Below are 72,089 nucleotides of genomic sequence, written 5' to 3' on the forward strand. Positions count from 1 at the left end.
ACCCTAAACCCTGAACCCTAACCCTAAACCCTGAACCCTGAACCCTGAACCCTAAACCCTGAACCCTAAACCCTGAACCCTAAACCCTGAACCCTAAACCCTGAACCCTAAACCCTGAACCCTGAACCCTGAACCCTAAACCCTGAACCCTGAACCCTAAACCCTGAACCCTAAACCCTGAACCCTGAACCCTAAACCCTGAACCCTGAACCCTAAACCCTGAACCCTAAACCCTGAACCCTGAACCCTAAACCCTGAACCCTGAACCCTAAACCCTGAACCCTAAACCCTGAACCCTAAACCCTGAACCCTGAACCCTGAACCCTAAACCCTGAACCCTAAACCCTGAACCCTAAACCCTGAACCCTGAACCCTAAACCCTGAACCCTAAACCCTGAACCCTGAACCCTAAACCCTGAACCCTAAACCCTGAACCCTAAACCCTGAACCCTGAACCCTAAACCCTGAACCCTAAACCCTGAACCCTAAACCCTGAACCCTGAACCCTGAACCCTAAACCCTGAACCCTAAACCCTGAACCCTAAACCCTAAACCCTGAACCCTAAACCCTGAACCCTAACCCTAAACCCTGAACCATAAACCTGAACCCTAAACCCTGAACCATAAACCTGAACCCTAAACCACAAACCCTAAACCACAAACCCTAAACCCTGAACCATAAACCCCTAAACCCAAATTAACATATTTCAGTTTTAGTCATTGATACAATATTATATATATTAGTACAATAACGCTAATTTTATATACCGAATTGTTTATAAGTATTATAGAAAAATATGACATTACATTTTATTTATATATTTATATTTTAACTATTTTAAAATATAATTTATTTATACCTCAAAACTATCAAATTTATAAATTAATAGTGATTAATATATTATTATACCTTTATAGTAAATAAATTAATATATAGAGAACTATTTATATCAATATAAATTATAATTTTAACATAAATGTAAATTATTGAAATTAAAAAAGTGAGTATTATATATATTTATAATTTATGAATTTATTATACACATATATATAGTGTATTTTTTATGTATTACTAAAAATGTTAGATGTATAAAACATCTTTTATAGATAATGTTGTATTGTCGATTCTCGATCGGTATTCCATGCATCTATATTTTATGACTACCTATTCTATATTGGTAATATGTTTAATTAACAATAAAAATATTCCCATTAAGCTGAAGGTATATTATAATGTAGATGAATATTCAAAATGAATCATCTTATAATTCATACCCAGCCTCATATATAATTCTATTATTACAGTTCAATTGACATAATATAATTTAAATTAAAGTAACTGTAGACAAATTATAAGCTTTACTAAATAGAATTTTCATCAAATAAAGAAACATATTGCGTTATGCATAATTCGATGTAACCACATATTAACAAATTTTATATAATAGGAATTATAGCATGATATGAATGCATATGTAGTCAATATATATATTAATATATACAATACAAATATTTTACTTTAACCATATTAAATCGGCATGAGCACTCAATTATATATACTATAATTTATGAAAAAATGTGATGTGGTCGTTTTCATATTAATTCCCGTACCCCTTTTTTGGTTACACATTTAGACTTCATCTAGAGATTAACCATACGTAAATGGTATATATATTTAATCAACATTTATAGACCAATAAATATTATAAAATTATTAAAAATTAAATATAATACTTGTCCCTAACCCGAATGTGAGTTTCACAAACATAACCCTGACCCACAACATAAAAACTGTTTAAAAATTATACAAAAGGAGTACAAAAATATTATAACTATACATATATAAAATTATATATTATTGATTATATTATTTAATTATTCTTATATACCCAATAATTATGGTAAAAAATTATTTATTTTCAAATAGACAATTTCTTAACATATATCAATCATTATTACTATTCCTGAGATAGCCATTACTCTTCGAGTCTTATATTAATTTTCTTCTTTATTTTTTTACATTTTTTTCGAAATCCAAATAACGAATACTAATATAAAAATGGTAAACATATTATATATTTTTTGATAATCACATATAAGTAATCACGAAAATAATTTACAAATCCCTTATTATTTACCTTATAAGAAATTCCCAAACAAATTGGTATTGCAACTAATATCGATAAAACTATAATTAATTTATTTACTAGTGCTGACCCTGATAATGTGATGTTAGAACTCGGTTCAGAACTTTGTGCAGGATTTTGTATTGTGTTTATCGGTGAAATGGATGGAATATCACTACAATCAACTTTATATTACAATAATTTTTAAAATTATTATAATCATTTGATAATCTAGACAATAATTTATAATATGGACTATCTTCAGTAATATCAGAAACGTTATTAAGTTCATTATATTTTGCAACAAATTCCTTAGCTTTTTCTAAATATTTCTTGCATGTTGGTTTGTTTGCATCAATTTCATTATACATGTTACATAATTATTTAAATGCACCATAAAATTTAGACATGTCTGTAATATTAATACTCATAAAACATTCGTTTCCTTTTATAAACTCCTTAAAATTATTATATCCCGTTTTATTTTTTAATCAATTACTACAATCATCATAATTATTATTATTTTTTTACAATTAGTATAATGACTGTTATTCTTTATATGCGCTTCATAAAATTCATTTAGCTTTTTGATTTTCCTATCTTTCTTTAGCTTTAACATATAACTTAACCATATCATAATATATATAATAAATGCTTCAGATTTTTCTTTAAACTATCAATATTAATATTTTGCTCGAACAACCATAGACCATAAACCCCTAAACCACAAACCCTAAACCCTGAACCATAAACCTGAACCCTAAACCCTGAACCATAAACCTGAACCCTAAACCCTGAACCATAAACCTGAACCCTAAACCACAAACCCCTAAACCCTGAACCATAAACCCCTAAACCCAAATTAACATATTTCAGTTTTAGTCATTGATACAATATTATATATATTAGTACAATAACGCTAATTTTATATACCGAATTGTTTATAAGTATTATAGAAAAATATGACATTACATTTTATTTATATATTTATATTTTAACTATTTTAAAATATAATTTATTTATACCTCAAAAACTATCAAATTTATAAATTAATAGTGATTAATATATTATTATACCTTTATAGTAAATAAATTAATATATAGAGAACTATTTATATCAATATAAATTATAATTTTAACATAAATGTAAATTATTGAAATTAAAAAAGTGAGTATTATATATATTTATAATTTATGAATTTATTATACACATATATATAGTGTATTTTTTATGTATTACTAAAAATGTTAGATGTATAAAACATCTTTTATAGATAATGTTGTATTGTCGATTCTCGATCGGTATTCCATGCATCTATATTTTATGACTACCTATTCTATATTGGTAATATGTTTAATTAACAATAAAAATATTCCCATTAAGCTGAAGGTATATTATAATGTAGATGAATATTCAAAATGAATCATCTTATAATTCATACCCAGCCTCATATATAATTCTATTATTACAGTTCAATTGACATAATATAATTTAAATTAAAGTAACTGTAGACAAATTATAAGCTTTACTAAATAGAATTTTCATCAAATAAAGAAACATATTGCGTTATGCATAATTCGATGTAACCACATATTAACAAATTTTATATAATAGGAATTATAGCATGATATGAATGCATATGTAGTCAATATATATATTAATATATACAATACAAATATTTTACTTTAACCATATTAAATCGGCATGAGCACTCAATTATATATACTATAATTTATGAAAAAATGTGATGTGGTCGTTTTCATATTAATTCCCGTACCCCTTTTTTGGTTACACATTTAGACTTCATCTAGAGATTAACCATACGTAAATGGTATATATATTTAATCAACATTTATAGACCAATAAATATTATAAAATTATTAAAAATTAAATATAATACTTGTCCCTAACCCGAATGTGAGTTTCACAAACATAACCCTGACCCACAACATAAAAACTGTTTAAAAATTATACAAAAGGAGTACAAAAATATTATAACTATACATATATAAAATTATATATTATTGATTATATTATTTAATTATTCTTATATACCCAATAATTATGGTAAAAAATTATTTATTTTCAAATAGACAATTTCTTAACATATATCAATCATTATTACTATTCCTGAGATAGCCATTACTCTTCGAGTCTTATATTAATTTTCTTCTTTATTTTTTTACATTTTTTTCGAAATCCAAATAACGAATACTAATATAAAAATGGTAAACATATTATATATTTTTTGATAATCACATATAAGTAATCACGAAAATAATTTACAAATCCCTTATTATTTACCTTATAAGAAATTCCCAAACAAATTGGTATTGCAACTAATATCGATAAAACTATAATTAATTTATTTACTAGTGCTGACCCTGATAATGTGATGTTAGAACTCGGTTCAGAACTTTGTGCAGGATTTTGTATTGTGTTTATCGGTGAAATGGATGGAATATCACTACAATCAACTTTATATTACAATAATTTTTAAAATTATTATAATCATTTGATAATCTAGACAATAATTTATAATATGGACTATCTTCAGTAATATCAGAAACGTTATTAAGTTCATTATATTTTGCAACAAATTCCTTAGCTTTTTCTAAATATTTCTTGCATGTTGGTTTGTTTGCATCAATTTCATTATACATGTTACATAATTATTTAAATGCACCATAAAATTTAGACATGTCTGTAATATTAATACTCATAAAACATTCGTTTCCTTTTATAAACTCCTTAAAATTATTATATCCCGTTTTATTTTTTAATCAATTACTACAATCATCATAATTATTATTATTTTTTTACAATTAGTATAATGACTGTTATTCTTTATATGCGCTTCATAAAATTCATTTAGCTTTTTGATTTTCCTATCTTTCTTTAGCTTTAACATATAACTTAACCATATCATAATATATATAATAAATGCTTCAGATTTTTCTTTAAACTATCAATATTAATATTTTGCTCGAACAACCATAGACCATAAACCCCTAAACCACAAACCCTAAACCCTGAACCATAAACCTGAACCCTAAACCCTGAACCATAAACCTGAACCCTAAACCCTGAACCATAAACCTGAACCCTAAACCACAAACCCTAAACCCTGAACCATAAACCCCTAAACCCAAATTAACATATTTCAGTTTTAGTCATTGATACAATATTATATATATTAGTACAATAACGCTAATTTTATATACCGAATTGTTTATAAGTATTATAGAAAAATATGACATTACATTTTATTTATATATTTATATTTTAACTATTTTAAAATATAATTTATTTATACCTCAAAACTATCAAATTTATAAATTAATAGTGATTAATATATTATTATACCTTTATAGTAAATAAATTAATATATAGAGAACTATTTATATCAATATAAATTATAATTTTAACATAAATGTAAATTATTGAAATTAAAAAAGTGAGTATTATATATATTTATAATTTATGAATTTATTATACACATATATATAGTGTATTTTTTATGTATTACTAAAAATGTTAGATGTATAAAACATCTTTTATAGATAATGTTGTATTGTCGATTCTCGATCGGTATTCCATGCATCTATATTTTATGACTACCTATTCTATATTGGTAATATGTTTAATTAACAATAAAAATATTCCCATTAAGCTGAAGGTATATTATAATGTAGATGAATATTCAAAATGAATCATCTTATAATTCATACCCAGCCTCATATATAATTCTATTATTACAGTTCAATTGACATAATATAATTTAAATTAAAGTAACTGTAGACAAATTATAAGCTTTACTAAATAGAATTTTCATCAAATAAAGAAACATATTGCGTTATGCATAATTCGATGTAACCACATATTAACAAATTTTATATAATAGGAATTATAGCATGATATGAATGCATATGTAGTCAATATATATATTAATATATACAATACAAATATTTTACTTTAACCATATTAAATCGGCATGAGCACTCAATTATATATACTATAATTTATGAAAAAATGTGATGTGGTCGTTTTCATATTAATTCCCGTACCCCTTTTTTGGTTACACATTTAGACTTCATCTAGAGATTAACCATACGTAAATGGTATATATATTTAATCAACATTTATAGACCAATAAATATTATAAAATTATTAAAAATTAAATATAATACTTGTCCCTAACCCGAATGTGAGTTTCACAAACATAACCCTGACCCACAACATAAAAACTGTTTAAAAATTATACAAAAGGAGTACAAAAATATTATAACTATACATATATAAAATTATATATTATTGATTATATTATTTAATTATTCTTATATACCCAATAATTATGGTAAAAAATTATTTATTTTCAAATAGACAATTTCTTAACATATATCAATCATTATTACTATTCCTGAGATAGCCATTACTCTTCGAGTCTTATATTAATTTTCTTCTTTATTTTTTTACATTTTTTTCGAAATCCAAATAACGAATACTAATATAAAAATGGTAAACATATTATATATTTTTTGATAATCACATATAAGTAATCACGAAAATAATTTACAAATCCCTTATTATTTACCTTATAAGAAATTCCCAAACAAATTGGTATTGCAACTAATATCGATAAAACTATAATTAATTTATTTACTAGTGCTGACCCTGATAATGTGATGTTAGAACTCGGTTCAGAACTTTGTGCAGGATTTTGTATTGTGTTTATCGGTGAAATGGATGGAATATCACTACAATCAACTTTATATTACAATAATTTTTAAAATTATTATAATCATTTGATAATCTAGACAATAATTTATAATATGGACTATCTTCAGTAATATCAGAAACGTTATTAAGTTCATTATATTTTGCAACAAATTCCTTAGCTTTTTCTAAATATTTCTTGCATGTTGGTTTGTTTGCATCAATTTCATTATACATGTTACATAATTATTTAAATGCACCATAAAATTTAGACATGTCTGTAATATTAATACTCATAAAACATTCGTTTCCTTTTATAAACTCCTTAAAATTATTATATCCCGTTTTATTTTTTAATCAATTACTACAATCATCATAATTATTATTATTTTTTTACAATTAGTATAATGACTGTTATTCTTTATATGCGCTTCATAAAATTCATTTAGCTTTTTGATTTTCCTATCTTTCTTTAGCTTTAACATATAACTTAACCATATCATAATATATATAATAAATGCTTCAGATTTTTCTTTAAACTATCAATATTAATATTTTGCTCGAACAACCATAGACCATAAACCCCTAAACCACAAACCCTAAACCCTGAACCATAAACCTGAACCCTAAACCCTGAACCATAAACCTGAACCCTAAACCCTGAACCATAAACCTGAACCCTAAACCACAAACCCTAAACCCTGAACCATAAACCCCTAAACCCAAATTAACATATTTCAGTTTTAGTCATTGATACAATATTATATATATTAGTACAATAACGCTAATTTTATATACCGAATTGTTTATAAGTATTATAGAAAAATATGACATTACATTTTATTTATATATTTATATTTTAACTATTTTAAAATATAATTTATTTATACCTCAAAACTATCAAATTTATAAATTAATAGTGATTAATATATTATTATACCTTTATAGTAAATAAATTAATATATAGAGAACTATTTATATCAATATAAATTATAATTTTAACATAAATGTAAATTATTGAAATTAAAAAAGTGAGTATTATATATATTTATAATTTATGAATTTATTATACACATATATATAGTGTATTTTTTATGTATTACTAAAAATGTTAGATGTATAAAACATCTTTTATAGATAATGTTGTATTGTCGATTCTCGATCGGTATTCCATGCATCTATATTTTATGACTACCTATTCTATATTGGTAATATGTTTAATTAACAATAAAAATATTCCCATTAAGCTGAAGGTATATTATAATGTAGATGAATATTCAAAATGAATCATCTTATAATTCATACCCAGCCTCATATATAATTCTATTATTACAGTTCAATTGACATAATATAATTTAAATTAAAGTAACTGTAGACAAATTATAAGCTTTACTAAATAGAATTTTCATCAAATAAAGAAACATATTGCGTTATGCATAATTCGATGTAACCACATATTAACAAATTTTATATAATAGGAATTATAGCATGATATGAATGCATATGTAGTCAATATATATATTAATATATACAATACAAATATTTTACTTTAACCATATTAAATCGGCATGAGCACTCAATTATATATACTATAATTTATGAAAAAATGTGATGTGGTCGTTTTCATATTAATTCCCGTACCCCTTTTTTGGTTACACATTTAGACTTCATCTAGAGATTAACCATACGTAAATGGTATATATATTTAATCAACATTTATAGACCAATAAATATTATAAAATTATTAAAAATTAAATATAATACTTGTCCCTAACCCGAATGTGAGTTTCACAAACATAACCCTGACCCACAACATAAAAACTGTTTAAAAATTATACAAAAGGAGTACAAAAATATTATAACTATACATATATAAAATTATATATTATTGATTATATTATTTAATTATTCTTATATACCCAATAATTATGGTAAAAAATTATTTATTTTCAAATAGACAATTTCTTAACATATATCAATCATTATTACTATTCCTGAGATAGCCATTACTCTTCGAGTCTTATATTAATTTTCTTCTTTATTTTTTTACATTTTTTTCGAAATCCAAATAACGAATACTAATATAAAAATGGTAAACATATTATATATTTTTTGATAATCACATATAAGTAATCACGAAAATAATTTACAAATCCCTTATTATTTACCTTATAAGAAATTCCCAAACAAATTGGTATTGCAACTAATATCGATAAAACTATAATTAATTTATTTACTAGTGCTGACCCTGATAATGTGATGTTAGAACTCGGTTCAGAACTTTGTGCAGGATTTTGTATTGTGTTTATCGGTGAAATGGATGGAATATCACTACAATCAACTTTATATTACAATAATTTTTAAAATTATTATAATCATTTGATAATCTAGACAATAATTTATAATATGGACTATCTTCAGTAATATCAGAAACGTTATTAAGTTCATTATATTTTGCAACAAATTCCTTAGCTTTTTCTAAATATTTCTTGCATGTTGGTTTGTTTGCATCAATTTCATTATACATGTTACATAATTATTTAAATGCACCATAAAATTTAGACATGTCTGTAATATTAATACTCATAAAACATTCGTTTCCTTTTATAAACTCCTTAAAATTATTATATCCCGTTTTATTTTTTAATCAATTACTACAATCATCATAATTATTATTATTTTTTTACAATTAGTATAATGACTGTTATTCTTTATATGCGCTTCATAAAATTCATTTAGCTTTTTGATTTTCCTATCTTTCTTTAGCTTTAACATATAACTTAACCATATCATAATATATATAATAAATGCTTCAGATTTTTCTTTAAACTATCAATATTAATATTTTGCTCGAACAACCATAGACCATAAACCCCTAAACCACAAACCCTAAACCCTGAACCATAAACCTGAACCCTAAACCCTGAACCATAAACCTGAACCCTAAACCCTGAACCATAAACCTGAACCTAAACCACAAACCCTAAACCCTGAACCATAAACCCCTAAACCCAAATTAACATATTTCAGTTTTAGTCATTGATACAATATTATATATATTAGTACAATAACGCTAATTTTATATACCGAATTGTTTATAAGTATTATAGAAAAATATGACATTACATTTTATTTATATATTTATATTTTAACTATTTTAAAATATAATTTATTTATACCTCAAAACTATCAAATTTATAAATTAATAGTGATTAATATATTATTATACCTTTATAGTAAATAAATTAATATATAGAGAACTATTTATATCAATATAAATTATAATTTTAACATAAATGTAAATTATTGAAATTAAAAAAGTGAGTATTATATATATTTATAATTTATGAATTTATTATACACATATATATAGTGTATTTTTTATGTATTACTAAAAATGTTAGATGTATAAAACATCTTTTATAGATAATGTTGTATTGTCGATTCTCGATCGGTATTCCATGCATCTATATTTTATGACTACCTATTCTATATTGGTAATATGTTTAATTAACAATAAAAATATTCCCATTAAGCTGAAGGTATATTATAATGTAGATGAATATTCAAAATGAATCATCTTATAATTCATACCCAGCCTCATATATAATTCTATTATTACAGTTCAATTGACATAATATAATTTAAATTAAAGTAACTGTAGACAAATTATAAGCTTTACTAAATAGAATTTTCATCAAATAAAGAAACATATTGCGTTATGCATAATTCGATGTAACCACATATTAACAAATTTTATATAATAGGAATTATAGCATGATATGAATGCATATGTAGTCAATATATATATTAATATATACAATACAAATATTTTACTTTAACCATATTAAATCGGCATGAGCACTCAATTATATATACTATAATTTATGAAAAAATGTGATGTGGTCGTTTTCATATTAATTCCCGTACCCCTTTTTTGGTTACACATTTAGACTTCATCTAGAGATTAACCATACGTAAATGGTATATATATTTAATCAACATTTATAGACCAATAAATATTATAAAATTATTAAAAATTAAATATAATACTTGTCCCTAACCCGAATGTGAGTTTCACAAACATAACCCTGACCCACAACATAAAAACTGTTTAAAAATTATACAAAAGGAGTACAAAAATATTATAACTATACATATATAAAATTATATATTATTGATTATATTATTTAATTATTCTTATATACCCAATAATTATGGTAAAAAATTATTTATTTTCAAATAGACAATTTCTTAACATATATCAATCATTATTACTATTCCTGAGATAGCCATTACTCTTCGAGTCTTATATTAATTTTCTTCTTTATTTTTTTACATTTTTTTCGAAATCCAAATAACGAATACTAATATAAAAATGGTAAACATATTATATATTTTTTGATAATCACATATAAGTAATCACGAAAATAATTTACAAATCCCTTATTATTTACCTTATAAGAAATTCCCAAACAAATTGGTATTGCAACTAATATCGATAAAACTATAATTAATTTATTTACTAGTGCTGACCCTGATAATGTGATGTTAGAACTCGGTTCAGAACTTTGTGCAGGATTTTGTATTGTGTTTATCGGTGAAATGGATGGAATATCACTACAATCAACTTTATATTACAATAATTTTTAAAATTATTATAATCATTTGATAATCTAGACAATAATTTATAATATGGACTATCTTCAGTAATATCAGAAACGTTATTAAGTTCATTATATTTTGCAACAAATTCCTTAGCTTTTTCTAAATATTTCTTGCATGTTGGTTTGTTTGCATCAATTTCATTATACATGTTACATAATTATTTAAATGCACCATAAAATTTAGACATGTCTGTAATATTAATACTCATAAAACATTCGTTTCCTTTTATAAACTCCTTAAAATTATTATATCCCGTTTTATTTTTTAATCAATTACTACAATCATCATAATTATTATTATTTTTTTACAATTAGTATAATGACTGTTATTCTTTATATGCGCTTCATAAAATTCATTTAGCTTTTTGATTTTCCTATCTTTCTTTAGCTTTAACATATAACTTAACCATATCATAATATATATAATAAATGCTTCAGATTTTTCTTTAAACTATCAATATTAATATTTTGCTCGAACAACCATAGACCATAAACCCCTAAACCACAAACCCTAAACCCTGAACCATAAACCTGCAACCCTAAACCTGAACCATAAACCTGAACCCTAAACCCTGAACCATAAACCCCTAAACCACAAACGCGCTAAACCACAAACCCTAAACCCTGAACCATAAACCCCTAAACCCAAATTAACATATTTCAGTTTTAGTCATTGATACAATATTATATATATTAGTACAATAACGCTAATTTTATATACCGAATTGTTTATAAGTATTATAGAAAATATGACATTACATTTTATTTATATATTTATATTTTAACTATTTTAAAATATAATTTATTTATACCTCAAAACTATCAAATTTATAAATTAATAGTGATTAATATATTATTATACCTTTATAGTAAATAAATTAATATATAGAGAACTATTTATATCAATATAAATTATAATTTTAACATAAATGTAAATTATTGAAATTAAAAAAGTGAGTATTATATATATTTATAATTTATGAATTTATTATACACATATATATAGTGTATTTTTTATGTATTACTAAAAATGTTAGATGTATAAAACATCTTTTATAGATAATGTTGTATTGTCGATTCTCGATCGGTATTCCATGCATCTATATTTTATGACTACCTATTCTATATTGGTAATATGTTTAATTAACAATAAAAATATTCCCATTAAGCTGAAGGTATATTATAATGTAGATGAATATTCAAAATGAATCATCTTATAATTCATACCCAGCCTCATATATAATTCTATTATTACAGTTCAATTGACATAATATAATTTAAATTAAAGTAACTGTAGACAAATTATAAGCTTTACTAAATAGAATTTTCATCAAATAAAGAAACATATTGCGTTATGCATAATTCGATGTAACCACATATTAACAAATTTTATATAATAGGAATTATAGCATGATATGAATGCATATGTAGTCAATATATATATTAATATATACAATACAAATATTTTACTTTAACCATATTAAATCGGCATGAGCACTCAATTATATATACTATAATTTATGAAAAAATGTGATGTGGTCGTTTTCATATTAATTCCCGTACCCCTTTTTTGGTTACACATTTAGACTTCATCTAGAGATTAACCATACGTAAATGGTATATATATTTAATCAACATTTATAGACCAATAAATATTATAAAATTATTAAAAATTAAATATAATACTTGTCCCTAACCCGAATGTGAGTTTCACAAACATAACCCTGACCCACAACATAAAAACTGTTTAAAAATTATACAAAAGGAGTACAAAAATATTATAACTATACATATATAAAATTATATATTATTGATTATATTATTTAATTATTCTTATATACCCAATAATTATGGTAAAAAATTATTTATTTTCAAATAGACAATTTCTTAACATATATCAATCATTATTACTATTCCTGAGATAGCCATTACTCTTCGAGTCTTATATTAATTTTCTTCTTTATTTTTTTACATTTTTTTCGAAATCCAAATAACGAATACTAATATAAAAATGGTAAACATATTATATATTTTTTGATAATCACATATAAGTAATCACGAAAATAATTTACAAATCCCTTATTATTTACCTTATAAGAAATTCCCAAACAAATTGGTATTGCAACTAATATCGATAAAACTATAATTAATTTATTTACTAGTGCTGACCCTGATAATGTGATGTTAGAACTCGGTTCAGAACTTTGTGCAGGATTTTGTATTGTGTTTATCGGTGAAATGGATGGAATATCACTACAATCAACTTTATATTACAATAATTTTTAAAATTATTATAATCATTTGATAATCTAGACAATAATTTATAATATGGACTATCTTCAGTAATATCAGAAACGTTATTAAGTTCATTATATTTTGCAACAAATTCCTTAGCTTTTTCTAAATATTTCTTGCATGTTGGTTTGTTTGCATCAATTTCATTATACATGTTACATAATTATTTAAATGCACCATAAAATTTAGACATGTCTGTAATATTAATACTCATAAAACATTCGTTTCCTTTTATAAACTCCTTAAAATTATTATATCCCGTTTTATTTTTTAATCAATTACTACAATCATCATAATTATTATTATTTTTTTACAATTAGTATAATGACTGTTATTCTTTATATGCGCTTCATAAAATTCATTTAGCTTTTTGATTTTCCTATCTTTCTTTAGCTTTAACATATAACTTAACCATATCATAATATATATAATAAATGCTTCAGATTTTTCTTTAAACTATCAATATTAATATTTTGCTCGAACAACCATAGACCATAAACCCCTAAACCACAAACCCTAAACCCTGAACCATAAACCTGAACCCTAAACCCTGAACCATAAACCTGAACCCTAAACCCTGAACCATAAACCTGAACCCTAAACCCTGAACCATAAACCCTAAACCACAAACCCTAAACCACAAACCCTAAACCCTGAACCATAAACCCCTAAACCCAAATTAACATATTTCAGTTTTAGTCATTGATACAATATTATATATATTAGTACAATAACGCTAATTTTATATACCGAATTGTTTATAAGTATTATAGAAAAATATGACATTACATTTTATTTATATATTTATATTTTAACTATTTTAAAATATAATTTATTTATACCTCAAAACTATCAAATTTATAAATTAATAGTGATTAATATATTATTATACCTTTATAGTAAATAAATTAATATATAGAGAACTATTTATATCAATATAAATTATAATTTTAACATAAATGTAAATTATTGAAATTAAAAAAGTGAGTATTATATATATTTATAATTTATGAATTTATTATACACATATATATAGTGTATTTTTTATGTATTACTAAAAATGTTAGATGTATAAAACATCTTTTATAGATAATGTTGTATTGTCGATTCTCGATCGGTATTCCATGCATCTATATTTTATGACTACCTATTCTATATTGGTAATATGTTTAATTAACAATAAAAATATTCCCATTAAGCTGAAGGTATATTATAATGTAGATGAATATTCAAAATGAATCATCTTATAATTCATACCCAGCCTCATATATAATTCTATTATTACAGTTCAATTGACATAATATAATTTAAATTAAAGTAACTGTAGACAAATTATAAGCTTTACTAAATAGAATTTTCATCAAATAAAGAAACATATTGCGTTATGCATAATTCGATGTAACCACATATTAACAAATTTTATATAATAGGAATTATAGCATGATATGAATGCATATGTAGTCAATATATATATTAATATATACAATACAAATATTTTACTTTAACCATATTAAATCGGCATGAGCACTCAATTATATATACTATAATTTTATGAAAAAATGTGATGTGGTCGTTTTCATATTAATTCCCGTACCCCTTTTTTGGTTACACATTTAGACTTCATCTAGAGATTAACCATACGTAAATGGTATATATATTTAATCAACATTTATAGACCAATAAATATTATAAAATTATTAAAAATTAAATATAATACTTGTCCCTAACCCGAATGTGAGTTTCACAAACATAACCCTGACCCACAACATAAAAACTGTTTAAAAATTATACAAAAGGAGTACAAAAATATTATAACTATACATATATAAAATTATATATTATTGATTATATTATTTAATTATTCTTATATACCCAATAATTATGGTAAAAAATTATTTATTTTCAAATAGACAATTTCTTAACATATATCAATCATTATTACTATTCCTGAGATAGCCATTACTCTTCGAGTCTTATATTAATTTTCTTCTTTATTTTTTTACATTTTTTTCGAAATCCAAATAACGAATACTAATATAAAAATGGTAAACATATTATATATTTTTGATAATCACATATAAGTAATCACGAAAATAATTTACAAATCCCTTATTATTTACCTTATAAGAAATTCCCAAACAAATTGGTATTGCAACTAATATCGATAAAACTATAATTAATTTATTTACTAGTGCTGACCCTGATAATGTGATGTTAGAACTCGGTTCAGAACTTTGTGCAGGATTTTGTATTGTGTTTATCGGTGAAATGGATGGAATATCACTACAATCAACTTTATATTACAATAATTTTTAAAATTATTATAATCATTTGATAATCTAGACAATAATTTATAATATGGACTATCTTCAGTAATATCAGAAACGTTATTAAGTTCATTATATTTTGCAACAAATTCCTTAGCTTTTTCTAAATATTTCTTGCATGTTGGTTTGTTTGCATCAATTTCATTATACATGTTACATAATTATTTAAATGCACCATAAAATTTAGACATGTCTGTAATATTAATACTCATAAAACATTCGTTTCCTTTTATAAACTCCTTAAAATTATTATATCCCGTTTTATTTTTTAATCAATTACTACAATCATCATAATTATTATTATTTTTTTACAATTAGTATAATGACTGTTATTCTTTATATGCGCTTCATAAAATTCATTTAGCTTTTTGATTTTCCTATCTTTCTTTAGCTTTAACATATAACTTAACCATATCATAATATATATAATAAATGCTTCAGATTTTTCTTTAAACTATCAATATTAATATTTTGCTCGAACAACCATAGACCATAAACCCCTAAACCACAAACCCTAAACCCTGAACCATAAACCTGAACCCTAAACCCTGAACCATAAACCTGAACCCTAAACCCTGAACCCTAAACCCTGAACCCTAAACCCTGAACCATAAACCCCTAAACCACAAACCCTAAACCACAAACCCTAAACCCTGAACCATAAACCCCTAAACCCAAATTAACATATTTCAGTTTTAGTCATTGATACAATATTATATATATTAGTACAATAACGCTAATTTTATATACCGAATTGTTTATAAGTATTATAGAAAAATATGACATTACATTTTATTTATATATTTATATTTTAACTATTTTAAAATATAATTTATTTATACCTCAAAACTATCAAATTTATAAATTAATAGTGATTAATATATTATTATACCTTTATAGTAAATAAATTAATATATAGAGAACTATTTATATCAATATAAATTATAATTTTAACATAAATGTAAATTATTGAAATTAAAAAAGTGAGTATTATATATATTTATAATTTATGAATTTATTATACACATATATATAGTGTATTTTTTATGTATTACTAAAAATGTTAGATGTATAAAACATCTTTTATAGATAATGTTGTATTGTCGATTCTCGATCGGTATTCCATGCATCTATATTTTATGACTACCTATTCTATATTGGTAATATGTTTAATTAACAATAAAAATATTCCCATTAAGCTGAAGGTATATTATAATGTAGATGAATATTCAAAATGAATCATCTTATAATTCATACCCAGCCTCATATATAATTCTATTATTACAGTTCAATTGACATAATATAATTTAAATTAAAGTAACTGTAGACAAATTATAAGCTTTACTAAATAGAATTTTCATCAAATAAAGAAACATATTGCGTTATGCATAATTCGATGTAACCACATATTAACAAATTTTATATAATAGGAATTATAGCATGATATGAATGCATATGTAGTCAATATATATATTAATATATACAATACAAATATTTTACTTTAACCATATTAAATCGGCATGAGCACTCAATTATATATACTATAATTTATGAAAAAATGTGATGTGGTCGTTTTCATATTAATTCCCGTACCCCTTTTTTGGTTACACATTTAGACTTCATCTAGAGATTAACCATACGTAAATGGTATATATATTTAATCAACATTTATAGACCAATAAATATTATAAAATTATTAAAAATTAAATATAATACTTGTCCCTAACCCGAATGTGAGTTTCACAAACATAACCCTGACCCACAACATAAAAACTGTTTAAAAATTATACAAAAGGAGTACAAAAATATTATAACTATACATATATAAAATTATATATTATTGATTATATTATTTAATTATTCTTATATACCCAATAATTATGGTAAAAAATTATTTATTTTCAAATAGACAATTTCTTAACATATATCAATCATTATTACTATTCCTGAGATAGCCATTACTCTTCGAGTCTTATATTAATTTTCTTCTTTATTTTTTTACATTTTTTTCGAAATCCAAATAACGAATACTAATATAAAAATGGTAAACATATTATATATTTTTTGATAATCACATATAAGTAATCACGAAAATAATTTACAAATCCCTTATTATTTACCTTATAAGAAATTCCCAAACAAATTGGTATTGCAACTAATATCGATAAAACTATAATTAATTTATTTACTAGTGCTGACCCTGATAATGTGATGTTAGAACTCGGTTCAGAACTTTGTGCAGGATTTTGTATTGTGTTTATCGGTGAAATGGATGGAATATCACTACAATCAACTTTATATTACAATAATTTTTAAAATTATTATAATCATTTGATAATCTAGACAATAATTTATAATATGGACTATCTTCAGTAATATCAGAAACGTTATTAAGTTCATTATATTTTGCAACAAATTCCTTAGCTTTTTCTAAATATTTCTTGCATGTTGGTTTGTTTGCATCAATTTCATTATACATGTTACATAATTATTTAAATGCACCATAAAATTTAGACATGTCTGTAATATTAATACTCATAAAACATTCGTTTCCTTTTATAAACTCCTTAAAATTATTATATCCCGTTTTATTTTTTAATCAATTACTACAATCATCATAATTATTATTATTTTTTTACAATTAGTATAATGACTGTTATTCTTTATATGCGCTTCATAAAATTCATTTAGCTTTTTGATTTTCCTATCTTTCTTTAGCTTTAACATATAACTTAACCATATCATAATATATATAATAAATGCTTCAGATTTTTCTTTAAACTATCAATATTAATATTTTGCTCGAACAACCATAGACCATAAACCCCTAAACCACAAACCCTAAACCCTGAACCATAAACCTGAACCCTAAACCCTGAACCATAAACCTGAACCCTAAACCCTGAACCATAAACCTGAACCCTAAACCACAAACCCTAAACCACAAACCCTAAACCCTGAACCATAAACCCCTAAACCCAAATTAACATATTTCAGTTTTAGTCATTGATACAATATTATATATATTAGTACAATAACGCTAATTTTATATACCGAATTGTTTATAAGTATTATAGAAAAATATGACATTACATTTTATTTATATATTTATATTTTAACTATTTTAAAATATAATTTATTTATACCTCAAAACTATCAAATTTATAAATTAATAGTGATTAATATATTATTATACCTTTATAGTAAATAAATTAATATATAGAGAACTATTTATATCAATATAAATTATAATTTTAACATAAATGTAAATTATTGAAATTAAAAAAGTGAGTATTATATATATTTATAATTTATGAATTTATTATACACATATATATAGTGTATTTTTTATGTATTACTAAAAATGTTAGATGTATAAAACATCTTTTATAGATAATGTTGTATTGTCGATTCTCGATCGGTATTCCATGCATCTATATTTTATGACTACCTATTCTATATTGGTAATATGTTTAATTAACAATAAAAATATTCCCATTAAGCTGAAGGTATATTATAATGTAGATGAATATTCAAAATGAATCATCTTATAATTCATACCCAGCCTCATATATAATTCTATTATTACAGTTCAATTGACATAATATAATTTAAATTAAAGTAACTGTAGACAAATTATAAGCTTTACTAAATAGAATTTTCATCAAATAAAGAAACATATTGCGTTATGCATAATTCGATGTAACCACATATTAACAAATTTTATATAATAGGAATTATAGCATGATATGAATGCATATGTAGTCAATATATATATTAATATATACAATACAAATATTTTACTTTAACCATATTAAATCGGCATGAGCACTCAATTATATATACTATAATTTATGAAAAAATGTGATGTGGTCGTTTTCATATTAATTCCCGTACCCCTTTTTTGGTTACACATTTAGACTTCATCTAGAGATTAACCATACGTAAATGGTATATATATTTAATCAACATTTATAGACCAATAAATATTATAAAATTATTAAAAATTAAATATAATACTTGTCCCTAACCCGAATGTGAGTTTCACAAACATAACCCTGACCCACAACATAAAAACTGTTTAAAAATTATACAAAAGGAGTACAAAAATATTATAACTATACATATATAAAATTATATATTATTGATTATATTATTTAATTATTCTTATATACCCAATAATTATGGTAAAAAATTATTTATTTTCAAATAGACAATTTCTTAACATATATCAATCATTATTACTATTCCTGAGATAGCCATTACTCTTCGAGTCTTATATTAATTTTCTTCTTTATTTTTTTACATTTTTTTCGAAATCCAAATAACGAATACTAATATAAAAATGGTAAACATATTATATATTTTTTGATAATCACATATAAGTAATCACGAAAATAATTTACAAATCCCTTATTATTTACCTTATAAGAAATTCCCAAACAAATTGGTATTGCAACTAATATCGATAAAACTATAATTAATTTATTTACTAGTGCTGACCCTGATAATGTGATGTTAGAACTCGGTTCAGAACTTTGTGCAGGATTTTGTATTGTGTTTATCGGTGAAATGGATGGAATATCACTACAATCAACTTTATATTACAATAATTTTTAAAATTATTATAATCATTTGATAATCTAGACAATAATTTATAATATGGACTATCTTCAGTAATATCAGAAACGTTATTAAGTTCATTATATTTTGCAACAAATTCCTTAGCTTTTTCTAAATATTTCTTGCATGTTGGTTTGTTTGCATCAATTTCATTATACATGTTACATAATTATTTAAATGCACCATAAAATTTAGACATGTCTGTAATATTAATACTCATAAAACATTCGTTTCCTTTTATAAACTCCTTAAAATTATTATATCCCGTTTTATTTTTTAATCAATTACTACAATCATCATAATTATTATTATTTTTTTACAATTAGTATAATGACTGTTATTCTTTATATGCGCTTCATAAAATTCATTTAGCTTTTTGATTTTCCTATCTTTCTTTAGCTTTAACATATAACTTAACCATATCATAATATATATAATAAATGCTTCAGATTTTTCTTTAAACTATCAATATTAATATTTTGCTCGAACAACCATAGACCATAAACCCCTAAACCACAAACCCTAAACCCTGAACCATAAACCTGAACCCTAAACCCTGAACCATAAACCTGAACCCTAAACCCTGAACCATAAACCTGAACCCTAAACCACAAACCCTAAACCACAAACCCTAAACCCTGAACCATAAACCCCTAAACCCAAATTAACATATTTCAGTTTTAGTCATTGATACAATATTATATATATTAGTACAATAACGCTAATTTTATATACCGAATTGTTTATAAGTATTATAGAAAAATATGACATTACATTTTATTTATATATTTATATTTTAACTATTTTAAAATATAATTTATTTATACCTCAAAACTATCAAATTTATAAATTAATAGTGATTAATATATTATTATACCTTTATAGTAAATAAATTAATATATAGAGAACTATTTATATCAATATAAATTATAATTTTAACATAAATGTAAATTATTGAAATTAAAAAAGTGAGTATTATATATATTTATAATTTATGAATTTATTATACACATATATATAGTGTATTTTTTATGTATTACTAAAAATGTTAGATGTATAAAACATCTTTTATAGATAATGTTGTATTGTCGATTCTCGATCGGTATTCCATGCATCTATATTTTATGACTACCTATTCTATATTGGTAATATGTTTAATTAACAATAAAAATATTCCCATTAAGCTGAAGGTATATTATAATGTAGATGAATATTCAAAATGAATCATCTTATAATTCATACCCAGCCTCATATATAATTCTATTATTACAGTTCAATTGACATAATATAATTTAAATTAAAGTAACTGTAGACAAATTATAAGCTTTACTAAATAGAATTTTCATCAAATAAAGAAACATATTGCGTTATGCATAATTCGATGTAACCACATATTAACAAATTTTATATAATAGGAATTATAGCATGATATGAATGCATATGTAGTCAATATATATATTAATATATACAATACAAATATTTTACTTTAACCATATTAAATCGGCATGAGCACTCAATTATATATACTATAATTTATGAAAAAATGTGATGTGGTCGTTTTCATATTAATTCCCGTACCCCTTTTTTGGTTACACATTTAGACTTCATCTAGAGATTAACCATACGTAAATGGTATATATATTTAATCAACATTTATAGACCAATAAATATTATAAAATTATTAAAAATTAAATATAATACTTGTCCCTAACCCGAATGTGAGTTTCACAAACATAACCCTGACCCACAACATAAAAACTGTTTAAAAATTATACAAAAGGAGTACAAAAATATTATAACTATACATATATAAAATTATATATTATTGATTATATTATTTAATTATTCTTATATACCCAATAATTATGGTAAAAAATTATTTATTTTCAAATAGACAATTTCTTAACATATATCAATCATTATTACTATTCCTGAGATAGCCATTACTCTTCGAGTCTTATATTAATTTTCTTCTTTATTTTTTTACATTTTTTTCGAAATCCAAATAACGAATACTAATATAAAAATGGTAAACATATTATATATTTTTTGATAATCACATATAAGTAATCACGAAAATAATTTACAAATCCCTTATTATTTACCTTATAAGAAATTCCCAAACAAATTGGTATTGCAACTAATATCGATAAAACTATAATTAATTTATTTACTAGTGCTGACCCTGATAATGTGATGTTAGAACTCTGGTTTGTCGTTACATGAATTGATTGACCTGCTTCACTAGATGATTCATCAGTTTTAGTTTCATTAGTACCTTCTATATCAACTGTTTTAGGTGTTTTTTCTGATGGTAATGGAGAAAGATTTATTGATGTGCCATTATAAGATCTGCCTTTTTCAAAGTTATTATAATAATTGGATAAAACAAGTAATACTTTATTGTATGAACTGTTGTCAATATTATTATCATCATTAAGAAGTTTTTGATACTCATCAGCAAATGCCTTAGCATGTTCTAAAGCTTGGATACTATTTTCATTATTATAAGAAGTATCCATATCACATAATAATTTAAGTAATTTATAAAATTTAGACATATGACTAATATTAATATCCATATATTCCTTTATTGCATCTATGACTTCCTTATAACTTTTATGTATTTGTTCATTGATAGTATTCTCAGTGTACTTCGTGTTATTTTCTATATGCTTAGAATAAAAATCTTTTATATTGGAAAATTCTGCACTTAACATTTTATTTAATTTATAGCCTAGCCATATCATTATGCATACAGCCTAATCCTTATAAGTTTTAGAATCAAATAAAGAACCATAATTACCGAACATATCATTAAATGACCGTAAACAACCAGCATTAATTATATCGGTATCTCCCTCGCATTTTTCATTGGGGTAATATTTGTTAAAAAATTCATTTCAAAAATTATAATTTCCAGATTCAATTAAATCATCGGGGGAAAACTCCCACATAGTTTCAAACTATCCACAGTAAGAAACAATTTTTAAAAATCAAATAAAAATTTCTATTAAAATGAACGTATTATTAATTTATAGATAATATAATATCAAAAATGCGTAATAACAAACATTTCTATTCAATAAATTGTATGTACCACTTTAATAATTGCCATATTGGAATTTTATTTTTGAACTATAAATTAAATACATCATATCAATTTCATATATACTGCATAAAAATAGGGGACATAAACTTGGATTCTGTATATAAAAATTATCTGTAATTAACCAAATTTTATTTTTAGATTAATTTAAAATTAATATAAAGTAATAATACAATAGTAACACCATAGTAAGTTTATATATTATTTATACAGATTAGCTAAACTACTTTAAATTGGAGATATTTAATACATTTTGGTCATATGTATAACATAATTTATGCTTAAACTCATGATTATTAATAATATCTATTATATTTTTATTATAAATTTTAAGGAATTTTATAACGAATTAAAAAAATATATACTATACATATGCTCTAATGTAGAACATGAACGCCCTGAAATTTAAATACTTCACAAATATAAAAATTAAGAGTATTGTTATTATTAGAATCCTTTAAAGTGTATAAATAGTCATTTTTTAAAATATATTAAATACTTATATACTTGTTTCTAATACTATATACCAATGTTTTATTAAAATTATAATATTTTCAAAATAAGTTGCATTTCTCCCTTTTTTAATTCCATATACATAAATTTATATTGTTTTTATTTAATATAAATAAATTCATAATCCATTTTAATGAGTTCAATAACTTTATTTTTATTCCTACAAATTACAATTTAGAATTATTCTTTATTATGTAATTTTATAATATATTTTGCAAATCTTTTCCACGGTTTAAAACGGCATTTAGCACTGAACTCGTATTTATTAAGCTATTTATAAGCTTAAATAAGTCTTTAAATGTAGATTGTTTTTAAAATCATACTTATTAAATGTTAAATATATAACATTTAAATAACTATTGATGCAATTTTAAAGTATAATATAAAACTATGTTTAATTAGGTTGTTGTACTGCCCTTTAAGAGGAGAGAAATAAGACATATTTGATCTTTTAATATTTAAATTCAAATAAATATTCGCTAAATGTTCTACGTAGTTATTCTATATCTTATATATTCTACTGCTATAGTTATCAATGTATATACAATCAAATAATTTATTAAAAATTCTATATTCTATTAATTCTATGACAAAACAATCTTGTTTTTGATTAAAGATAATTCAATAAACAATGATAATATGAAATAATAAAATGACATTTAACATTAATTGAGTCTTTAGTATTTTCTTTATTTATCCAGTTTTTTAAAATATAAAACCACATATCCCAAATTGGATCTTTAACAAAATATATAAAAATTATACTTTTATAATATATTATTATGTGTCTATGTGTCTTTTCGAAAAAAATAATATTTAATTATATGAAGTTTCCACAATAAAACAATATTTCAATATTAGTTATTAGTAAAGTATTTTATTAGATTATATGTATATGCATATAATAATAACGCATTATACCTATCATATTATTTATAATTATTGGAACAAAATATGATATGAAATTTTATTAATATACTTATATTTTAACTATTTTAAAATATAATTTATTTATACCTCAAAACTATAAAGTTTAAAAATTAATAGTGATTAATCTATTATTATACCTTATGATAAATAAATTATATCATAAATCAACTTTTATTAGTACTAATTAATTTTGATACAAATGTAAAATACAAAAAGAGAATAGTAACTACAATTAAAGCTTAAAAAAATGTTAGAAGCATAATAATATTTTATAGATTATGTTACATTGTCGATTTTCGATCAATATTCCATTGATCTATATGCAGTTCAGCTGGATAACATTATTTAAATTAAAATAAATATTATACAAGTTATAAGTTTTACTAAATAAAATTTTCATAAAATAAAGAAACATTATTATATGCATAATTCAATATAGATATGGGCTATCAAGGCTTATATAATAGGCAATTATGATATAGCATAATATGAATTCATATATAACCAACATTATATTAATATATACACTATAAACATTTTTTTTAATCATGTTAAATCGGCATGAACACTCAATTATATATATTATAACTTATGAACAAATATGATGTGGCCCTTTTCATATTAATGGAAGTACCTCTTTGGGAGTGCATGTTTGGACTTCATCTCGGTATTAAACATACGGATATAGTTTATATGTTTAATTAGTGTTCAAATTATACAAAATTAAATGCAATGTAATACTTAATCCTAACTCAAATATGGGATCCACAAACATAATCCTGACCCACAACATAAAAACTATATAAAAATTATGCAAAAATTATGATCAAAATTTTGTTATTTTCTAATATAAAAATATATTAAAGTATATTGATCGCTATTCTTAGGGTCATATATTAATTATCCATTTTCTTCTTTATTTTTTAGCTGTTCTCTTAAATGTTGTTTTCGAGATCGTTTTCGAGACTTAAATAATGAATACTAATATAAAAATTAAAAAAAATGTATAATTTATTTTATTCATAAATTAATTGGTGATGAATATATTTTTAATTCCTTATTATTTACCTTATATCCAATTCCTAAAAAAAATGTTATTGCACCAAATATCGATAAAACTGGAATTAATTTGTTTCCTATCGACGAACTTGATAATGTAACTTCAGATGCTTGTGCAGAATTAGATGCAGAAAATTGTGCATTTCGTTCAGAATTTTGTACAGTTTGTTCAGTAATTTTTGTAGTATTTTGTGTTGTTTCTATCGATGGAAAGGATGAAGTATCGTTACATTTATTTTTTAAATTATTATAATCAGTTGATAATGTAGACCATATTTTTATATATGGACTGGTATCAGTGTTATTATAATCTTTGTTAAGATCTTTATATTTTTCAACAAATTCTTTAGCTTTATTCGAACATTTTTTGCAATTTGACTTGTCATCATCAAATTCATTATACATTTCACATAATAATTTAAATGGAGCAAAAAATTTAGATATATTTTCATTAGAAATATCCATCAAATCCTTTTTTTTATCTATAAGATCCATATAATTTTTGTACTCCGTAACACCATTTATAGAATTTTTATACTTTTCATTACTATTTATATATGTAGTATAAAAATATTTTAGATTATTTTCTTGATTTGACTTTAGGTTTAACATATAACCTAACCATATAATAATGTAATAAACAACATCTATGTTATTTTTTGCAACAGATTCAAACACAGAAGAATCCTTAAAGAATGCATCAAAGAAATATAAACATCCAGCATTAACCTTTTCGAGAGAACCATCACAACCACTAGTACAATAATCATTGAAATGTTGTTTATCTTTAAATGTATAATTCTCATTATTGTCCAATTGATCGGGGAATTTATCCCTTACTAAAAGGAAGTTCCTACACTAAAAAAACATTTAAAAATAATTAATAAAAACATGTATTATTGAAAAATTTATGAAAATAAAGTTTAATGATATTTATATATAATGCAATATCAAAAAATGTAAAGGAAAACATTATTATTAAAAAATGCATATACTATATTTGCATCCATTGTGATGATATTTCATTTAAAATTTGTAAATTTAGTAAAATCATGATGTTTTATATACGTTTCCCCCAATATGTGACGCAAATACTTCAACCCTATATATAACAACTGCTTGCAGTTAAATATATTATAAAATTTTCAATAATTAAATTATTATACTTAATAAAACAATATTATTAGTAAAGAAACGTTTTATTCCTTTTTATGATAATTAGCTAAGTTACCTTAAATAGAAGGTTGTTTAATATATTTTAATTAAATATATATATATATATATAACGAATTTTATACAAAAATACTATTCTTCTAACATCTGGTATAACTTTATTATAAAAATATATATACTTTTATAAAAAAAAATTAATGTATATTTCCTTGTATTTATGTTTGAACATATAAAAGGAATATATTTATATCTTATTTTTTAATGATTGCCTTTCTAAAACTTAAATACTGTATAAATTTAAAAAATAAAAAATACTATTATTATTATAATCCTTAAAAGTATATAAATATTCTTTTTTAAAATATATTAAATATTTATATAGTTGTTTCTAATACTATATACCAATATTTTATTAAAACTATAACATTTACAAAATAAGTTGCATTGATCCCTTTTTTAATTGCATATACATAATTTTAATATTATTTTTATTTAATATATATCCATTTCAATAACTTTATTTTTATTAATACGTACTTCAATTTAAAAATATACCTTATTCGGTAATTTTATAATATATTTTGCACATCTTACCCATGGTTTAAAACGACAATTAACACTGAACCACATTCATTAAGCTATTTATAAGTTTAAATAATACTTTGTATGTATATTGCTTTTAAAATAATATAAGTAAATATTAAATATTAACACATGAATAACTATTGATGTAAATTTTAAAGTATAATAGAAAACACTCTTTAATTAAGTTGTTATATTACCCTTCAAGAAGAGAGAGATAAGATATATTTGCTCTTTTAATATATAAATTTATATAAATATTCGTTAACTGTTTTGCATTGTTCATTTTTATCTTATATATTTTATTATTATAGTTATCAATGTATATACATTCAAATAATTTATTAAAAATTTAATATTTTATTAATTCTATGGTAACATAATGATAATATAATACGCGTTAATATGGAATAATAAAATGGCATTTAACATTAATTGTGTCTTTAACACTTTCTTCATTTATCCAGTTTTTTATAATATAAAATCACATATCCCAATTTGGATATTTAACAAATATATAAAAATTATATCATTATAATGTATTGTTATGTGTCTTTTCGATAAAATTAATATTTAATATTAGTTATTAGTAGAGTATTTTATTAGATTATATGTATAGGCATATAATAATAATACATTCTATCTACCATATTATTTATAATTGTTAGAGAAAAATATGATGTGATATTTTATTAATATACTTATATTTTAACTATTTTAAATATAATTTATTTATACCTCAAAACTATAAAGTTTAAAAATTAATAGTAATTAATCCATTATTATACCTTATGATAAATAAATAAATTAATATATATATAACTATCCCTATCAATATAAATTAGAACATTAGCATAAATGCAAAGTATTGAAATGAAAAAAATGAGTATTATATATATTTATAATTTATAAATTTATTATAATATATCTATAGTGCATTTTTTATGTATTACTAAAATGTTAGATGCATAAAATGATTTTTATAGATAACGTTGTATTACCGAATATCGATCGATATTTTATGAATCTATTTGATTACAGTTCAATTGAATAACACGGTTTAAATCAAAATAAATATGATATAAATCATATGTTTTATTAAATAAAATTTTCATCAAATAAAGAAACATATTATGATATGCATAATTCAATGTAGTTTCTGATTAGCAAGTTTTATATAATAGACAATTGTCATATAGAATAATATGAATTCATATATAGTCAATATCTATATTAATATATGCAATATAGATATTTTATTTTAATCATATTAAATTTGCATGAACACTCAATTGCATATATTATGCTTTATGGAAAATATGTTATACATCTCCTTTTACATTAATGGTTGTATCCACTTTCGGGTTGCATATTTGGCCATTTGACTACTCTCGAAATTAAACATACGGAATGAAATATATATTAAATTAGTGTTCAAATTATAAAAAAATAAATAAAGATATAATACTTATCCCTAACCCGAATATGGGTTCCACAACATAAAAACTATATAAAAATTATGCAAAAATTATTTCTAAATAGACAATTTCTTAAAATGTATCAACCATTATTACTATTTCTGAACTAGTCACTTTTTTCGAATCATATATTAATGATTCATTCTCTTCTTTATATTTTTTATTTTTTCTCTTAAATATTGTTTTTGAGATCGTTTCCGACGTCCAAATAACGAATACTAATATAAAACATTAAGAAGCGTATGGTATTTTTGTTAATACTTGCATATATATAATGAAAATATTTTTTTAACTCCTTATTATTTACCTTATAAGAAATTCCTAAAAAAAATGCTATTGCACCAAATATCGATAAAACTGTAAATAATTTGTTTCCTATTGACGAACTTGATGATGTAACTTCAGATGTTTGTGCAGAAGTTTTTACAGAACTATGTCCAGAACGTTGTTCTGAAGTTTGTGTAGAACTTTGCATAGAACTTTGTATAGAACTTTGTTCTGAAGCTTGCATTTGTTCTATCGTTGGAAGTTCTGGATAAACTTTACATTTATCACCTTTACTAGTACAATAATTTTTAAAATTATTATAATCATTTAATAAAGTAGACAATAGTTGAGCATATGAATTATTACTAGTAATAACAGAGTTTTGATTCATTTCTTTATATTTATTAACAAATTTATTAGCATTTTGCAAACAGTTTGTGCAGCATGATCTTTTTTCATCAAAATTAGTATACATTTCACATAATAATTTAAATGCTTCATAAAAATTAGTTATAATATTACTATCCATACCCCAAAAATATTTTTTTTGATCTATAAGATCCTTATAATTTTTGTACTCCGTAACACCATTTATAGAATTTGTATACTTTTCTTGTTTATTTATAAATGTAGTATAAAAATGTTGTAGAGCACTGATGTGGTTATCATTATTTCCCTTTAGGTTTAACATATAATTTAACCATATCATAATGTATTCAACAATATTAATGTTATTATGATACTTAAACGAAGTAGAACTTCCAAAGAATTGATTAAGTAACATTAAACATACAGCATTAATTTTTTCGAGATCACTAGCACATGTTTCGTTAATACAATACTCTTTGAAATATTTATCACTAATAAACTGATACTTTCCATTAACCAATTGATCGGGAAACCAGCTCCTTACAAGAAGGAATCTTCTACACTAAAAAAAACATTTAAAAACAATTATTATAAATGTGCATTATTGAAATTTTATTAAAATAAAGTTTAATGATATTTATATGTAATAAAATATCAAAAAATGTAATGGAAACTATTATTATTAAAAAATGCATATACCACATAATCATCCATTGTAATGAAATTTTATTTGTGATTTGTAAATTGAATATAATCATGCTGTTTTATATACACTGCCCCAAATATGTGACGCAAATACTTTAACCCTATATATAGCAACTATCTATAGTTAAATATATTATAAAATTTTCAATAATTAAATTAATATAGAATAATAAAATAATATTATTACTAAAGAAAAGTTACATTTATATTTATGATAATTAGCTAATTCACCTTAAATATAGACATGATGCATTTTATACAAAAAATTATATTCTTACTAACATCTGGTATAACTTTATTATAAAAATGGATATACTTATATAATTAATTTAAAGTATGTTTGAACATAAAAAACCTATAGCATCTCCTTTTTTAGTAAAACTTTTTCTAAAACATAAATACTGTATATATCTAAAAAATAAAAAGTTCCACTATTACTAGAATCCTTAAAAGTATATAAATAATAGTTTTTTTTAATATATTAAATTTTTATATACTTATTTCTTATAATATATAATATAATCTAAAATTATAACATTTACAAAATAAGCTGCACTGTTACCTTTTTTAATTGCATATACATTATTTTAATATTATTTTTATTTAATATATATCCATTTCAATAACTTTATTTTTATTCATACGTACTTCAATTTAAAAATATACCTTATTGGGTGATTTTATAATGTATTTTGCACATCTTTTCCACGGTTTAAAACGACAATTAGCATTGAAACCGTATTTATTATTCTATTTATAAGCTTAAATAAGTCTTTGAATGCATATTGTTTTTAAAATAATACTTAGTAAATATTAAATATTAACACATAAATAAATATCTATGCAAATTATAAAGTATAATAAAAAACTATACGTAATTAGGTTGTTTATTACACTTTGAGAGGAGAGATAAGGGAAGTATGTTTTTTTAAGACAAGGCTGTAGTCATATTAAATTTACCTGTTCTACATAGTTTAATTATGTTTTATATTTTCTACCATTAAAACTTTCAATTAATATATACATTAAAAATAACTTAGAATTATTACTTTCCTAAATATATAATTTGCTTTAATATTTTATAATAAACTATATTTAGTTTTATGATGAAAAACAATATTTTTAAGAAGACTATAGAATTATTAATATTATTTTGCTTGTTAGTGTTAATTCTAATATTATCGCATTAATGCATACTTAAATAAATGTTATAATATTTTATTTAATCTTATCATACCTTTAATAATATATATGATGAATTTATACCCATGTAGCCTATCAAATAAAATAATATATTAACCTAATATTATTATTGTTGTTACTTATGATACATAACTGTATAGTACAATGCGATAATTAATGCACTCAAGAGGGATACTTTAAACCAATTAGAATTTCCTTGTTTCATTGTTTTAAAGTATACCATTTTAGAACATATATATTATTTCGCAATAACAATATATTTAAATTACATATTTATTAATTTATATATGATAACCTAATAAAAATATTATTAATTCAAATTAAATTAATTATTACATAATTTTCTATATACTTTGCATTAATATATATTTGTATATGATTCCCAAATTTAACATATTTCAGTTTTAGTCATTGATACAATATTATATATATATTAGTACAATAACGCTAATTTTATATATCAGATTGTTTATAAGTATTATAGCAAATTATAGCATTAAATTTTATTTATATATTTATATTTTATTTTTTAACTATTTTAAATATATATTTCCAATTTAGATATATCTCAAAACTATCAAATTTATAAATTAATAGTGATTAGTATATTATTATACCTTATTATAAATAAATTATGGCGCATAAATAAACTTTTATTAGTACTAATTAATTATAATATAAATATAAAATACAAAAAGATAATAATAACTACAATTAAAGCTTAAAAAATGTTAGAAGCATCATAATATTTTATAGACAATGTTATATTATCGATTCTCGATTGATATTCCATGAATCTATATTTTATGACTGCCTATTATATATTGGTAATATGTTTAATTAACAATAAAAATATATCCATTAACCTGAGGGAATATTATAATATAGAGGAATATTCAGTATTAATCGAATTATAATTTATACTCTGATATATAAGGTTATTATACTGTTCGGTTATAAAAATAAAATTTAAATTAAAATAAATATAATACAGGTAATAAGTTTTACTTAATAAATGTTTCGTTAAATAGAGAAATATATTATGATATGCATAATTCAATATAACTATGAGTTAACAAGTTTTATGTAATAAATAATTATGATATATATAATATGAATTCATATATAATCAATTTCTATATTAATATATTCAATATGTTATTTTAATCATATTAAATCAATATTATACTTTATGGAAAAAATATTATGTAAACCCTTTCGTATTAATGGCTATGCTCTTTTGGGGGGTACATATTTGGACTTAATTTCAAGATAAAACATATGGATATAGTATATATATTTAATCACAATTTATAAACAAATAAATATGATCAATTATAAACAAATTAATAAAAATATAACCCTAACCCAAAACATAGATTCCATAGAGCAAAACTATAACCCACAATACAGGATCATGACCCAAAATACGAGTTCTCCAAAACGCAACTCTAAACCTAAATTTGAACCATCAATATAGCTTATAATTTTATTAATAGTGTGCTTAAATTTGTTTATTTAAAATAATTATAAATATTAGCTAAAAATTAGTACATTCAAAATTCATTAATACATAATATATGTGCATGAAAATAGACAAATGAGTTTTTGAAAGCGACAAACACAGGTAAATTAATTATATAACGTGATTATATATCTAATTAAAATATATAATAATATAACAAACAATTAAATTATATTTAATTATTATATAAAATGTAAAAAGTATAACATTTATGGGATAAAATATTAATTATATTATTTCTAGTCATTTAAACATGTATAATAAAGCATAATAATAAAAAGTAGTTATTTTGATATTTTTTTTAATTTATATTCACATTTAATAAGTCTCCAAAGGAAATAATATATGGAAACCCCAGATGGTATGAATAGTATCATTAAGCTCAACAACCCTGTTATTGGTACCGAAAAAGCAACTGCTAAAAATCCCAAACACGATAGGATGAATTTGATTGATTCTTTTCCATATTTTTTAGTCAATTTTGATTTCATATAGCAATTACTTGATACAATTTTATTATTTTCATTATTTTTCAATTGTTTAAAGTTTTTATGTTCTGATACAGAACTATTTCCATCTTTTTTTATTATTTTTTTATCCAGTATTGGTTGTATTGCTAATTCGCCATTCGTTTTATCAGCAATTTTTTTTTTTAATTCTTCTAATTCTTTTCGACACTCATTAATTAATTTTTTTGTTTTACTATCTACATTTTTTAAATCAAGTGATGTGTTACTTTCTTTATGCTTCTTTATATGTGAATCTATAATATTTTGAAGGTTTGTTATTTCTTTGTTACCTTCAACATAATCACCAAGTTGGCTTGCAAGACTCAAAGTTGATTCATAAAATTCATTTAAATCAAATTCGTTATCTGCATCTGCTAATGTCCTATTATTTCTAAAAGTTATTACATTTCCTTCAAGGTATATCCCTCTATCGTTTACAAAGTATAGTTCCTGAAAATAAATGAAATATTAACACATATATAACCAATTTTAATTGTTGGTTTAACTTAACATAAGTGTTTTTCCAATACATGAAACAATAATATAAGGCTAATGTGAAACAAATATATACGAAAACTATAATGAAATATTATTAATAATAAAAGAAAATAAAGTGTAACTTACATTTTTGGCATATTCAAAAGAACAAATAACAATTGAAAAAAGAACATATTTTAAAACACTGACTCTCATTTTTACCTTTATTAAATAAAAGAACTAATATATGTAGTTTGAGATAATGTCGGTAACTTGATATTTATTCACAAAATAGTAATATTTACTAGTTTTTTGTTCTAAAATTTATGAATAAATGAATATATCTATAAAAAAAACGAATTTATTTCATTTATTAACTTTTTACACTTTGTAAAATTAATTAATGTAATTGTTATAATAAATTTCGTTATTTCATTAAAATTGTTTATGGATATATATATTATATTTTTTTTCAAAGAAATATTAACTCTTCTCTAAAAAATACACCGTTTTTAATATTTTAATTATAAAAAAATATATGTATATAATAATTTTCCATAAAATATATTTTTTGGAAAATTGGTATACAAATAGGCTTTTAATATAATTTATAATACGTTGGTGATTTTAGTGGTACGTTTTTAATATTTTATAAACTTATATTTTCCTATTATTGTTTACATATGAACACATTAATAAATATCTATTAAAATAATAAAATATTGGATATATTTTTTTATATGAATAAATACAAACACATAATGAAAACATTAGCAAAGCACCATTGATATTTACATTTAAATCGTTTCTAATTTATTATATTTTATTATAATATTTCTCCAATTTTAAGTATTACTTAATAATATTCTCCACTTTATTTACCATTTTTGTGTAAAAATATATTTTTTTATATATTAGTATGTAATAATTTTATTTATAAATATATCTCTGAATATACAGCATCAAATATATGATTTCTATTAAAATAATATAAATATACATATTTTCAAATATAATTCAAACAAATAATAAAATTATAATATCAAATCCCAAAAATAATACATATAGAACCAATATATTGAATGAGATACCAATTTATTTTTATCTCAAGTCGAAAAATGAAATACACTTAATACTATTAAATTTTATTTTCATTATATTCATTTAACAGATGTTAAGACGCCTTTTGTATTTAAACACTACATTTTTTTGACTTTTATAAGTAATAATTAAGTCAAATAAATATTATAATTCAGTTATAATAGAGAATTTCACCATATAGAAAATTTATTTATGTTTTATTATAAAATAAGAAGCAAATTCTTGACATATATCATATATACATAATACTTCTTTATATGAATAGCCAAGTTTACTATTTATTATTATTTAAATTTATGTATTTTTAAATTTGGCTTCAAATATAAGTTAATTAAATTTATTATATAAATAATCTCTTTTCCTTCTATAAACAAAAAATTAATAACTGTACAGGATCTGTTTCCATAAGTTTGTATATATTTAATAATCGCACTTTCTCATCAACTCAATTCACGACGTTTTTCATCTTTTTTCCTTATTTCCACTTCCCCCAACTCATAAATACTAACATAAACACTAACGTAAAAATCACCAAAATATATAATAATTTCCAGTGACAAACATTTTTAAAATATTATACTAATTCTTAAAATAATGGGTATTAAAATAAATATACCTTTAACGTAGCTTACCTGCTTTAAATGTATTTCTCCAAATAGTACTTTATACTTCTATTCCATTTAAATTAATTCTTCCTTCACTTACTCCACTTATCATCCGATTCAGATGTCACTGATGGAGGAAATCATAATAAATTATTTTCTTCCAATTCCCTCATTCCCCAGTTGTTCATATTAAACATTGTAATTATTTAAATCAACTTTCTATTCTAGAACCAAGTCTATTCCAATATTTGATAAATTGTTCCATAAACCATTAACCCAAAATTAGCAATAAAATACAAAAATACATGGTTCAACATATTTACCATTAAGTTATATTAACACAAAATCCAATTCTTATAATTTATCAAAATATATTGCTTTATTCGTTTATCTTCATCCTCATTTGTTCTCTTACATATTTAGACTTAATATAAATCTTAAAAACTCCAACTTATCCTATACATATTTAAAACAAATACTTAAACTAATAAATATTATCAAATTACTCAAAATTAAATACAATATAACACTTAACCCTAACCCAAATATGGGATTCACAAACATAACCCTGACCCACAACATAAAAACTGTTTAAAAATTATACAAAAGGAGTACAAAAATATTATAACTATACATATATAAAATTATATATTATTGATTATATTATTTAATTATTCTTATATACCCAATAATTATGGTAAAAAATTATTTATTTTCAAATAGACAATTTCTTAACATATATCAATCATTATTACTATTCCTGAGAGCCATTACTCTTCGAGTCTTATATTAATTTTCTTTATTTTTTTACATTTTTTTCGAAATCCAAATAACGAATACTAATATAAAAATGGTAAACATATTATATATTTTTTGATAATCACATATAAGTAATCACGAAAATAATTTACAAATCCCTTATTATTTACCTTATAAGAAATTCCTAAAAAAAATGCTATTGCACAAAATATCGATAAAACTGTAAATAATTTGTTTCCTATCGGCGAACTTGATGTAACTTCAGACATTTGTGTAGAAATGTTTGTTGTTATCCCTGTAAGGGATGGAATATTGCTATATTTCTTTTTAAAATTATTATAATCAGTTGATAAAGTAGACAATATTTGACTGCATGAACTGTTTTCAGTAATACTATGATCTTTGTTAAGTTCATTATATTTTTCAACAAATTTATTAGCCTTTTCCGAGCAGTTTGTGCAATATGACTCATTTGTATCAAATCCAGTATACATTTCACATAATATATTAAATGCATCATATAATTTAGATATAATATTATTATCCATGTCCTTATTCGTCAAATTGTGTTTTTTAAGTATAAGATCCTTATAATTAATACAACCGTCAACATTATTTATAGACTTTTTATACTGATTGCCACCATTTATATATGTATCATAAAAATGTTTTTGACTGTTTTTATGCTCATTTTCCTGTAGGCTTAACATATAACTTAACCATATCATAATGTAATCAACAATATTGATATAATTGCTTGCATATTTCGAAATCAACTCATAACTCCCAAAAAATGCATTAAAAAAATATAAGCATCCAGCACTAATTTTTTCGAGAGGACTATCACAACCACTAGTACAATACTCTTTGAAATGTCCATCATCTTTAAATTGATAGCTTCCATCAACCAATTTATCGGGAAACCATTCCCTTATATCCTGGAACTTTTTACACTAAGAACACATTTAAAAAAGTATAATAAAAATATACGTTAATGAAACTCTTATAAAATCAAGTTTAATAATATTTATATATAATACAATAACAAAAAATTTAAACGAAACATTTTTATTAAAAAAATGCATATACCAGATTTTTATCCATTGTAATGAAATTTCATTTTAGATTTATAAATTGAGTAGAATCGTGATGTTTTATATATACTGCACCAAATATGTGACGCAAATATATTAACCCTATATATAACAACTGCATGTAGATAAATATATTATATGTTTTTCAATAATTAAATTAATATAGAATAATAAAATAATATTATTACTAAAGAAAAGTTACATTTATGTTTATGATAATTAGCTAAATTACCTTAAATATAGATATGATGCATTTTATACAAAAAATACTATTCTTACTAACATCTGGTATAACTTTATTATAAAATGAATATACTTTTATAAAAAAAAATTAATGTATATTTCCTTGTATTTATGTTTGAACATAGAAAAGGAATATATTTATATCTTATGTTTTAATGATTTCAATTCTAAAACTTAAATACTGTATAAATCTAAAAAAATAAAAAATTATATTAATACTATAACCCTTAAAAGTATATAAATAATCGTTTTTAAAATATATTAAATATTTATATAGTTGTTTCTAATACTATATACCAATATTTTATTAAAACTATAACATTTACAAAATAAGTTGCATTGTTCCCTTTTTTAATTGCATATACATAATTTTAATATTATTTTTATTTAATATGGATAAATTCATAATATATTTTAATAAATCAATAACTTGATCTTTATTCCTATATAATTCAATTTAGAAATATATCTTATTATGTAATTTTATAATATAATTTGCACATCTTTTCCACGGTTTAAAACGGCAATTAGCACTGACGCCGTATTTATTATGTTATTTATAAGCTTAAATAAGACTTTAAATGCATTTTTTTAAAAATAATACTTAGTAAATATTAAATATATAACACATAAATAAGTATTGATGTAAATTTTAAAGTATAATAGAAAAATATGTGTATTAGATTGGTATATTGCACTTTGAGAGGAGAGATAAGGGAATTATGTTTTTTTAAGACAAGGATGTAGCCATATAAGATTTACTTATTCTACATAGTTTAATTGTGTTTTATATTTTCTACCATTAAAACTTTCAATTCATATATACATTAAAAATAACATAGAATTATTACTTTTCTAAATATATAGTTTGGTTTTAGATTTTAATAAATAATATTATGCTACATACTTTGTAATAATTAACTCAGATTCATAATGAAAAAATATGTTTTTAAGCAAACTATAGAATTATTATTATTTTGCTTGGTAATGTTATTTTTAATATTATCACATTAAAGGTATACTTAGTTAAAGGCTATAATATTTCATTTGATGTTTTGTGCATACAATTTTATTCTTATTACAAGTTTAATAATATATATAATGAATTTATACCAACGTAGTATATCAAATTAACATAATATATTTGTTCTTATTTAATGCGGTTATCTATTTTTATTACTATTATGATTGTTGCTGTTATATCACTGTATAGTACAATGAGATAATTCATTCACTCAAGAGGAATGCTTAATCCAATTATAATTTTCCCTTGTTTCATTGTTTTAAAGTATAACATTTTAGAACATATCATTTCGTAATAGCAATATATTTAAATTATAAATTTAGAGTTTTTATATATATAATAACCTAATAAAAATATTATTAGTTCAAATTAAATTAATTATTACATATTTTTTCTATATACTTTGGATTAATATATAATTGTATATGTTTCCAAATTTGACATATTTAGTGTTTATTGTTTGATAAAATATTATATATATATTAGAATAATAACGCTATTCTATATATCATATTATTTATAATTATTAGAACTATAACATGAAATTTTATTAATATACTTATATTTTACTTTTTTAAATATTTTAAAATATAATTTATTTATACCTCAAAACTATAAAGTTTAAAATTAATAGTGATTAATCTACTATTATCCCTTTATGATAAATAAATTAAACCCTATAAATCAACTTCTATTAATACTAATTAATTTTAATAGAAATGTAAAATACAAAAAGATAATAGTAACTACAATTAAAACTTAAAAAATATTGTATATATAGCTCAATTTATTATGTATCACTAAAAATATTAAAAGCATAATAATATTTTATAGACAATGTTATATTGTTGATTCTCGACTTTTATTTATGTATCTTATTTTATGATTACCTATTATATATTGGTAATACGTTTAATTAATCTTAAAACCACACATATTAATCCTAATATATATTGTAATGTAGATGAATGTTCAAAATGAATTTTACTATAATTCGTACTCAGTCTCATATATAATGCTATTATTACAGTTCAGTTGGTATAATATAATTTAAATTAAAGTATTTGTAACACAATTTATAAACTTTACTAAATATAATGTTCATCAAATAAAGAAATATCTTGTGTTATTCATAATTCAATATAGTCCCTGATTAACAAGCTTTATATAATAGACAATTATGATATATAACAACATTAATTCATATGTAGCCAACATATATATTAATATATGCAATGTGGAATTTTATTTTAACCATATAAAATCGATATTGACACTCAATTATATATATTATAACTTATGAAAAAATGTTATGTGTTCCTTTTCATATTGATGACAATACCCCTTTTTTGATGCATATTTAGACTTCAGCTCGAGATTAAACATATAGGAATGACTTATATATTTAATCACCATTTATAGGCAAACAAGTATGATCAAATTATAAACAAATTAATAAAAATATAATCCTAAACCAAAACACCGATTCCATAGAACAAAACTATAACACATAGTACATAACCATGACCCAAAATACGAGTCCCCAAAAACGCAATTCTAAACCTGAACATAAACCCTTAATATAGCTTATAATTTTATTAATAAATTTGTCTAAATTAAGTTTATTTAAAATAATTTAAATATTAACTAATAATGAGTAAATTAAAAATTCATTAATATATAATATATATGCATGGAAATAAAGATAAATGAGTTTTTGACAAATAAAAAATAAATATAAATTCATTATATATTAAATTAAAATATATATAATAATAAAACAAACAATTAAATCAATTTTCATTATTCTATAAAACATAAAAAAGTGTAACTTTTTATGCCATAAAATATTAAATATATTATTTTTAATCATTTAAACAGGTATAATAAAAAGTGTTATTTTAATATTTTTGATTTTCGGAGCCTTTTATATAATTTAAAGAGTAATTTAATGTATTGATAAGATCTAATAAATGTTTCAACTGAAAGCAATAAACTCATAATAAAAAATGCGATATTAATGGATCCTGATAGTATTATCACCAAAGAAAGAAAAACCACCAACATTGCCCTCAATTTTAATCCTTTGTACAATTTGTCCATTTTTCGTATATTTTCCAATTGCTTAAAGTCTTCATATTCTGATACAGAATTATTTTCACCTGTTTTAGTTATTATTTTATCTTGTATCAGTTTTGTTGTTATTTCACTATTACTTTTATTATCAAGCTCTTTTTTTACTTCTTCTAATTCTTTTTGAAGTTTATAAATTATCTTTTTAGTTCTTTTATCTAAATTATTTAAATTGGGTAATGTAGCATTTTCTTTATGCTTCTTTATATGTGAATCTATAATATTTCGAAGGTGTGATATTTCTTTGTTACCTTCAACACAATCACCAAGTTGACTTGCAAGACTCAAAGTTGATTGATAAAATTCATTTAAGTCAATTTCGTTATCTGCATATACTAATATCCTATTGTTTCTAAAGTTTATTACATTCATTTCAAGGTATATTCCTCTATCGTTTACAAAGTATAGTTCCTGCAAAGATAAAATATTTATTAACATATTTGCAATTAATTTTAATTGTTTCTTTAACTTAACACACGTGTTTTACCAGTACATGAGACAATAATATAAGGTTAATGTGAAACAAATAGATGCGAAAACTATAATGAAATATTATTAATAATAAAAGAAAATAAAGTGTAACTTACGTTTTTGACATATTCAAAAAAACAAATAATAATTGAAAAAAAAAAAATTTTTAAAATACGGACTTTCATTTTTAACTTTATTCATAAATAAATGAAATAATAGATTTAGTTTGAAATAATGATGATAACTTGATATTTATTCACAAAATATTAATATTTACTAGTTTTTTGTTCTAAAATTTATGAATAAATGAATATATTAAAAAAAATGATATTTATTTCATTTACTAATTTTTTGCATTCTTTATAGAATTCATTTATGTAACCGTTGAATAAATTTCGTTATATTCATTAAAAGTAATTATGGATATAAATATTATATTTTCTCTAAAAAATATACAATTTTTAATATTTAATTATAAAAATATATATGATATAATAATTTTTCCATAAAATGTATTTTTTGGAAATTTGTTACACAAATAGGCTTTTAATATAATTTATAATACATTGATATATTTAATGATACACTTATGATATTTTATAAACTTATATTTTTCTATTATTGTTTAATACGAAAAAATTAATAAATATCAATTAAAATAATAAAATATTAGATACATATATTTTTTTATATGAATAAATACAAGTATAATGAAAAATTAACAAAACATCGTTTCTATTTACATTTAAATGGTTTCTTATTTGTTATACCCTCCAATTTTAAATGTTACTTAATATTATTCTCCATTTTATTTGCCACTTTTGTGTAAAAATTTTTTTTTTTCATAGATTGGTATGTAATAATTTTATTTAAAAATATATTTCATAGTATACAACAAATATATTATTTCTATTAAAATAATATAAAATATTCATATTTTTAAATGTAACTCAAAAAACAATCAATTATAATATTAAATCGCAAAAAATAATACACATAGAACCAGTTTATTTTTATTCCAAATCGAAAAATGAAATATACTTAATTCCATTAACTTTATTTTCATTAGATTCATTTAACAGATGATAAGACACTTTTTGTATTCAAACAATACAATATTTTGACTTTTATAAATAATAATTAAAGACAAAGTATTATAATTCAGTATAATAGAGAATTTATTTTATGTTTTATTATAAAATAAGAAACAAGTTCTTGGCATGTATCATATATATACAATATTTCTTTATATTAATAGAAAAATTTACTATTTATTATTCTTTAAATCCTACTTCAAATATAAGTTAATTAAATTTATTATTCTAAAGAATCTTTTTTTTTATAAACAACAAAAAATAAATCAATAAATGGTACAGGATCGACCTCCATAATTTTTTATGTATTTAATAATTTCATTTCCTCATAAAATCAATTTAAGACTTTACCATTTCTTCAATTTATAACATTTTTCATGTTTTTCCTTACTTCCCTTCATTCTCCCCCAGTTTCTCATATCGTGTATTGTAATTATTTAAATTAACGTTCTCTTCTAGGATCAAATCGATACTTTGGGATCATCTTTCTATATAGATTCCAATATTCGATCAATTGACCCATAAACCATTAACTCAAAATTAACAATAAAATACAAAATTAAATACAATATAATACTTAACCCTAACACAAATATGGGTTCCACAAATATGGGTTCCATAAACATAGCATCATCCCTGGCTCACAACATAAAAACTATATAAAAATTATGCAAAAAATACTTCCAAATAGACAGTTTCATAAAATACATCAATCGTCATACTCAGAATAATTTATTAATGATCCATTTTCTTCTTTATTTTTTTAGCTTTTCTCTTAAATGTTTTTGAGTTCGTTTTCGAAATCCAAATAACGAATACTAACATAAAATATTAAGAAACGTATGATTTTTTGCTATCGTTTGCATATATATAATGAAAATAATTTTTAAATTCCTTATTATTTACCTTATATGAAATCCCTAAAAAAAATGCTATTGCACCAAATATCGATAAAATTGGAATTAATTTGTTTGCTATCGACGAACTTGACGATGTAACTTCATAACTTTGCTCAGAAATGATTGTTGTTATCTCTGGAGGGGATGAACAATCTTTATGATCATTTTTAAAATTATTATAATCATTTGATAATAAGGGCTATCTTCAGTAATACTAGAATCTTTGTTAAGTTCATCATATTTTTCAACAATTTTTTTAGCTTTTTCTAAATATTCCTTAGATTTTTTGTTGCTTCCATCAAGTTCAGTATACATTCTACATAATAATTTAAATGCATCATAAAATTTAGGCATATCTTCAAAATTAATATTCAACAAATCCTTTCTTTTATCTATGACTTCCTTAAAAGCCTTATATCCCGTTTTTTATTTTAATGTATTACTATAATTAATATTATTTTGTTTACAATAATAATAATGCGTGTTATTTTCTGTATATTTAGTATAAAAATCATTTAGGTTATTGGTGTTATTATCTGGTTTTAGGCTTACCATATAATTCAACAATAATATAAAATTGTCGTTAAACATTTTATTATTCTTAATATCAATTTAAAGATAATATGGAACAATATATAATTTTATGGTAGTTAATAAATTCCCTTATTTTGGGGGTCATTTAATACATTTTTTATCATATGTATATATAATATAATTTTGCATAAATTGTTACCCTTAATACCTTCCGGTATAATTCTACCATAAAATTAAAGTAACATTGTAATGAATTTAGAATATATCTTATATATATGCTTTAATATAGAAAATAAACAACGTCATATCTTTTGTTTTAATAAATGGTACCCCAAAACTAATATACTGAAAAAATCGAAACAATTAAGAAATCCATTATTATTATACCCCTTAAAAGTATATAAATAGTCATTTTATTAAATAATTATATAATTGTTTCTAATACTATATACCAATGTTTTATTAAAATTATAATATTTTCAAATTAAGTTATGTTACTTACATCTCTACGCAAATTATATAAATTTATATTGTTTTTAATGAATGTAGATAAATTCATAATCCAATTTAATGAGTCCAATAACTTTATTTTTATTCATATATGTTCCAATTTAGAAATATGCCTTGTTGAGTAATTTTACAATATATTTTGAGCATTTTTTCTACGGATTAAAATAACAATTAGCACTAAACCCGTATTTATTAAGATATTTATAAGCTTAAATAAGTCTTTGAATGGGAATAGTTTTTAAAATCATACTTAATAAATATATAACATTTAAATAACTATTGATGCAAATTTTAAAGTATAATAGAAAACTATGCGCAATTAGATTGTTATATTGCCCTTTAAGAGGAGAGATATAAACATATTTGCTCTTTTAATATTTAAATTCAAATAAATATTCGCTAAATGTTCTACATAGTTATTCTGTATCTTATATATTCTACTGATATAGTTATCAATGTATATACAATCAAATAATTTATTAAAAATTCTATATTTTATTAATTCTATGACAAAACAATCTTCCTTGTGATTAAAGACAATTCAATAAACAATGATAATATGAAATAATAAAATGACATTTAACATTAATTGAGTCTTTAGCCTTTTCTCCATTTATCCATTTTTTTAGAATATAAAACCACATATCCCAAATTGGATCTTTAACAAAATATATAGCATTGATACCTTTATAATGCATTATTGTGTCTTTCGATAAAATTAATATTTAATATTAGTTATTAGTAAAGTATTTTATTAGGTTATATGTATAGGCATATGATAATGTTATTCTATTTATCATATTATTTATAATTATTAAAATAAAATATGATATGAAATTTTATTAATATGCTTATATTTTAACTATTTTAAAATATAATTTATTTATCCCTCAAAACTATCAAATATAAAATGAATAGTGATTAATCTATTATTATACCTTATGATAAATAAATCAAAGCGTATAAAGCAACTTCTATTAATAATAATTAATTTTAATACAAATGTAAAGGAAATACAAAAAGAGAATAGTAACTACAATTAAAACTTCAAAAATATTGTATATATAGTGTGATTTTTGTTGTATTACAAAAAATCATAGATGCATAGCATGCCTTTTATAGATAATGTTGTATTATTGATTCTCGGTCGATATTCTATGAATCTATATTTTATGGTTATCTATTATATATTAATAGTGTGTTTAATTAATTTTAAAAACACACATATTAATATGAATATATATTGTAGTGTAGACAATTGTTCCAAATGAATATAATTATAATTTATACCCTGATATATAAGATTACTATATAATCCGGTCGGATAACATTATTTAAATTAAATAAATATCATACAAATAATAAGTTTTACTAAATAAAATATTTCATCAAATAACGAAATATATTTCCTTATGCAGAATTTAATATATCTATAGGTTAACATTTCTTATATTATAGATAATATGGGTTCTTATATATAGTTAGCCAACAATTAGAAATAATGTATAAAATATGAAGTTGTAATATTGCTACATTTAATATATATCATCGAATTAGATAGAAGCATTATAATTTATAAAAAAAATGTTATGCGATCCCTTTCTGTTGCATATTTAGACATAATCTGAGATTAAACATAGGGGATGGTAAATATATATGTTCAACATTTACAGACCAATAAATATTATCAAATTATAAAAAATTAAATTACAATATCCCCGAACCATAACTCAAAACGAAGATTCAGTGAACAAAACTATAACCATAATACATAACCTTGGCCCATAAAATATGAACGTTGCGTCACCAAAAATATTAGAATTAAAAAACAAATTAATTTATGTATGTGTATATATACTCTTTGATTTTACAACTTTATGTTTCAACATTTTATTTATTTATATTTTTTTAATTTTATATATACTATGCCTTATAATTAAAAGGAAATTTATAATTTGTATTCATTTATAAAAGCTCAAGGACGCCAATATTACTACCAATAAATAATTTTTATAAAATTAAAAATTTTGTTAGAAAAATGTTATTTAGTAAAATTTGTATTAAAAGTAATAAAAAAATCACAGAATGTTTGATTCTCATACTATAAATTTTATCATACTATTATTGTGATGAGGTAAAAAATATTGTTATTATAGTAGTATTATTAATATATAAAATTAGCTGAATTTCTCAGATTAAATTAAATTATTTTAATATTTAAAAACACAATACATATTTTATATTAAAAACTATGCATTATCAAAAAAAATTTAGAAAGCAAATAGAAAATATATAAAAACAAATATTTGAATATAAAATCACTAATGTAAATATATATAATTATATTAAAACAAATACATATTTTTATTTTAAATGATTGATTTTCTATTAGGCAACAACAATGTTGCTTTTTTCTATTATATATATGTAATTCCATACATAATGAGATGTTTTATAAATTTTAAATTGAATTTAGTTAATTATAAAAATACAAAAATTGTATATTCATAATGCTATATGCTAAAAATATCATTTATATAATATAATTAAAGTTATTTATTTTTAGATATTATAATATTAATGAAATTATAAATAATAACATTTGATATTCATTATTTATCAAAGCTTTTGTTTTTGACGTCGTCGTGTAGTTGAATTATTTAAATATAAAATATATTAAGCTTATAAATCTGATAAAAACATAAAAATTGTCGTTTAAATAATAATTTGTATTTTTTTAAAATAAATATTTGTTTTTTATACTTTATTGGAGAAAATAATTTGCTTCAATTTTAATTGTTGCACAACTTTTCGAGTCGTTAATTTTTAATTAAAAAAAATATTAATATATATTTTAATAATTTGTTTGTAAAGTTCAAAAATGAATAAGTTTTATATTAAAATTGTTTTATTTCTTTTAACCATCTCCCTATATGTGAATAATAAAACCCTTGCAATTGAACCTGATCCAGGAGAAAATGCAACATCCGAATCAGCACGTCATAATCTTACGTAAGACAATACAACAATATATATATTACATATTTCGTTATGAAAATGTTAAATGTACCCTGTGCAGCAATGTTATAATATAAATGCAATACCTTTATATATATAAATATGTTCGTTTTGATCAATGATAGTTCAGAAGAAATATATGAAAAAAATAAGCACTTATTATGTACCGATCCAAAAGAAACTATAAAGGCAGGTGAAGTTATGAAAGAAGCTGTAAAACATTTAGAATATCATGCTACAAGTATAGATGATTATAAATTATTTGGAATAGATATTTTTAATATGCAATATTTTTATAAAAAAAAAGATCGAGGCTATATAGATGTTCGAAAAGTTAAAATTTGTCATTTATATAAGGTATAAATTAACGAACAATATTAAAGTTATAAACAAAATAAAAATATTAAAATGATTATAATTTATATACATATATTTCTCTTTGTTTCCATTAGTATAATGAAATAATAAACATGTTATGGAATCCCGATCGTCAGATTTTTTTCATTTCTGACTTTGTTAAAAGTATACAAAACATAAATAATTAGTAAAATTAACATATTATTGTTACTATTTATTAGACATTTCGTGATTTATTATTTTCATTGTTATATGATACTATTTATTGTTTCTCACATCTTCAAATTCATAATACTTTAATTTGCATAATGCAAAATTATTATTTTTTTGAAAAGTTGTCCGTGTGTACAATCCAAATTTAGTAATGATACAACAGCGTTACGGAGGTAGTTCTATGAATTGTCAGAAATATTTTTATGCTTTATCTGCAAAATTTGAAGTAAGGAAAATTTTCCTCTTCTATTTCGTTATAAATCATATTTTTCATATTGTTCACAATAATTTATGCAATACAATTTTATTAATTTTGTAGGTATCAGAAAACAAAACGATATTAGTCATGGCTTCAGCAGATATAAATGACCACAACCCTTCCAATAAAAAATATAAAAACGAAATAGTAAACAGCGCAAATTTATTCAAAACTGACATTGATTCTGAAGATGATATTAGAAAAGGAAAATTAAAAAAAACGTTTGTTAACTTAATTGGATATCTCATTGAAAAAATAGGCAGCTATTCTTATATCACCTTCATCGAATCTGTTAGTGACACCTACATCGAATCTGTTAGTGACACCTACATCGAATCTGTAAGCGATATATATATTTTAATAACTTATTTCAACAATTGCTGAAAAACGTATAGTTTTAAATAAGTGTACATATTTATAATTTGCAAAAAATTTAAACATTTTATATATTCATCCATTTATGTTTTTCTTCTTAGGCTAGTTGCCATGCTCCCATTTTCCTAAAACGTATGATTAGAAAAACTTTATGTTGTTTTCTCCCTCATAAATAAACATATATTTTTCAGCACCGTAATATTAGAGAATTTATGTTAATAAAACAATTTATTTCCATGCATAATGATTGCTTTATATTATCATAATAAAATTTTTTTTTGTATATTATTTGTTTGTTTTTTAATATTAGAATGTATATATACGTATTAATTTTGTGAATACTACAAATATAACTGTTATAAATTATGAAGATCTTTTATTTATGATGGTCCTTTCATTTAATTATTATCACCCTTTTTGTGTTTACAAATATAGACATCATCTATAGGCTAAAATTTGAGGGGATATTCCATATATTTAAACGAATTTTTATTTATGTATACTATTTGAGAAGATTTTAAACTAATAAGTGTTTCAAAATTAAATCAAACGAGACACATAAACCTCGAAAAAATAATATTATTAGGATTTTCAATTCTTTCTTTTCTTATCTATATAGGATAACTCTTTGAAGCTTTTAGCATAAATGTATTATCCATGTCTTCTAAAAAAACAATGTGTTTGTGGTTATTTAAAAATACCTCATAAGAATTACACGGGATCACTATCTTATATATAAATATATTTATTTGTTTATTTAATAGACTTTTAAACAACCAAATATTATTAAATATGAACCAACTAAACCATCTTTGACTCAGAAATAGAACCATAAACACCTTAACACCTAGACAATTGTAACTAAAAAATAAAGATATTTTTTGGATTTTAAGTTTTTTATTTTATATTATATATCTTGCTAAATATAAAATATGTTTTACGTTCAAAACAAATAGAAAGAAATAACAAAGCTATAGTTTTTATATAATTGCCAGCATATTATATGTATAATCATATTCAAATCATATATATTAAAAAATATTCATTAAATATATTTCTTATATAATTTTCTTTATATTTTAAATTGCCGGCGTTGGTGATAGCTAAAATTATACAGCTTTGTAACATGCAAAAGGTATACATATATAATTCCATACATAATGGCATATTTTATAAGTTTTATTTTAAAGTATGTTTTAGTTGAATGAGTTATACAACTCAAAAAAATTGTATATTAATAATGCACCATTAAAGATATTAAATAATTAAATTTGTTTATTTTTATTTATCATAACATTTGATAAATCAAAACCCATAATATTATACACATTCGTTATTTATGAAAGCTTTGGTTATCCACTGCTTCCAATCAAACTAATTAACTATAATATATCTTGAATTTATAAATATAATAAAGTTATGCAAAATTGACATTTAAATATATTTTTTTTAAATAAATCTTATTTTTATTGTTTTTTCGAATATTTGTTGCTTCGATTCCAATTTTATTTATATAGCTTTTCTAATTACTAATTTATAGTTTTTAATCTAAAAAAAATATAATTAAATTTATTAATATTTTGTTTATTAAAATCATTTTTTCTCTTTTGATCTCATCCACATATATGAGCAATAAAACCCTTACAAGTGAAGTTGATCCAAATATTGAAGCTTTACGAAAATTTATTCGATCATCTATCACGTAAAAACATAGACAGTGTATATATTCACGTCGAATATAATTGTGCATTTACATCTTCCATATATGAGAATTTAATGCATATTTATGGAAATGTATACCTACATAAGATTGAATAGTAAAAATATCAGTCTATAAATGCATTTATCTTTTTTCTTTACAAATTAAAATTCCTACCTTTCCCAATGATTATTCAGAAGGAACAAGTGAGCAAGTCTCCTTCGACTTATGCATGGACCCTGAAGAAACTAAAGAAGCAGAAACACTTATGAATGAAGCTGAATTGTTATTGCAACAACATGCTACAAGTACGGATGATTACAAATTATATCATAAATACAGTAATGATTCAATTGCATATTATAAGAAACGTGGAAATACATTAATTTTTAAATTTAATCATAAAATAAAATACCCAGGCAAGGTATGAATTACCAAAGAAGCATTTTTAAGTCATAAAATTAAGTTAAAATTAAAAAATAATTATTACATATATATATGCGTTTTCCCTGTTCATTAGTATAATTATATAATAAGCATGTTATGGAATTCAAATGCCAAATATGTTGGTGATAAAATTGTTAAAGGTATTAACCAAATAATCAATCAATTTAATATACGATTCCCAATATCCAATATTTCATCTTTTATTATTTCCAATATTCTATAATACTGTTTTTTTATCTCTTACTCGTTATTTTTCGTAATGTCCTAATTTACATTTATGTAAACATATAATTTTTTTTAGAAAAAGTTGCACGTGCATACTCTCCAAATTTAATGATGATCCAACAGCGTTACAAAAATGATGCTATATCGTTCCATGGATATTACTATGCTTTAGCAAAAAAAGTTCAAGTAAGGAAACATTTGTTTTAGTTCATCCCTCTAAAAATGAAAATTTACACATTATATAGTGTAATTTATGCAAAACATATATATATTTTTGATTCATTTTTAGGTATCAGACGACACAACTATAATTGTCTATGCATCATCTGATGTAAATGACTATAACAGTGTCGATAAAAAAAAATATACAAACACTATTGTAGAAAGTGCAAACTTATTCAAACCAAAAATTTATTCAGAAAATGATATTAGAAATGGAGAATTGACAAAAATGTTTGTTAATTTATCTGGATTTATAATTCAAAAAAAAAAGGATTGCGTTGATATTACCTATCTCAACTCTGTAAGCAATCTACGAATTTTTATAACTTAATAATTTTATTCCACGATTTATTTTGTTATTTCGTTATCCTATTTTATCACTTATAAAAAATACATACCATTTATATAAATGTAAATATTTATAATATATGATGTTCATCCGCATAAAACTATAATATTTCCTTTTATATATTTATCCATTTTTGTTTTTTGTTCACAGATTAATATTAATACCACTATTTTTGAAGATTTATTAATTAGAATAATTAATTTATCACAAATACTAACTATTAAGAGATAAACTACCATAATTTTCAAGAAATAGTGTGCAATCCTCATAATATTTTTGATCATTTTAATGTTGTAATACATTATTAATAAAATAAATATGCTTTCATATATGATGTCTATTTTAATTTATTTCCATAACCACATTTTTTAATAAAGTTTACTTTCTATATAATTTCTTTAAATCGTTTTAACATAAGGATGCATATATTTATTTTGGCGAACGTCATAAATATAATCATTATAATTTGTGAAAAATATTTCTTTATTCTCCCTGTTCATATTAATATTGATAATCCTTTTATATGTAGAAATATATAAATTAGTATTTTTCTTGTACTATTTCCCTTATTTTCATTATGCATATACAACTCCCCATTGTTATTATCAAGCTTAGAAACCATTAAATATATCAATAATCATCCTCTAAATCATCTATTAATGATTTATTTTCTCTTTATTTTTTTCTCTCTTAAATTTTCTCTTTGGAACTGTTTTCGAATTCCAAATAATGAATACTAATATATTTTTAGAATTATAGAAAAGAAAATTATAATTCGAAATCAAATGAGTCAACGATACAACATTGTTTTATATGTATTATTAAAATCCATATATTTATATTATAATATTACACAAAATACACTTTTTAATTGTTTATATAAGCCAAATTACTTATATTGAATTTTTAAGTCAGATCCAAAGAATATGAGCCCAAAACAAAAACTATTAATTAAATTTATAATTCTAACGAATTATAATTTCTTTTATAAACAAAAGTTAACAAAAAAAATAAATTAATAAATGGTGCAGGATTTCCCTGCATAATTTTCTATATATTTAATAATCCCATTTTCTCATCAACTCAATTTACGGCCTTTTTCATGTTTTTTCCTTACTTCATTTCCTTCTACCCCAGTTTCTTATATTATGAATTGTAATCACTTAAAGCAGTGTTCTATTCTAGGAACAAGTCGATTCCAATATTTGATCAATTGACTCATAAACCATTAATCAAAAATTAACAATAAAATACAAAAAGTACATAGTTCAACACATTTAACATTAAGTTATATTAACACGAAATAAAATTCTTATAATTTATAAAAATATATTTCTTTATTCGCTTATTTTCATCTTCATTTTTTCTTACATATTTGCACTTAATATAAATATTAAAAACTACAACTTATCCTTTACATATTTTAATAATTTATTTCCTATATATATTTAAAGAAATTCTTTAAACTAATAAATGTTATCAAATTATAAAAAATTAAATGCAATGTAACACTTAACCCTAACCCAATATGGGGTCCATAAACATAACCCTGACCCACAACATAAAAACTATATAAAAATTATGGTAAAAAATTACTTCGAAATAGACAAGTTCTTAACATATATTAATCATTATTACTATTCCTGAAATAGCCATTACTCTTCGAATCTTATATTAATGATCCATTCTCTTTATATTTTTTATTTTTTCTCTTAAATATTGTTTTTGAGATCGTTTCCGACGTCCAAATAACGAATACTAATATAAAACGTTAAGAAGCGTATGGTATTTTTGTTAATGCTTGCATATATATAATGAAAATAATTTTTTAATTCCTTATTATTTACCTTATAGGAGATTCCTAAAAATAATGCTATTGCACCAAATACCGATAAAACTGTAAATAAGTTGTTTCCTATCGACGAGCTTGATGATGCAACTTCAGGTGTTTGTGCAGAAGTTTGTTCATAACTTTTTACAGAAATTTGTGTTGTTTTTATCTCTGGAAGGAGTGGAAACTTGCTATTTTGAACATTTTTACATTTATTTTTTAAATTATTATAATCAGTTGATAAAGTAGACAACATTTTATTATAGGAACTGCTATTAGTGTTATTATAATCTTTGTTAAGGTCTTTATATTTTTCAACAAATTCTTTAGCTTTTCCCGAACATTTTGTGCAATTTTTATTGTCGTCATCAAATTCAGTATACATTTCACATAATTTTTTAAATACATCATAAAATTTAGATATATCTTTAATATCCACTTTCGTCAAATCGTGCTTTTTATCTATAAGATCCTTATAACTACTATAAGCATCAACACCTGTTATAGAATTTGTATACTTATCATTATTTATATTTGTAGTATAAAAATAAGTTAGATTGCTGGTTCCATTATTATTTTCCTTTAGGTTTAACATATAACTTAACCATATTATAATGTAATCAACAATATTGATGTTACTTTTTGCAACAGATTGAAACAAATCAGAATCCTTAAAGAATGCATTAAAAAAATATAAACATCCAGCATTAATTTTTTCGAGATCACTATCACAACTATTATTAGTACAATACTCTTTGAAATTTTGATCATCATTAAAATAATACTTTCCTTTACTGTCCAATTGATCGGGAAATTTCGTCATTACTAAAAGGAAATTCCTACACTAAATAAACATTTAAAAATAATTGTTATAAATATGCATTTATTAAAATAAATTTTAATGATATATATAATACAATATCAAAAAATGTAAAGGAAAACATTATTATTAAAAAATGCATATACTATATTTGCATCCATTGTGATGACATTTCATTTTAAATTTGTAAATTGAGTAAAATAATGTTGTTTTATATACGTTTCCCCCAACATGTAATGCAAATACTATAACCCTATATATAACAACTGTCTGTAGTTAAATATATTATAAGTTTTTCAATAATGAAATTAATATAGAATAATAAAACAATATTATTACTAAAAAAAAATTGCATTCCTTTTTATGATAATTAGCTAAATTGCCTTAAATAGAAGATTGCTTAATACATTTTAATTAAATATATATATAATGAATTTTATACAAAAAATGATATTCTTACTAAAATCTGGTATAACTTTATTATAAAAATGAATATACTTTTATAATGAATTTAAAGTATGTTTGAACATAGAAAAGGAATATATCTATATTTTATGTTTTAATGATTTCAATTCTAAAACTTAAATACTGTATATATCTAAAAAATAAAAAGTTATATTATTACTATAATCCTTAAAAGTATATAAATATATTTTTTATAATATATTTTAAATACTTATATATTTGTTTCTTATAATATATATAGTCTTTCTAAAATTATAACATTTACAAAATTGTATTGTCCCATTTTCTATGCAAATTACATAAAGTTACATTGTTTTTAATGAATAAAGATAAATTCATAATCCATTTTAATAAATCCAATAACTTTATTTTTATTCCTATATACTTCAATTTAAAAATATACCTTATTGAGTGATTTTATAATATATTTTGCACATCTTTCCCACGGTTTAAAACGACAATTAGCACTGACGCCGTATTTATTATGTTATTTATAACCTTATATAAGCCGTTGGATGCATATTGTTTTTAAAATAATAATAACTATTAGATATTAAATATTAACAAATTAATAAGTATTGATGCAAAGTTTAAAGTATAACATAAAACTATGCGTAATTAAATTGTTATATTTACATTTTAGATAGGAGAGATAAGGGAATTATACTTTTTTAAGACAAGGATATAGCCATATAACATTTATTTATTATACATAGTTTAATTATGTTTTATATTTTCTACCATTAAAACTTTCAATTCATGTATATATTAAAATTAATCATTAAAAACGCCTTAGAATTATTTTCTAAATATATAGTTTGCTTATATATTTTATAATAAACTATATTTATTTCTATAATGGAAATCAATATTTTTAAGGAAACTATAGAATTATTAATATTATTTTGCTTGGTAGTGTTAATTCTAACATTGTCGAATTAAAGCTTAATTAAATAAATTTTATAATATTTCATATGATTTTTTATACGTACATTATAATATTATCAAATGTTTAAGAATATGTATAATGGATTTACCCCCACATAAGTGTATCAAATAAACATAATATATTTGTTCGTATTTAATAACATATTAATCTAATATTATTATTGTTGTTACTAGTGGTATATCACCGTATACTACAATGAGATAATTAACGCGCTCGCGATGAATACTTTAAACCAATTAGTAATATTCCTTGTTTCATTGTTTTAAAATATAACATTTTAGAACATTTATATTATCTCGTAAAAACATTATATTTAAAATATATATTTATAAGTTTGTGTATATATAATGACCTGATGTAAATATTATTTGTTCAAAGAAATTAATTATATATATATTTTTCTATATCATTTATATTAATATATAATTATATTAAGCTTTCACAAAAAAACAATATTTCAATATTAGTTATTGGTATTTTATTAGATTATATTTATAGTCATATAATAATAACGCATTTTATCTATAATATTATTTATAATTATTGGAACAAAATATGATATGAAATTTTATTAATATACTTATATTTTAACTATTTTAAAATATAATTTATTTATACCTCAAAACTATAAAATTTAAAAATTAATAGTGATTAATCTAATATTATATCTTTATAGTAAATAACTTAATGTATATAAAACTATTTCTATCAATATAAATTAGAACAATAACATAAATGCAAAGCATTGGAATGAAAACAGTGAGTATTATATATATTTATAAATTTATTATATATATATCTATAGTGTATTTTTATGTATTACATAAAATGTTAGAAGCATAATAATATTTATAGATAATGTTGTATTGTTAATTCTCGATATATATTCTATGAATCTATATTTGATGATTATCTATTATATATTAGTAATGTGTTTATTAATATTAAACATATGCATATTAACCTGAAGATATGTTATATTGTAGACAATTGTTTCAAATGAATCTAATTATATGTTATAGCCTTATATATAAGATTACTATATAGTTTGGTTGGAAACTTATAACTAAATCAAAATAATAGAGACACAAATAATAAGTTTTACTAAATAAAATGTTTCATCAAATAAAAAAATATATTGGGTTATTCATGATTCAATATAGCTCTGGGTTAATACGTCTTATATAATAAATAATAAAGGTTCTTATGTATAGTTAGCCAAAAATTACCAATAAAATATAAAATGCGAATTGATAATATTGTCACATTTAATATATATGAACAAATATATGGAAGTATTATAACGTATGGAAAATATGTTATTCGATCCATTTCATACTAATGACTATGCTCCTTTTTTGGTTGCATATTTGGACTTCATTTCGAGATTAAACATACGGAGATTGTATATATATTTATCAACATTTACAAGCACAAAATACTATCAAATTATAAAAAATTAAATTACAATATCCCCAAACCCTAACTCAAAACGCAGACTCAGTGAACAAAACTACAATTCATAAGTATAACCTTGACCTATAATACATGAACACCTCGTATCAAGGATATTATAATTAAAAACTAAATTAATTTTATGTATGCATATGTGTATATATTTCTTGATTTAGCCATTTTATGTTTCAATATTTTATTTATTTGTATTTTTTTTAACTTTATAATATTATGTTTTATTATTAAAAGGAAAATTATGATTTGTATTAATTTATAAAATACATAGGCGTCAATATTACTACTAATAAATAATTTTTTTAAAATTAACAATTTTGCTAGAAAATTGTTATTTATTAAAATTTGTATTAAAAGTGATAAAAAAATCACAAATGTGTGATTATCATACTATTATTATTATGAAGTAAAAAAATATTGTTATTATAGTGGTATTAGCAGTATATAGAATTAATTGGATTTTTCATATTAAAATAATTGTTTAATATAATATTTATATTACTATGATCTTTTATTTATTAATGTAATTATATGTGTATTTCCATATGTAATGGGATGTTTTATAAATTTTAAATTGAGTTTGATCAATTATAAAAATATAAAATTTGTGTATTTATAATTCTATATATTAAAAATGTTACTTATATAATATAATTAAAGTTATTTATTTTTAGATATTATAATATTAAGGAAATTATGGATCATAATATTTTTGATGCTCATTATTTATGAAAACTTCTGTTATTGATGTTGGTTTGTGGTTGAATTATTTAAATAAAAAATACATTAAACTTATAAATTTGATAAAAGCATACATTTTACTGTTTAAATAATAGTTTTTTTTACTTTGTTGGAGAAAATTATTTGCTTCAATTTTAATTACACATGCCCAAATTTCCGAGTTGTTAATTTTTAACTAAAAAAAATACTAATATATATTTTAATATTTTGTTTGTAAACTTCAAAAATTAATAAATTTTATATTAAATTTTGTTTTCTTTTAATAATCTCTCTATATGTGAATAATAAAACTCTTACAACTGAGCCCGATCAAATAAAATATGTAGCATTCATATCAAGAAAACGTTATCCTACGTAAGAAAATACTACAATATATATATATATATATTACATATTTCATTATGAAAATATTAAATTTACGTCTTTGCAAAAATTTTATAATATAAATACAATAGCTTTATTTTTGTACACATTAAAAATCTGCTCATTTTTATCAATGATAGCTCAGAAGAAATATATGAAAAAAACAATCACCTATTATGTAAAGATCCCAAAGAAACTATACAAGCGTGCATATTTATGAATGAAGCTTTAAAATATTTAGAACGTTATGCTACAAGTAAAGATGGTTATAAATTATGTAATAGATATTATGCTTATAATATGTATTTTTATAAAAAAAACATCGAGGTCATACATATGTTGAAAAAATGCATTATATACCTCGTAAATGCTATGAGGTATCAATTAACAAACAATATTAAAATTATAAACCAAATTAAAATAAAAAAATGATTATAATTTATATACATATATTTCTCTTTGTTTCCATTAGTATAATGAAATAATAAACATGTTATGGGATCCAGATTGTTCCATTTTTCTCAATACTGCCTTTGTTAAAAGTATACAAAACATAAATAATTAGTCAAATCAGCATATTATTGTTACTATTTATTCGACATTTCATGATTTAGTATTGTCATTGCTATATGATACTATTTATTGTTTCCCATGTCTTCAAATTTATAATATTTTAATTTACATTATGCGGAGTTATTACTTTTTTGAAAAATTGTCCGTGTGTACAATCCAAATTTAGTAATGATACAACACCATTGCAAAAAATGGCCGTGGTTTCGTCATAAATATTTTTATACTTTAGCTACAAAAGTTCAAGTAAGGAAAACTTTCCTTTTCTATTTCGTTGTAAATCATATTTTTCATATTATTCACAATAATTTATGCAATACAATTTTATTAATTTTGTAGGTATCAGAAAACAAAACGATATTAGTCATGACTTCAGAGATATAAATGATCACAACTATTCCAATAAAAAATATAAAAACAAAATCGTAAAAAACGCAAATTTATTCAAAACTTACATTGATTCTGAAGACATTAGAAAAGGAAAATTAAAAAAACGTTTTTTAACTTAATTGCATACTCCATTGAAAAAAAAGAAAGATATGTTAGTATCACCTATGTCGACTCTGTATGCGATATATAAATTTTAATAACGTAACAATTAATTTCAACAATTATTAAAAAAAATATTATTTTAAATAAGTGTACATATTTATAATTTCCAAAAAACCTAAACATTTTATATATTCATCCATTTATGTTTTTTTTCTTAGATTGATGGACATGCTTCCTTTTAACAAAAATGCATTATTGTAAAAGCTTTATATATAAACATATATTTTACAGCACCGTAATATTAGAAAATTCATGTTAATAAATCGATTTATTTTCATGAATGGGATTTATTTATTGTTTTCATTTTTCTTATAAAACTCAAAATATAAATTCAAAATTAGTTATTTTCAAATACATGAATGTCTTAAAATACATCAATCATAATACTCAGAATAATTTATAATGATTTATTTCCTCTTTTTTATTTTTTTTCGTTACTAAATAATTTTATAAACTAATATAGTTTTAGAGTTATAGAAAAGGAAGTTATAATTGAAATCACATGAATCAGCCATACGACACTGTTTTATATAGATTAATAAAATACATATATTTATATTATAATAATACCCCAATACACTTTTTAATTGTTTATATAAGCCAAATTACTTATATTAATATCCAGTTATTATTTTTAATACTTATACTGAATTTTAAAGTTAGATCCAAAGAATCTGAACCCAAAACCAAAACTATTAATTATATTTATTATTTTAAAGAATCGCATTTTCTTCTATAAACATAAAAAATAAACAACAAATACAAAATAATAAATGGTACAGGACCGGCCTCCATGAGTTTATATATATTTAATAATGGATATTTTTCCCAATAAATGGAATTTATAAACTATTTAGTCTGTTTTTTTTGAGTAGATGAATTTATAATTATTTGCACTTTTTTTTTCTATCAGTTGAGTTTATAATTGTTTTTATTGTTTTATTTACACCAAACAAATTTATAGCCTTTTTCATATTTTTTTTTCTTCAATTCCATTTTTCATCCAAATGACAAATACTAACATAAAATTATGAAAAATATATAATATTTTATAGTGATGAAATATTATAAATTTGTATATTTCACAATGTTCTTTTTATTTACCTTCTACATAATAGCTAAAGTAATGGGTATTAAAAGAACTATAATTGAAATTTCAATCTGTTTGTATTTTTTTAGTACATTATTACTTATCTTCAAAAATCTTAGGTTTTTTATCAACAAGTTTATTGAATTTTTCTTCTCAACTATTAGCAAATTTTGAAAAATCGAACAATTTGAAGAATCGTTGGTATATTTAGTAACTGTGTTATACAACTCATTAAGTAACTCATATAGTTTACGCATTTCATCAATTTTAATATTCATTATTTTTTGTTTTTTATTGATTTTATCAAGATATTCTTTATAACATTCATCATTTTTTATAAACTTAACATACAATTCTAACATGCTCCCATAGGCTCCATTTTTAATTAGTTCCATTTTATCACTTAACCATAGCATAATATACGTAATATATTCGTTATTTTTATTTTCATATTCTAGATCTTCATCCCCAACGAATAAATCATTAAATAAGAATGCAGTAACAACATTAACTGCTTAACCGATCGATTTACATTCTCTTTTTTTGTCTCATTGCTAATAGGACAATAATGATCATATATTTCAGTAGATAAATCATTTTTGTCTAAAGAAAAACGATCAGGTAATGATATTCAATATCTTTAATTGATTTACACTAAGAAAATATTATAAATTAATAAAATATGTATTAATGAAATGCTATTGAAAATTAAGCCAATTTATAAACAGTGCCAAAACAATAAAATAAAATCCAATTTATTAAAAAATGTAAATATCACATTGAGGGTCATTATAATGGGTTTTATTTTTAATCTGGAGGTAATTTTCTATCATACTATTTTTATGCAATATATGTATTGAACCAAAATATATTATTAATTAATTAATATTTTTATATAATTAACATCTGTAGTTAAAGCCATTTTTATTAGTTTTAATGCCTGAATTACCATGGAATAATCACATAATAATAGTATTAAAAAGGTATTTGATTTTTATTTATAGGAATCACTAAATTACCTTAAGTGATTATTTGTTTAACATTTTTATTATATCTATATATAATATATTTTATACATAATATCACTTTTTAAAATAATAGCTTGAATAACCCGATTGCATAAATGCATGGAATATCATAAAAAAAATAAATGAAGTTTGTGTTTTTAAGAAATAACAAAGTTATACACATAAACAAATATGTTTCACAAACATAAAAAATATACTTAATAAACACTACAATTAATATACACATATCAATCTTATTTCAATTATTAATTATTTTCGGAATATTCTTTCGCAAATTATATACAATAATATAAATAAGTCACCATATTTTCCATATAAGTAAATATATGACTCTTCTATTAATAATTTATAATAAACGGATTCTATTTATTTTAATATTTATGCAATCAGCCATAAGCTAAAATATTAACACATAAATATATAAATGGGAAGCCTAATCATATTCATAATCATCAGTCAGAAAGAAAGAAATTCATATACATCCAAAATTCATGGTCCATTTCTTTATTATAATCCCTTCTTTTATTGTCTTTATCATCTTTAGGATCTCTACTATTGCTATTATTTAATTGGGTTTCACGTTTAGATTCTATACCATTTTGTTCGTTTCCTCCGTGTATTTTTTTGATAGTACGAATTATTTTATTTCCTAAGCCAGATACCTTAGATAGATCATACAAGGGAATAATCATACTAATATATATGTGCGTTAATATATACGCCACAACATGTAAATAACCGCTATTATATAATTTTCTATATATTAGTTTTTATTTCATTTTGACAACTTACTTTCTGTTCGGAGCAATGCATTGGCACAGCCAAAAGGACATACAAGGTAATACATACTAAACTAAATATCCTTTTATTCATTTTCTTATTAATAAAAAATGTTTACTGAAGCAATACGCTTTAAATAATATATATGTTTTATTTTTTGTTAGCTTTCTTTTTATCTATGATTATTGTAAAACAATGATGCTATTATTTAATATCACAATTATTAGCAATCTGTTCTTATACAATTTGTTTAATTTTAATTTATATAAACAAATTATTTGATATTTATGAAAGTATATTATAATAAAATTATATGTTGCTGCTATTTTAAAGCATCCACAAATTTATAATTCTGTAATTATAAGTTAACAAAATATAATATTTTATTTTTATTTTAATAAAATAATAACAATAAATAAAAATGTATATATTTGTTCTGAATATTTTTTGTTTATTTAAACCATTATATTAAATATAACAAAATTGTTTTTAATATTTAAAATATAAATAAATTATTCCATTAATTTATATGCATATATTTTCATGTAAATATATACTGCTATCATCAGAGATGTAAATATACAATTGCAAAAATTTTTATATTTATGTTTTTTTTCTAATAACAACTCATTTTCGCAAAGATTAAATTATTTTAATTATAAAAAAATAAGTTATGTAGAAGGTTCAGCCTAAAATATACGTTTTGTATATTTTTATATAAATAAGTCTTTAGTATATTTTAAAGGTTCATTTAATAACATGTTTGACATTTTATAAGCTTATAATTTTCTATTGTTTATCTACAAGCAAATTAATATATATTAATTATGGTAATAAAATATTAGATACATATATGTTGTAAATCAATAATATATCCAAACGTATGAAAAACAATTAACAAAAATTATTGTTTGGATTTAAATGCATTTTTATTTTTATACTTCTCCGATTTTAGATATTACTTAATAACATTCTATATTTTATTTACCACTTTTTTGTAAAAATATTTTTTGTTTATAGATTGGTATGTAATAATTTTATTTATAAATATATCTCAAAATATACAACATCAAATATATCATTTCTATTAAAATCATATAAAATATTCATATTTTCAAGTATATCTCGTATAAATCACAACGAATAATACATATAAAAACATAAATTTGTAAAAAATTGCCAATTTATTATTATATGAAACCCGAAAATCAAATACAATTAATAACCAAACTCCTTATTTTTCCGTATTCATTAAACACATTTGTAGTAACTTGAATATTTAAACAATATATTGTCTTTGTTTTTATAAATAATATTTAAATATAACATAAATATAGCACATTAGTTATCATAGAGCATTTCCACATATAGAAAACGTATTCTATACTTTTTATAAAAACAGGTTAAGTGGATCTTAATGTGCCTCCTACATATTAAGCCTCTAATTATTTATACTAACAAATGGAATGCTATTTATTTATTATTTTTTGAACTATATATTGTCTTTTAAATACGGAACCATATATTTTTAACACTAAAATAAAAGTTAATTAAATTTATCATTCCAAAGAATCGTCTTTTCTTTTATAAACACAAAAAATAAATTAATAAATGGTACAATATCGGCCTGCATAAGTTTTTATATATTTAATAATTTATATTTTACCCTATAAACGGAATTTATAGATTTTTTAGTCTGTTTTTTTTGAGTAGATGGATATTAATGCTTCTCATTCCCTAAGTTTCATTATTAAAATGGAGAGATCAGAAAAATTATTAATTCTTACCAACCTAAGAAAACCCATTCTTAACAAATAAATGTATATTTTGCATAGCAGTCTTTTAATGTTTCGATATTGTGATAAATATATTAATAAAATCGATTTATTTTCATGAATAACATTTATTTAAATTACCACCATAAATCATTTTGTTTCATTATAATAAAGTATATTTAGTGTATATAATTTGTCCATGCCTTTTTTATATAAAAATACATTAATGTATTTAATTTTGTGAACAAGATAATAAGTGCTATAATTCACCAATTATTTTTTCTGTACAACTATCCTTTATGCTAGTTTCTACCACTTTTTTTCATTAAAAATTTATGTTTCATAGTTTATTATTTTCGTTATTTTGATTATTCTTATAAAACTCTAAATTTAGTTAAAGATTAGTTATCTCCAATAGGAGATGTCTTAAGTATATCATATATCTATTATTCATTCTTTTAACATTAATTATTTAACATCTTAATAATAAGAAACATATCTTTAAAAATCAGCATACTATGCATATTTGGTTTATGATATTTTCCTTAAATAGGAAAAAAATAAGGAAGATATAATTTTTTAAAATAAAAGTTTGATGTATATGTCTATTTATTGTACATAGTTCATTTTTATTACATTTTTCTGCCATTATATTTAATGTATATATGCTATAAAAATATATTGAAATACCCAATCATATTAAAAACAAATTTAATTTGGAAATTTATATATGAGATGACACAGTTTTTAATTGTAAATTAATGTTTCGCTAAACCTCGACCCTAAATCATTAATTTATTTCATATTATTTCTTTTATATGCACATACTAATTTTTTATTAACAACCTATATACTATTTATTGAGTTTTGAATTTCTTTATAATATATTTTACAAACTTGTATATTCCAATCAATATTATGAAATTTAAAAAATTTAATCAAAACGAAACCAAGAATAATAACCCCCTAAAATATATCGCATAGAACAAGGTAATAACTTATGTTACAGAAGGTATATACACAATATAGAACAATTCCCCCTAAAATTTAAAGAGTTCAAACCTCGGCATCAAGAAAATTATAATTAAAAAATAAAGATATATTTTGGGTAAGGTGTTCCATGATTTATTTTACATTTTTTTTTTATATTTGTATATATATAATCCCATGCATGAAATATTATTTTAAATATTTTAGTTTTGGTTTGATGAACAATAAAAATATAAAACTTGTATATTCATAATGCATCATATTAAAAACATTATATATATAATATAATTAAAACCATTTATTTTTATATATTATAATATTAATGAAATTATGAATAATAACATTTGATATTCATTATTTATGAAAGCTTCAGCTATTCACGTTGCTTTATAATATATTTATTTAAATAAAAATGTATATATTTTAAAACCCGATAAATTATACGAATGTGTCGTTTAAATAATAATTCTAATTTTTAAAAATAAATATTAGGTTTTTATACTTTATTAGAAAATTATTTGCTTCGATTTTAATTATGCAACTTTTTGATTTTTAATAAAAATGCAACATATTTTTTAATATTTTATTAATTAAGCCAGAAAATGGTTAAAATATATATTGACATAATTCTTTTTGTTGTAATATTACTTGTGTATGTGAATAATAAATCTTTTGCAAGCGAACTTGTTTCAACTAATAATGTTAAGCATGAATCTGTTTCATCCAATGATACTAAGCGTAAACCTGTTTTAGCCACTGATTCTAAACGTAAACCTGTTTCATCCAATGATGCTAAGCGTAAACCTGTGTTAGCCAATAATGCCAAGCATGAACCTGTTTTAGCCAATGATGCTAAGCGTAAACCTGTTTCAACTAATAATGTTAAGCATGAATCTGTTTCATCCAATGATGCTAAACGTAAATCTGTTTTAGTCAATAATGTCAAGCATGAACTTGTTTCAGTCAATGATATTAAGCGTAAACCTGTTCCAATTGATGATGATGTGTATAAACTTCCTTCAACTAGTGGTTTTATACGTAAACCTACTCCAGCTAAGGGTGTCATATGCAAAGTAATTCCAACTAATGAAGTTATACGTAAACCTGTTTCATCCAATGATGCTAAGCGTAAACCTGTGTTAGCCAATAATGCCAAGCATGAACCTGTTTTAGCCAATGATGCTAAGCGTAAACCTGTTTCAACTAATAATGTTAAGCATGAATCTGTTTCATCCAATGATGCTAAACGTAAATCTGTTTTAGTCAATAATGTCAAGCATGAACCTGTTTCAGTCAATGATATTAAGCGTAAACCTGTTCCAATTGATGATGATGTGTATAAACTTCCTTCAACTAGTGGTTTTATACGTAAACCTACTCCAGCTAAGGGTGTCATATGCAAAGTAATTCCAACTAATGAAGTTATACGTAAACCTGTTTCATTTGATGATTTTATACGTAAACATGTTTCAATTAATGATGTTATACGTAAACCTATTCCAGCTAATGATGGTTTACGAAGATTGGCTATGCGAAATGCTACTGTACTCAAACTTTTATCATCTGGTTTTTCTCTACCAAATTTTAATTCATCCCTTTCGACCTCATCAAAATCTACCTCATCCATTTCGTCCCCACCCAAAACTACGTAAGAAATATACCTATATGCATATAATATATGGCCACAGTGAATATAACTATACATGTTTCGGTGACATATATGAAAATATTATATATATATTCGTCCAAATAAGCATTTGTATGCCGATTCGAACGTCAAACACTATTTATAAATATGTTTCGTTTCTTTTATTTTACAAATTAAAAGCAATTTCACTTTGGCCAATAGTAGTTTGAATGAAAATTGTGAACAAAATGACTCACTAACGTGCACTGATCCTGAAGAAACTCAAAAAGCAACAGAACTTATGAATGAAGCTGTAACTGCTTTACAAAAAATTGCAAAAAATGTCGACGTTTGTGATCATGTTAATAAACAATTTGACATAGATTTATATTGTAAAAAACACGAAGAAGATACAGAGATTGCAATATTTTCCTTTGAAATCAAAAAATCCAATAATGTACGAATTAACGGACAAAATCGTTTAAGTTATAAAATTAATTTTTATTAAATTATTATTATATATATGCATATATATTTTTTGTTGTTAGTATAATGAGATAATAAATAAGGTATGGAGTCCCAATGGTATCAAATCTTTTGATGAATACCATATAAAAGGTATATAAAAAATAGATAACTAATAAATTAGCATATCTTTATCACTACATGCTATTTCTTGTTTATCGTCAATGTTTTATACTCCTATTTTTTATTTATCATTTTATAATTTTCATAATATTTGAATTTACACGATGAAAAATTATAATTTTTTTTAGAGAAAATCGTTCGAGTATACAATCCAAATTTAGTAATGATGCAACAACGTCGCAATAGTATTGTTGGACCATTCAAAAAATATTCATATGTTTTAGCCACAAAAGTTGAAGTAAGAACGATGCTTTTTATTCTTTACCTCTGGAAGTTACATTTTTCATTAAATCGTTGCACCATAATATATAAAAATATATATATTTTTATTTTGTAGGTATCAAGCGATACAACTATAATTGTTTTCTCTTCAGCAAATATAAATGACTATAATAGCGCATCTCGAAACACTTATACAAACACTATCTTAAAAAGTGCAAACGAATTCAAAACTAACGTCAATTCTGAAGAAGATATTAAAGATGGGAAATTAAAAAAATTTTATATTAACTTATATGGATATATCATTAAAAAAGAAGAAAGGCGCATTGATGTTACATATGTCTACTCTATAAACACTGTATGTATTTTAATAACATAATAATTTATTTCAACATTTATCAAAAATATATATTTCCTTTATAAGTGTACATATTTATAATATTTGGCACCCATCTCTCAAAAAATTGCAACATTTTTTTATATATTTATTTTTTGTTGTTTTTTTTTGTAGATGGCTTATGATGTTTCCTATGCCCCAAGCTTCATTACAAAAATGGAGAAATCAGAAAAATTATTAATGCTTAGCAGCTTAAAAGAATTCTTTGATAGAAAATAAACATGTGTTCCACATTGTAGTTTTTTAAGACTTGAATATTGCTATGCATATATTAATAAAATTAATTGATTTTCATACATATGTCTATTTTGAATTGTCATCATAAAGGTTCTTTTTTCCTTTTTTTTTAATTTGTCTTTTGTATATAATTTATTTATTACTTTTTTATATAAGTGTACATATACGTGTATTTGTTTTTGATAACACTTCGTATGTAATTACCATAATTTACGAAGGTATTACATATGAGTTTTCTTTAATCGAATTATTTTTCACCGTTTTCTTTGTTAAAAATCTATAAATTTGTATTATCATCATTATTTAAAGTATTCTTATAAACCAAACATATCGTGTTAAAAAATAATTATTTCCCATATAGGATTATATTAACTTTATCGATAGCATCCTTAGAATCATCTATTAATGATTTAATTTCTTTTTTTTTGAAAGAATTTCCGTAATTCAAATAATGAATAATAATATGATATGTTAAAAAATAAAATTATAATTTTTTATATTCATTATATGCCGTGACAAAAATTATTATTAAATATTATATTTTCTAATTGACATGCTTTTACCTTATAAGCAATTTTTAAAAAGGTGGTACTATAACAAATACAAATTAAATTGAAATTAATTCATCTACTATCTATACACTTGATGGTAATTGTAAAAACTTAATGATATCTTTTCAAATATTTATGTTACAATTTCATTATATGTATTAATTGCTTTAGATGCTTCAAAGTTTATGCATCTGGGCTCAGGGTAATTTTTTCTATTGAACATTTCGGACGATTTCCCCATATTATACTAAGGAAAATATTATACTTTCTAATTTTATTACAATCATTTGATAAAATAGAAAGTACTTGTCTATATGAACTACCGTCGATATTATTATCAACGTCATTAAAAATAGTATATATGTATCAACATATTTTTTAGCTTTTTCTAAATATGTCATGATATCGTTAATTTTCTTTGTGTCATTAGAACAAATGCTACGTAATTTTTTAAATATATTATAAAATTTAGAAATATATTTAATATAAATATTCATCACATATTTTTTTTATTTATAAAATTCTTATAATTTTTATAATGTGTAACTTTATTTATAGTAATAAGCTCTGTATCATTTTTTATATGTTTATTATAAAAATCGTTTAAGTTTTTTAAATTGCTATCGGGCTTTAGACTTAATATATAACTTAACAATATCATAATATACACAACAACATTAATAGTATATTTTGCGTCGTTTCAAAAGTTAATCACCCTGAATAATTTTATTAAATAAACATAACACCCAGCCATTATTTTATCGGTATTAGTATTGTCATTTATCATTAGGATAGTATTAAAAAAATATATACTTTTAAAATTACACTCTCCAGAAATTTTTAATTCATCAGAAAAAAAATTCCTGAAAGTATCAAACATATCACACTGAAACCATTTAAAAATAATAAAATAAAAGAAATATATTTCATTAAAAAGTGTATATACCATTTCAAAAATATTATAATTAATATTATTTATTATATATATTATAATATTAGAGAGACTAAAAGCCATAACATTTTGGGATATTCATTATTTATAAAAGCTTCGCTTTTGATGTTGTTTGTAATAAAACTATTTAAATATAAAAAATTGAATTTACAAAGATGATAAAATATACAATGATTAATTATGAAAGTAAATAATAATCCTTATTTTTTTAAATGAATATTTATTTTTAACATTTTCGGATAAAATTTATATTTCGATTTTTTAATTTTTAATTTAAAAAAAAGTGTGAATATATTTTTTAATAATTTATTTATCAAATTCGAAAATGAATAAAAGATATATTAATATTATTTTTACCTTTTTAAGCTTGCTCGGGCATATGAACAATAAAGCCTTTGCAAGTGAGTATGGCCCAAACAATGTTCCGTAAGAAAATGTGGAAAAAATATATCCATCGAATATAACCACACACATGCATGCGCCATTATGATAATATTATATATATCCTCGTACAAGCATCCATCTAAATAACAATGTGATAATAAAAGTATCATTTTATAAATACATTTCTTTTTTTTTCAAATTAAAAAATAGCTCCACACCGGCTAGTAATTATTCGGATGAAAAATCCAAGCAGGTCACTTCCCTACTGTGTACAGATCCCGAAGAAACTAAAAAAGCAACAGAAATTATGAACGAAGCTATAATGCTTTTACAGTACCATGCCACAAGTACAGAAGATTACAGTTTACTTCATAAACACGATGATGGTTCATCTGAATATTTTAAGAAGCATGGAAATGCAGACATTCATAAATTTAATCATAAACTGCCCAATCCAGATAGTGTATGAATTAACGAACATTATTTTTTAAATTATAAAATTAATTTAAAATGAAAAAATAACTATTATATATATACATATATATTTTTCTCTTTAGTATGATAGTATAATAAACATTTTGTTTAATTATGAATGTAACCAAAAAATTGGGATAAGTACTGTTAAAGGTATATAATAATATAGTTAATTAATTAATCAATTTAATATACAACTATCACAATTTATGGAATATTTCATGTTTTTTGTTGTTGACATTCTATGCTATTATTTTTTATCTCCATTTTATTAAATTCCATAATATTTTAATGATATATATGCAAAATATATTTTTTTTAGAAAAAATTGTACGTGAATACACTCCAAATTTAGTAATGGTTCAACAACGCTACAAAAATAGTGATTTATCATTCCAAGGATATTATTATGCTTTATCCAAAAAATACAAAGTAAGGAAACTGTTTTTTCTTCATGCCTCTGAAATTATATTTCTCACGAAATTATACTACAATTTATACATATATATTCTTTATTAATTTTGTAGATATCAAACGATACAACTGTTATTGCTTTGGCTTCAGCAAATATAAATGATCATAACATCGCCGATCAAAAAATTTATAAAAATGATATCTTAGAAAGTGCAAATTCATTCAAAACTGACATCGATTCGGAAGAAGATATTAGAAAGGGGAAATTAAAAAAAATGTTTGTTAATTTATCCGGATGTCTCATTAGAAAAAAACTCAATTATATTGAAATTACTCACATCAGCTCTGTAAGAATATTCAAATTTAATAGCTTAACAAATTTGTCCTATTGCTTATATTATTTTGCTATTCCCTTATCTTCATTTTAGAATTATCAAAATATATCTTCTATGTATAAATGCACATATTTATAATA

The 72,089-nt window shown here is 21.8% G+C and overlaps 11 protein-coding genes and 13 pseudogenes across 11 annotated transcripts in view, besides 13 other annotated features; 5 read left to right on the forward strand and 19 right to left on the reverse strand.

The window, feature by feature from the left end:
* Nucleotides 1-1,976: 1,976 nt before the first annotated feature.
* On the reverse strand, nucleotides 1,977-2,763 carry PBANKA_1100011 (annotated as a pseudogene).
* Nucleotides 1,977-2,763: a sequence feature (BIR protein, pseudogene;~PIR protein, pseudogene).
* Nucleotides 2,764-4,268: 1,505 nt separating this feature from the next.
* On the reverse strand, nucleotides 4,269-5,055 carry PBANKA_1100021 (annotated as a pseudogene).
* Nucleotides 4,269-5,055: a sequence feature (BIR protein, pseudogene;~PIR protein, pseudogene).
* A 1,503-nt stretch (nucleotides 5,056-6,558) lies between these two features.
* Nucleotides 6,559-7,345, reverse strand: PBANKA_1100031 (annotated as a pseudogene).
* Nucleotides 6,559-7,345: a sequence feature (BIR protein, pseudogene;~PIR protein, pseudogene).
* Nucleotides 7,346-8,848: 1,503 nt separating this feature from the next.
* On the reverse strand, nucleotides 8,849-9,635 carry PBANKA_1100041 (annotated as a pseudogene).
* Nucleotides 8,849-9,635: a sequence feature (BIR protein, pseudogene;~PIR protein, pseudogene).
* Nucleotides 9,636-11,137: 1,502 nt separating this feature from the next.
* Nucleotides 11,138-11,924, reverse strand: PBANKA_1100051 (annotated as a pseudogene).
* Nucleotides 11,138-11,924: a sequence feature (BIR protein, pseudogene;~PIR protein, pseudogene).
* A 1,513-nt stretch (nucleotides 11,925-13,437) lies between these two features.
* On the reverse strand, nucleotides 13,438-14,224 carry PBANKA_1100061 (annotated as a pseudogene).
* Nucleotides 13,438-14,224: a sequence feature (BIR protein, pseudogene;~PIR protein, pseudogene).
* Nucleotides 14,225-15,763: 1,539 nt separating this feature from the next.
* Nucleotides 15,764-16,549, reverse strand: PBANKA_1100071 (annotated as a pseudogene).
* Nucleotides 15,764-16,549: a sequence feature (BIR protein, pseudogene;~PIR protein, pseudogene).
* A 1,540-nt stretch (nucleotides 16,550-18,089) lies between these two features.
* On the reverse strand, nucleotides 18,090-18,876 carry PBANKA_1100100 (annotated as a pseudogene).
* Nucleotides 18,090-18,876: a sequence feature (BIR protein, pseudogene;~PIR protein, pseudogene).
* Nucleotides 18,877-20,393: 1,517 nt separating this feature from the next.
* PBANKA_1100200 lies at nucleotides 20,394-21,180 on the reverse strand (annotated as a pseudogene).
* Nucleotides 20,394-21,180: a sequence feature (BIR protein, pseudogene;~PIR protein, pseudogene).
* A 1,517-nt stretch (nucleotides 21,181-22,697) lies between these two features.
* PBANKA_1100300 lies at nucleotides 22,698-23,872 on the reverse strand (annotated as a pseudogene).
* Nucleotides 22,698-23,872: a sequence feature (PIR protein, pseudogene;~BIR protein, pseudogene).
* Nucleotides 23,873-26,206: 2,334 nt separating this feature from the next.
* On the reverse strand, nucleotides 26,207-27,375 carry PBANKA_1100351 (BIR protein; the record flags this gene model as incomplete). The annotated part of the gene is made up of 3 exons (XM_034565521.1): nucleotides 26,207-26,287; nucleotides 26,375-27,223; nucleotides 27,361-27,375. 3 exons carry the CDS (start codon nucleotides 27,373-27,375, stop codon nucleotides 26,207-26,209), a joined length of 945 nt encoding a protein of 314 aa, XP_034422209.1.
* A 2,354-nt stretch (nucleotides 27,376-29,729) lies between these two features.
* PBANKA_1100400 (BIR protein) lies at nucleotides 29,730-30,948 on the reverse strand (the record flags this gene model as incomplete). The annotated part of the gene is made up of 3 exons (XM_034565522.1): nucleotides 29,730-29,816; nucleotides 29,906-30,796; nucleotides 30,934-30,948. The coding sequence occupies 3 exons, from the start codon at nucleotides 30,946-30,948 to the stop codon at nucleotides 29,730-29,732; spliced, it is 993 nt and encodes a 330-aa protein (XP_034422210.1).
* Nucleotides 30,949-33,951: 3,003 nt separating this feature from the next.
* Nucleotides 33,952-34,869, reverse strand: PBANKA_1100441 (fam-b protein; the record flags this gene model as incomplete). Its single annotated transcript, XM_034565523.1, has 2 exons — nucleotides 33,952-34,626; nucleotides 34,801-34,869. The coding sequence occupies 2 exons, from the start codon at nucleotides 34,867-34,869 to the stop codon at nucleotides 33,952-33,954; spliced, it is 744 nt and encodes a 247-aa protein (XP_034422211.1).
* A 2,260-nt stretch (nucleotides 34,870-37,129) lies between these two features.
* On the reverse strand, nucleotides 37,130-38,222 carry PBANKA_1100461 (BIR protein; the record flags this gene model as incomplete). The annotated part of the gene is made up of 3 exons (XM_034565524.1): nucleotides 37,130-37,198; nucleotides 37,289-38,071; nucleotides 38,208-38,222. 3 exons carry the CDS (start codon nucleotides 38,220-38,222, stop codon nucleotides 37,130-37,132), a joined length of 867 nt encoding a protein of 288 aa, XP_034422212.1.
* Nucleotides 38,223-41,375: 3,153 nt separating this feature from the next.
* On the reverse strand, nucleotides 41,376-42,268 carry PBANKA_1100500 (fam-b protein; the record flags this gene model as incomplete). The annotated part of the gene is made up of 2 exons (XM_034565525.1): nucleotides 41,376-42,023; nucleotides 42,200-42,268. The coding sequence occupies 2 exons, from the start codon at nucleotides 42,266-42,268 to the stop codon at nucleotides 41,376-41,378; spliced, it is 717 nt and encodes a 238-aa protein (XP_034422213.1).
* A 1,664-nt stretch (nucleotides 42,269-43,932) lies between these two features.
* On the reverse strand, nucleotides 43,933-44,667 carry PBANKA_1100600 (annotated as a pseudogene).
* Nucleotides 43,933-44,667: a sequence feature (BIR protein, pseudogene;~PIR protein, pseudogene).
* Nucleotides 44,668-48,001: 3,334 nt separating this feature from the next.
* On the forward strand, nucleotides 48,002-49,518 carry PBANKA_1100700 (fam-a protein; the record flags this gene model as incomplete). Its single annotated transcript, XM_034565526.1, has 6 exons — nucleotides 48,002-48,132; nucleotides 48,264-48,495; nucleotides 48,591-48,660; nucleotides 48,831-48,934; nucleotides 49,028-49,306; nucleotides 49,444-49,518. 6 exons carry the CDS (start codon nucleotides 48,002-48,004, stop codon nucleotides 49,516-49,518), a joined length of 891 nt encoding a protein of 296 aa, XP_034422214.1.
* Nucleotides 49,519-50,967: 1,449 nt separating this feature from the next.
* On the forward strand, nucleotides 50,968-52,515 carry PBANKA_1100750 (fam-a protein; the record flags this gene model as incomplete). The annotated part of the gene is made up of 6 exons (XM_034565527.1): nucleotides 50,968-51,044; nucleotides 51,249-51,465; nucleotides 51,562-51,628; nucleotides 51,790-51,899; nucleotides 52,003-52,236; nucleotides 52,435-52,515. The coding sequence occupies 6 exons, from the start codon at nucleotides 50,968-50,970 to the stop codon at nucleotides 52,513-52,515; spliced, it is 786 nt and encodes a 261-aa protein (XP_034422215.1).
* Nucleotides 52,516-53,958: 1,443 nt separating this feature from the next.
* PBANKA_1100781 (BIR protein) lies at nucleotides 53,959-55,096 on the reverse strand (the record flags this gene model as incomplete). The annotated part of the gene is made up of 3 exons (XM_034565528.1): nucleotides 53,959-54,042; nucleotides 54,132-54,959; nucleotides 55,082-55,096. The coding sequence occupies 3 exons, from the start codon at nucleotides 55,094-55,096 to the stop codon at nucleotides 53,959-53,961; spliced, it is 927 nt and encodes a 308-aa protein (XP_034422216.1).
* A 4,043-nt stretch (nucleotides 55,097-59,139) lies between these two features.
* On the forward strand, nucleotides 59,140-60,002 carry PBANKA_1100821 (annotated as a pseudogene).
* Nucleotides 59,140-60,002: a sequence feature (fam-a protein, pseudogene).
* A 1,042-nt stretch (nucleotides 60,003-61,044) lies between these two features.
* PBANKA_1100850 lies at nucleotides 61,045-61,925 on the reverse strand (annotated as a pseudogene).
* Nucleotides 61,045-61,925: a sequence feature (BIR protein, pseudogene;~PIR protein, pseudogene).
* Nucleotides 61,926-62,615: 690 nt separating this feature from the next.
* Nucleotides 62,616-63,036, reverse strand: PBANKA_1100860 (fam-c protein; the record flags this gene model as incomplete). Its single annotated transcript, XM_034565529.1, has 2 exons — nucleotides 62,616-62,825; nucleotides 62,956-63,036. 2 exons carry the CDS (start codon nucleotides 63,034-63,036, stop codon nucleotides 62,616-62,618), a joined length of 291 nt encoding a protein of 96 aa, XP_034422217.1.
* A 3,274-nt stretch (nucleotides 63,037-66,310) lies between these two features.
* PBANKA_1100900 (fam-a protein) lies at nucleotides 66,311-68,821 on the forward strand (the record flags this gene model as incomplete). Its single annotated transcript, XM_034565531.1, has 6 exons — nucleotides 66,311-67,356; nucleotides 67,537-67,792; nucleotides 67,884-67,953; nucleotides 68,112-68,221; nucleotides 68,321-68,563; nucleotides 68,717-68,821. 6 exons carry the CDS (start codon nucleotides 66,311-66,313, stop codon nucleotides 68,819-68,821), a joined length of 1,830 nt encoding a protein of 609 aa, XP_034422218.1.
* A 1,846-nt stretch (nucleotides 68,822-70,667) lies between these two features.
* The window catches only part of PBANKA_1101000 (fam-a protein), a gene marked incomplete at both ends in the record, with an annotated part of 1,592 nt that continues 170 nt past the window's right edge, over nucleotides 70,668-72,089 (forward strand). Inside the window, 5 exons of the mRNA XM_034565532.1 lie at nucleotides 70,668-70,768; nucleotides 70,937-71,189; nucleotides 71,284-71,353; nucleotides 71,523-71,632; nucleotides 71,728-71,961. Coding sequence (XP_034422219.1) covers nucleotides 70,668-70,768; nucleotides 70,937-71,189; nucleotides 71,284-71,353; nucleotides 71,523-71,632; nucleotides 71,728-71,961 — 768 coding nt within the window. The remainder of the gene's footprint in view (nucleotides 70,769-70,936; nucleotides 71,190-71,283; nucleotides 71,354-71,522; nucleotides 71,633-71,727; nucleotides 71,962-72,089) is intronic.

The sequence above is a fragment of the Plasmodium berghei genome, assembly GCF_900002375.2.
Source record: "Plasmodium berghei ANKA genome assembly, chromosome: 11".
NCBI classification, from domain to species: Eukaryota; Apicomplexa; class Aconoidasida; order Haemosporida; family Plasmodiidae; genus Plasmodium; species Plasmodium berghei.